At 43.9% G+C, this 70829-nt stretch overlaps 2 protein-coding genes across 5 annotated transcripts; one reads left to right on the top strand and one right to left on the bottom strand.

The window, feature by feature from the left end:
- Positions 1-42136: 42136 nt before the first annotated feature.
- OSTN (osteocrin) lies at positions 42137-56814 on the top strand. Its single transcript, XM_021536805.3, has 5 exons — positions 42137-42183; positions 49062-49160; positions 51919-52136; positions 56066-56162; positions 56460-56814. The coding sequence occupies exons 1-4, from the start codon at positions 42172-42174 to the stop codon at positions 56148-56150; spliced, it is 414 nt and encodes a 137-aa protein (XP_021392480.2). The 5' UTR covers positions 42137-42171; the 3' UTR covers positions 56151-56162; positions 56460-56814.
- A 4400-nt stretch (positions 56815-61214) lies between these two features.
- On the bottom strand, positions 61215-69976 carry UTS2B (urotensin 2B). 4 transcript variants are annotated; one of them, XR_002465983.3, is made up of 6 exons: positions 69780-69976; positions 67497-67598; positions 64605-64642; positions 63190-63283; positions 61358-61438; positions 61215-61226 (listed from the first exon to the last, which is right to left on the bottom strand). XR_002465983.3 is itself a non-coding variant. In XM_021536807.3 (5 exons), the coding sequence occupies exons 1-5, from the start codon at positions 69901-69903 to the stop codon at positions 61221-61223; spliced, it is 351 nt and encodes a 116-aa protein (XP_021392482.1). In that variant the 5' UTR covers positions 69904-69976; the 3' UTR covers positions 61215-61220. The 4 variants fall into 4 exon arrangements, 3 of the variants coding, with proteins under 3 accessions (XP_021392482.1, XP_021392481.1, XP_077641679.1); XM_021536807.3 differs by lacking the exon at positions 63190-63283; XM_021536806.3 differs by lacking the exon at positions 61215-61226 and having other exon boundaries at positions 61269-61438.
- Between the last annotated feature and the right edge of the window lie 853 nt (positions 69977-70829).

Raw genomic sequence — 70829 nt, 5'->3', positions numbered from 1 at the left:
ACTTCCAGTTACAGGTGCCCACTCTACTTTCTCTCTTCCTGCTTTCTGGGGCCTGCGTGCCCGATATCCCACTGCCCATATGGTCCTTTCCTGCAGAAATGGGCATGCAATGAGTATTTCATTTCTCTCAGCTGAAGGAAAAACCCCAAAAATCAACCAGAACCCAGGTTTTGATCTTCCTGTTACTACAGCATGGATTTGTTTTTCTTCATACACAGATTGTGTGGTAGGGGGTTGCTGTTGTCTAAGCAACTTCTTTGGGATGGAATCCTTTAGAAAGAAAGGAAAAGAATCCACTTACTCGCCTGCTTTTGTAATCTCATTCCAAGGTTTTGGCATCATCTCCCTGTGTATCTGTTGTGCAGATTAGAAAACATTTTACTCTGCCTTTGCTATCTTTATGTCCTTACGGGTTCCTTTGTAGGCAACACCTCCTCCTTGGATCAAGTTTATTTCATTTGCTTTCCTCCTGAACCCTTATCTTCTTGGTTAAATAGAGTGCTGAAATAGTTGGCAGACTTTGAGCATCTTTAATTATCATTAGCAAATTGTTGAGAACACAGCAGACAATTGACAGTCTGGTCTTCAGAGTTCCATTAAAAGAGATTAGAAAAGACTGTTTGTGTGCGTTGTACAAATTTGTTTGTTTTCCAGCACTGAGAGTATAATTAAAATGTCCCAGCCAGACTTCGTGGTTGCCGTAGCACCAGCCAAAGCCTGGGATATACGAGTGAGGCATTGTTGTTCTGGGTTAACCAGCACCTCTGGGTTACTGAACCTGGCCCTTCTGAGCAGAGGGCTTCCAGGGCAAAATGAAATCCCAGTGCAGACTGACTGCCCTGCCCCTCCTCAGCTTGCTGGGGAATGTCTGTCTACGTGGCACTTACAAGTGTATTATGATGCCACTTGTATATAATGACATCACTTAATTACATAAATTGGTACTGTAAAGGGTGGATATCTCAAGTAGATAAATATATTATGTCCAGAAAATATCAATAAAAATGCTTTAGTTAAGAGAAAACAGAAAAAAATACAGTCTATAACATTCTTAAGGGAAGTTTGAGTTGAAGGTAATGAGTGCTCAGCCTGTTCTCTGATGTGCAGAGGTTAGGACTGTTTGAGTGTTTATTCTATCTAACATAAAAATGAATTCTCATTTTACATGTGCAAGAATTCCTCTAAAATTTAGTTGTCATTAATGCCTTATGCTTGAGGAGTTTCCCAGGATAAACCTCCCCAGCACCAGAGTGTCTAGAGAGAATGTGGTGAAACAAGGGTCAGAAGGATGAGACTCTGCTGCTGGCCATAGGTCTCCTGGCTCAGACTAAATTACTGTAGAAAGCTTTCTTGGCTATGTGTGCCCAACAGGAGAGATGCTGGAATCAGCCTTCACACTTTACAGAAATTCATCTGGCTTTTCCCTTTGTGTTACCAATGTGTTTCTCACAATGAATTTGTCACTTCATTTTTGCAGTCACACATGAGTTTGAAATATTGAAATGGAGCTTAACAAAATGTCTTAGATTTCTCACTTTCGTCAAAATTCTGAGTGGTTGTATTTCAAATCAGTGATACTTTTTCTCAGGTTTCCTTGGAAATATGCAGACCTCTAGGAAACACTTAAAAATGTGCCAACTTCAAGCTTCTCAAGAAATCTGGTAGGTTTGATATGATTTCTCACACTGTTTTGCTGACAGGTTCACAGTTATCATGGCTGTGTGGATATCACTGTCCAAGCTCTGCACAGGTGGATATTGTAGTGTAAGGTGGAATTAGGGGGGGTATCTGAAGAGGGTTTCCAGCTACTCTGGTGGAATATGCTCTAGGATCTCTGATGATGAGTTTTTCTCAGCTGAGCTGCCCAGTACATGTTACCACAGCTCATCCTATGAGACAGCTTGGATATGCAGGAGAGGTGGCTTGGATTTCCCCACCTGTGAAGTGTTAAACACTGGTTTTATCAGAGAAGAGCTGAGAATTTTGCAGGCCTTGCAAACCACCAAGTGATCATGTACATCACTGCCTGATTTTTCAAATAACTCCTGAAAGACAATCCATGTTAGAGACTGGAGTGTCCTTGCTGAAAAATGTTGTAGGGGCTAAAGTTGGACTTGTGCTCAAGGGAAGACTGAAAAAGTTCAGAAAGGAGAAATCCAGCCACAGTTACCAACCATTGAAAATGTCTCTCTGACTTGAGAAGATCCTGGGCTGAAAATAGTTGGAGAGTAGAGGAATTAAAGAGAGAAATATCATACATATGTGCTCTGTCTAGCTACTGAGGCCATTGTCAAGGCTGCTTACTCGGGGAGGTGTTCACTCTGATCCAATGCAGCAAACACTGTTTCTGTATAAAATTTATTTTATTAACATAATTTTCTCCTAGCCTTATATTCCAGTCTTAGTGAGACTGAATTCTCAGATAATTTGGGTATGAATTAGTTCCATCCAGAACTGATAGATTGAACCATTTGAAGCTGCAGACCACGGGCATAGAAGGGAATCTAGATTTCTTGCAAAGATCTTACTTCCTTAAAAATTACTGTACTGCAGCAGAAAATAAAGTTTATACTTAGTGTCCCATGATTTTTTCCCCCTTTCCTGTGTAGCTGCTATGCTTTGGGCTCCAAGGGAAGTCCCTGTGTGAATCCTACAGAAGAAGTCCACAAAGTTGCTGTCTGTAGCTCTGTGTGGTAGAAGGCCAGCAGGTAACAAATGCTGAGCATCTCTTTTATCCACTCTGCCAGCCTAATATTATTTGTTCCCCTGTTAAACCAGATTTGAGTAGGATGTGGGAGTAGCTATTGCAGGGACAGAGGTGAGGGCACATTTCCCCTTTGCTGACCTGCTGTGCAGGCAGGGACTCCAGCTGAAGATGTGAGCAGATGCTGGTCTGTGTGTGCTTGCTGTCCCCTGGGAAACTACACTGAGAGATGGTAGAGTGGCTTCAAGAGACAATAATAACAACACAGGTTAAAATATTCTAAGTTTTTGGTCATGTCATGGTTGACTTAGGCAGGGAAACTGTAACTGTCGAAGTAAGCTGCAGAGATGGGAAGAAGGCTTAACCCAAACAGGTTGAGAAGTGAGTTTTTGTCCCTTCCTGCAGGTCTTTAGCCCCATTGCTGTGGCAAGGTTTTTGCCCACACCCTGATGGAGCAGTGTCTGTTTTCACATGGCACTGCACGTGATGCAGTTCTTGTTCTTCCTCCTTTTGACCCCCTAATCAATTTTTTCCACTTTCATTTGGGAAGAAACAAAAGGTTTGGTGGGGAGAGAGAAGCAATTTCCTTTTAATTGCTTGTTTGTCCTTGTCTGTTCTCCCATCTTTTCAGATTTCTCGGAGCAGGGTTGGGAGTGTTTTGTCTCTCTTATTTTCTCTGGTACTGATGGAGAAGAATGACATTTTCTGCTTGGATAGAAACCAATCACTTCCCCAGACCCCCTTGAAAAACTTTAATTTGCTCAACTAGTCAGTATTCCATCTTCGTTAAAAAGTCCCAGACTGGAATTTGGATTTAATCCTTTGACTCACATTTTTCCTTCTCTCTCCTTTGCCTTCCACATTCCCACTACTTTCCAAAGTACTTTCCTCACCACATTTTTTGATTGCTGTGCACTCAAGTTACCCTTAGCTCAGAAGGGAAAGGACAGAAAAATACTCCCAAAACAAAAGCAAATAAAAAAGCTCCTCACCAAAGTAAATAAATAAGTAGACAGAAAACAGGCTGCTAGTTCATTTTCTTCTGCCTTTCCCTTAAGGCATGAGGTAATGCCAAACTATTCAGTGTGTGATGCAACTGCCTGATGGACATTCAGCAAATCCCAGCAGTGGCAAAAACAGTTTACCCAAGTGTAAGCTGGCAGTGAGACCAAGTTCTCCAACAAGAGACTATTTAAAGCCACAATGTGATGCATTTTTAACATTTTTATCCAGCACAGGATTTAATTGCTCACTCTAAAACCACCTAGACATTTGTGCCTGGGTGTTTGTGACTGGAATTGTTTGCTATCTGTGGATTGTTTCAGAGCTGTTCAGGCATCAGCTGCAAGACTGATGCAGAAATGAGAATTCATTCCCTTAGCACTTGCTGCATGAGATGGATCAGGAAGGGTTTTATGCTCTGGTCATGTCCTGACTCTTCAATTTTTCTGCAGTTATTTCTTCCCAGCAACCTTTACCCTTCTGCCAGTTTGCACACATAGGGTGGGGGTGGATGGCATAGGAAGGTGTCCTTGGCTGTTTTAGCTGCGCCTAGAAAAGAGAACCTGTAGCATGGAGAGGTTAAGCGTGTTGCTGAAGGATGTGGAAGTATCTGTGGCATGGAATGAGGAATAACCTCAGCTCCTGACTCAGAGCCACCAGGATGCCTTGGCTGTGTAGATGAGCTCTGAATCAGGGGCTCAGTTGGCCTGGCAGAGCTCTACAGCTCTCCCTCAGGCTGTGCCCCTATGGATTATGCTGCTAACACAGCCACTGTAGGCATTGGACCACAGCTCCTCTATATGCATACACCTTGGTATTCCAAGCCTTGCCAGCATCACTTTATACCAGAAATGTGTTACATACACTCCCCATCAATGGCAAACTGGGATCCTCAATCATTTGTGCATTTCTGTCTTTAATGCTCATGTGGTTCTTGAGGTTGATTTAACCTGACCAATTAAAATCCACTAGTGCCTAAAAATGTGTTGCATCAAAGTCAACTCATTGTTATATGGGACTCACAGGATTCACAAACTCTGCTGAGTTGTGCCCTTCTCTGCTGAATGTTTTGACATCTTTGGACAGAAGTAGCTTTGTGTTAGTCAGTGAAGGCTGCTGGAGTTGCACACACAGCCCAGCCCAGCAGCTTCATTTCATTAGAGTTATCCAAGCAGTTGAACCCTAGCAGTGTCTTTTCAGGGATGTCAGCAGTGAGCTGGTATTTTCTGAAACTAAGGCTTCAGAGTAATCCATTTGTTTACCCATGTGGGTTGTGGGACTCACTGTGTTTTCTGAAGTCTCCCACTTGCTGAGAGGCAGCAGTGATGGTTGTCCCCCTTTGTGAAGCTTTCAAAGGCTGCTGATCCTGGGCTCCCTGCAGGCAGGCACTGCCAGCTCCTAGAGGTTGCTGCAGGTACTCATCATCTGAATATATGGGAGACACAAGAGCCCAACTAATTCCAGAAATTCCCACTCCCAGTAGCCTCCCTCCCATCGCAGCACAACTTTGGGTATGCTTTGCTTAAGTATTAATTAACAAATGAGCCAATGCAGAAACACTTAAATGATCGGTTTGGTTGGATTGTTGAATGCCTTGGACCTCCTAGGCTTTCTTCTTCTTTTTTTTTCTTTTTCTTTTCCTTTTCTTTTTATATTTTTACCTTTTAAATCAAGACAATGTGTTAAATGTGGCAACTGTATTGACATTGCACAATATAGAACCACCACCTCCTGAGCTGGATCCTTTTGCTGCCTTTGCATAGGAAGTCACTGCAGAAACACTTTGCTGGGCTATTGCACTTGGTGCCATCTCACTGCATGGCAGGAGTCCAGGCCAGCACCCAGGAGCGAGTCAATGTATGAGATTAGTTTAATCCTCTCAGAATCCTGTGATGGGGAGGGGAAGGACAATGACCCAGTGCCAGCGTTTATTTTGTCCACAGGTTCGGCTTGAATAGGGAGGAGAAGGTGGTGGTGGTGAGGAAAGGAGAGGAAAAAAACCTTCCTGGAGTTCATTTGGTCTGGAGAGGTGCCAAGCCTGGGGGGGTGACTCACGAATGGGGAGTAGAGAAAAGGAGGGAAAGAAGAGTGGAATGATGATTAGAAATCACAAATGAAAGAATCTTGAAGAAGGGGATGAAGAAAAAAACAACAAAAAACTTCTCTGCTTCTCTGAATATGTGTAGGGAGGAAAACATTCCTTTCCTTTTTTAAGAGTCCTATTCATTAGTAAATGCACTTGCCCTGCTGCCAAGGGAAGAGGAGCACTCTGAATAACCTCCTTGGGAGGCACCTACTGGCTCAGCCTTGGTGAGAGAAAAATACTGTGTCTGCTGAAGTTTCTCTAGTGCTCGTGTTTCTTACAGGGCTCTTTGGTTTCTTATCTCCTACTCCAGCCTCACATCACCATGCATACATCTCTGGGCACCCCAGACATCACCAAGGACAGCCCCTGCAATCTGCTTTGCAGTGTGGAATCACGGGGGAATTCTCTCTACTGCCTCACCTCTGTGCATTTCTGCCAGTGTGGAGCTATTCCACACAGACCAGACCCCTTATGTGAAATCACCAAAACGTACCATCCAAATGGAGGTGGGACTTCCCATCCCGCATGTCTGGGTCACTGGAATAACCCACCTGTGGTGTGTACTTGTCAGACCCAGCTGACCTGCCCAGTGGCACAGGGACAGGCTGTGCTGGCTGTCCCATGATCTGACTGATAGCAGATCATCTGAGCTCTTCCTTCTGCAGAAACCCTGAATGTGAGCAAGCATCAAGGAGAGAGGCAGAGGTGCCCCTGGGAGGAAGCAGTAGGGTGTGGGTGGTATCTGCAGCAGATTTTGGGGGCAGTTTAAGTGGCTGCTTTACAAAGGGGGCTGTCTGTGGCCCTGCCTCTGCCACAAGAGCCTGTTTAAGGGCCAGGAGACATCTGCTCCAGTCTTGACTTTCTTATGGAGTTATTTGATGTGCATTTTACTCATATTTCTGTTTTGCAAGACAGCTAAGGAATGTTCTGTACACAAGCCCCCGTGTACAACACATGTAGTCTTCTGGACCTAATGGCACTTTATTTTTCCTTTTTTATATATCCTTCCAGCCATCACTAGTCCTTTTAAAATAAAAGAGCATTGTGCTCCCCCCAACCAGGGGGTCTGTCTCCAGTGTTCACCACTGGTGAACCTGCTGTCCTGTTTCTGATGTCAGATGCTGTCTTTTGCTTCAAGACACTCCCAGGCAAGGTCCATCCTCCCCTTTATGCAGTGACACACACACACCCCTCGGACACCTCTGCCTGTCACCTCCCCCCAGCCACTCAGCGGGAAAGTCTCAGCATCAGTATTGAGCTCCCACGGGTCTCTCGTCCTAGCTGAGTCTTGCCTTCCCGGTTAGGATTTCGGCAGGAAAGCTGGTCCTTGCCGGCCTCCAGCGGCAGCTCTGCCCCCGAGTTCTTGTGTCTCAGGCAGCGGAACCCAGCAGAGCAGGGCAGGGCAGGGCTGCTCTTCGCTCCCCGCGGCGGTGCAGAGGGTCCCGGGCAGTGGGTGCAGCTGGGAGCGGACTGCGGGGCTGCTGCGGCGGGGCGGCGGCACACGGCCCCTCCCGCGGGTGGGCCGTGTCCGTCTGTCCGTGCGCACACGGCCCCATCATCTCCCCGTGTCCGTCTGTCCGTGCGCACACGGCCCCATCATCTCCCCGTGTCCGTCTGTCCGTGCGCACACGGCCCCATCATCTCCCCGTGTCCGTCTGTCCGTGCGCACACGGCCCCATCATCTCCCCGTGTCCGTCTGTCCGTGCGCACACAGCCCCATATCTCCCCGTGTCCGTCTGTCCGTGCGCACACGGCTCCATCATCTCCCCGTGTCCGTCTGTCCGTGCGCACACAGCCCCAGCTCCCCGTGTCCGTCTGTCCGTGCGCACACGGCCCCATCATCTCCCCGTGTCCGTCTGTCCGTGCGCACAGAGCCCCATATCTCCCCGTGTCCGTCTGTCCGTGCGCACACGGCCCCATCATCTCCCCGTGTCCGTCTGTCCGTGCGCACACGGCCCCATCATCTCCCCGTGTCCGTCTGTCCGTGCGCACACAGCCCCAGCTCCCCGTGTCCGTCTGTCCGTGCGCACACAGCCCCAGCTCCCCGTGTCCGTCTGTCCGTGCGCACACAGCCCCATCTCGCGGCACCCGCGGAGCGGAGCGCGGCCGCCTCTCCCCGGGGCATCCCCGGCAGCCAGGGGCTTTCGGGGAACAGCGTTTTGTCTCGCATGGCCTCAGGAGGGAATGATCCAGCCTGGCAGTCCCGGGAAAACAGCTCCCTCCTCCAGCCAGCAGCTCAGGGAAGAGGGAGTCTTTTTCATGGTGTCTGAACCCTCCCCTGGCTTTATTCTGTTTGCCCCAGTAAGACACACACCATGTTCTTTGCAAGCATTTTGTGAGTAAAGATTAGAAATTAATAGAAAATACATTATCTAGGAAGTCTGTTGAATAAAGGTAAAATAGATCCTAGCCCCTGGTCTGGAATCGTAGGGGAGTGCAGATCTCTGTATGTGTAATGTGTGTGTGATTGTTTTATTTCCTTTAAACCAGATGTGATGTTTGGACTGGAATTCAAATCCGGATCTGAATTTCCTCACAGATCAGGTTTCTTTTGTTCTGGGACCCCATTTTAATTTGTGGACAGCTAGAGAGGCAGAAGCACATGTTTCCTGGAAGCAGCCTGTGGGATGCTGGATCATTAGGTATCAACAGAAATTGCTGAAATGCCACATGTGAATGCTGAGCAAGTACAATAACAGTTGCGAAAAACCGATACTTTTTATGAGTGCTACAAAGAGTAATTGTTTAATATAATAGGGCAGAATAAGTGTATTTGAAAACTGGAAATGTAATTGATGTAGTCTCTGTTCCTGTGGTTCTCACCTCAGTGTGCCATCAGTCAAGCATGCTGCAAGCATTAATTTTTGCCTGTTATTTTAAATTACTTTTGACTACTTTCTAACTCATTACCTGGGCTCTCTGAGGGTGTCAGAGCTGTGGGGTAAGGTTTAGTGAGAGAGCTGTCTGATAGAAGAGAGAAGACAACCCCTGCCCTTGCTGCATTCCTTCTGGTGCCACTCTTCACTGGCAGTAGAGTCCTGTGTATTTCCAGCTAAGGGGAATGAGGACTGCAGGAGCCATGTAATCCCAAAGAGGTTGTAGAGACTTGGCTGCCAGCAAACAAGTTCAGGTCCATTTGCTCATCAGGAGTCCCTGATCACCATCCCCCAGCTGATGGGACCATGTGAGGCAACATTTAACTGAAGCACATCCGAGTGTGACAATACAGGGCTCAGTTATCCTGGGTTTTCAATTACTTCACAGGAAACTATTGGGAAACAAATATTCCTGGAGCAGCCCATCAAGTCTAGAATTTAATTCCTACGTATATTTTTCTAAAGTGATCTCAGAGTATAACTCTGAAAAGTGGAAATCCAGGGGGTGAAATTTGCTGTGCAGTATGGAATATGTGAAAGGGGTGAAGAGAGAATTCCGTTTGCCTTACACTGCTCTGCTGCAGGCTGAGAGCTGCCTGAGGTAAACACAGGTTTGAATTGTGCAATAGCTCATTGGTACTCGAACCTGAATCACTGTTTTTGTAACTTTCTTGTGTACGATACACATTTTCAGGGATCCTTTTTCTTTACGTTTGCATAACTGCAAGATTGACTAATGTTAAAATATGAATCAGATTTTATCAGAGTTTTAAAACCCTTCCCAAACTAAGTGCTTGGCTTGTTCTCATTTAGCATCCATATAATTGCTAAAGCAATATTACAGTCAGCAAGGAATTGCAGGAAATGTAAAGCTGCAAGTTTGCTTTGGGAGCCATTTGTAGAAGCAGCATTTATAGTCAGTGTAAAATGCTGCACAAAAACCAAACTGTAATTTATTTAAAACACTGTTATTTTATCTATGAGAAGATGTACAATCAATTAGGATTAGCCAGCTCACCTGAGGGAAACTGAGGCAGGAGCATGGATCCATTATGTGCTAAGGCTGAGCAACAGACATGTGGGAAGGACACTGTGGCTTTAATACTGCAAGAAACATTTTGCATTATTTAACTCATAAATACATCTAACTGGAGACTGGCTAAATATCCACCCCTGTTTTCCTGCTGCCTTGTTAGACTGTCTGCTCCAGAGTGGGGTAGCTACAGCTGTAACTTGGCCTTTTCTCTGCATGGCAATAGTCTACTGCAATGTGTGTCACCTCTCTCACATTCAGTGGCATAATGCTTTCTTGGCATGGCAGGCGCCTGAACACCTCCTAATCTGTCATGGTAATAAAGCCCTTGCCTCCATCCAGCTCCAGTGAATGATGGGGTTGGAGTGCTGGGACTGGCTGCAGGTGCTTTGTTGCATGTTTAGTGACGAATGTGTCACACTATGGTGTTGCACTCAGTGTCTTCTGTTGCTGTAATTATAGCCGGGTCATTGCAGTGACTTGCTCTAAACCTGATTGTGTATTGTAAATGAAGTTGCAGCTCATTTATTGAGGAAGTTTTTTGACTGAAGTTCTTTTGAGTGCATAAAACACAGAGAACTCTGGTTTTAGAGTTTTGATATTATTTTAGTTGTTGTTTGATGGTTGCTTTTTGTTCAGTTGGGTTTTTTGAAACAAAGGTTTTCCTGTGTGCTTAGCAAAATTCTGCTGCTTGTTCAATGTTTATTTATCAAGCTGCTTGTGGTGTGATTTCTCTTACAGCTGGCATTGGACTGTGTTCAGATTCCTGCACTAACCAGCTCCAGAGGATGCTGCTGTTGTGGGGGTGGCAACAGTGCATTTTTGTGTGTGTGTCTAAATTTACTTTACTAGGTGCTGTCCCCTCTGGTGCAGACTCTCACACGTACAGCAAACAGCTGTGTCACCCTGGTGGTTCAGTGAGCTGTGTGTTGTAGCTCACAGGGGAGACCCACCTGTGGGCTTGGGCAGGTTTCCTGGTGTGCCAGCAGCTCTTGAGGGTGAATCCCAGCCCAGGCGAGCAATAGCAGAGTTTTGCCATTGACGTCAGCAGAGCAGTGATCCCACCCAGGGCCCCAAATGAGATGTGATGGACACAAACCAGGACTCTCCAACTGCTCTGTATCCCATTACTCACCCCCCACACCCACCCTTCTCCCTGCACAGCCCGTGGCACAGCCTCAGGACATTCTGCAGCCTGTACAGAACATCCTGCTGGAAACTGGAGATAATGGCAACACCTTGGCTCGGTGACATCCCTTCATGTGCTGGCTCTGTCCTTCTCAGGCTCCTGCATCCTACAGAGCCCTCTGCACCACACTCTGTGGTTTTCCTGGTGCTCCTTTTGGGAAGCCCAGCTGCCAGCTCAGGTTGAGGCAGTCTTTATATTCCTTCCTCTCTCACTACAACAAATGCTTAGATAACCAGCACAGCTCTGCATCTTCCTAGCTGAAAACCACAAGGCTTTATTTGAAAAGCAGATCATTGAGGAGTCATTGAGGGCTCAGATTTATTCTGAGAAGTTATAAAGCCCTTCCTAAAGCTCGTTAAAAATGTGCTGCACAAAGGGAGTTGCAGCTCTTTGAGGAATCATCTCAGAACTGTCACAGAAAGTGATGTCTTAATGTGAACTGTCATGCATTATTTAGGCTCGTGAGTGATGGAGGAAGAGAAGATTTGGAAATGGGGAGGGGTGTTCAGCTAAGGTAAACAATGTCCTGGGCTTTTGGCTGTTAAGGGTATTAAGTATAGGTCATTTGAAGGCTGTTAACCTGGGGTGAACAAGTAGGCTACTGAAGAATAGCAGCATCTTGGTAATTTAAGAGAGTTTAGGTGTCAATACATGGGAAGTGATCAGAAATAGGCTGATGTAATTCCAGGAGCCTTCCACTGTGTGGCTGGACTGGCTTCAGGAGAGCAGCATTCTTAAAAACTGGAAAACACTTAGAATTGATTAATTGTGGGAAGATTTCCAGCCTGTAATGAATCTGCACACATAAGCACGCACATATATTTTAGCAAATTTATTTTTCTGTTCTGTTTGCACATTTATGTAATTGATTTCAAATTTATTAGGGGTTGAAAAGCTGTCACTAGAAAAAAAAAATTCTTTGGTGCAGACAAATGACTGTCAGTTTGATTTAAAATCTGTTGTGAGTGTTTGCTCCCTACATCTCCTGTACAGGCAGGCAAACATAGAATTATGTGGTAGATATGCTAAATGTTTATTAGTTTTTCAAGGCTAACCACAAAGTGGAAATTAAAACCAGAAGTGGAATAAACTCTCATTCTTGAGGCTTTCCCCTGCCTAATGGAAGGAAATGTTTCTGGGCTGGTTGGTGATTCACTGTCCCAGCCTGTGGTTGGAATTCTCTGCTGGACTGATCAGATCTGGCGCTTCCTGCTTTCCTTACCGCAGGGTGCCAACACAGATCATTCTTTGGAGCTCTGGTTGCAGCTCCTTCCCCAGCACGTGGAGCTGGCAGGAATGCACCTGAGAGCCCCCAGACCCCCTCCCTGTCGTGGCCTGCAGAGAGCTGGGGCTGTCCTGCCCGAGCATCCTGCCCTGCTGCTCTCGGGCTGCTCAGGGCGCCTTTGCTTCTGCAAAGCTGCAGCACCCAGACCTCCAGAGGGATGGGGAGAGTCACATGCAGGTTCTCCAGCTGCAGAAAGTCTGGGTAGTTTGGATGGTTTTCTTTGCTGCTTTGGGGTCTCTGATGTGCAGTTTCTTGCTGGGTGCTCCTGCTGCCCTCTGGCAGAGGGACGTGGTGCGTGTGCAGGCAGGTACACACAGACACTGCCACTCCGGAGCTGTGGTGCTTTGTGTTGCACGCAAAAGCCTTTTCTTCCTCAAGAGGAGGGAGTTTCTGTTGTCCTGATTCTTAAGATTTTCTAAAGCCTTCTGAGTTTACATTCTTGTAGAGAACTTTCTCACACAACTTTCTGTAAACAATCGATTGTTTTGCATTCCTCCATAAAGGCAGAAAAAAATGATGTACTAATAGCTTGTCCAATATCATTGGAGAGGTGGCACATTCACCCTCCAATCCTCTGTCACCTTTGGAAAAGTATAAATGCTGGGGTCAGAAAATAAACTTCCTCTTTTTCACCTTTGCAATAGCAGTGGCTCACATTGTGGTTTCACGTGTCCTATAGTGACAAGTTTCAGATTTCATAAAGTCAGAACAATGCATACCAAAAGGATCAAGAACTTAATGGAAAAATCAGTCCTGGGAAACTGTATGTGAAAGGATTACTATCACTGCAGAGGGTTGGTGTGGCTTTGCTTAGATCTGGTAGCACTTGAGGAATGATGGAACAGAGCAGCAAGATTAAGGGACTGAATTTAGATTTCTCCCTTTGCTCAGGTGAAAGGCAGAGGAAGGCAACTCTTTCAGAGGAGAGCAGCAAAGCTGAGAATTTGCTGCTTGTCAGCATCAGTTCTGTCTAAGGCAAAAGCTATCAGATAAAATATATCTGAAAAAAACCAAACCAAAAACCAAGGCAGAGGTTTGATATAATTAAAGCAATCACAAGCAACAGTTTCTTTGGCATCAGTTCAGGAAATTGTTGTGACATGTTAGTGACTTACCATGAAAAAATCCAGGTCCAAGAAAGAGGATGATGAGATAAATGTATACTTATGATGGAAACAGGCCTTGTTAACAGCATGTGGCATTTGTGTTCCCCTTGGATCACTGGTTTAGGATCAGAAGCTCTCCAGTGGGAAACACAACTGCAGTTTTTCAATGAACACCTGACAACACTTAGTTTCGATGACTCTTTTTCTGGCTCTACTGCATGCTGTATATTTTCTTTTGGGATTCTCACTTGGTCTCTCGTTGGTCCATTTCCCATAAAGCAGGGAGGGATCTCTGTCCTCTTTTATGAGCCTCTGGAAGGATCTGGTGCGGTTGGAGTGGATTCACCAGTGTGAAACAGCAACTGCAAGCCACTGTCTTGTGTGAGCTGCAATTCCCAGCAAAGGTTTCTTATGGAAAGGCAACAAAGGTCAAGCATGAGTTGTCCAAGAGGGGTATGGGATCTGCAGCACTGAAAGTACTTGGATCAGGTTGACCTCCTAGGATTCCTCCTGGCTCTTGTTTAATCTTGGATGCTGTGAAACTGAGACAAAGAGTGATGAGCACAATGATGCCATGCCCTCGGGTTTTCCTACAATTACCAAGGAACAGTTCGCAAATGGGCTGACTTGAAATACTGGGCTTTTTTCTTGTAAACTGAACCCAGCACAGGTTATTTATCATCATCAGTTTTTTATGTGTATTTGAGGCTTCTTTTAGTCTCTAGGTAAATCCACAGATTAAAGAGCTCTGTACTGTTGCAAACTTCTTCATAACCTGATACTATTCTTATCTTCAAGGTAATGCCTACCTTTAATAACTGTAATGTTGGAAATCAGGGACATGCAAACAGAAATTTTAGTCATTAGGGAAGAAAATGTTGATGAAAAGTTCATGGCTTTCATTCAAGTTTTGGATAAAGATTCATCTTCATCCTCTTTTCACCTGAATGTGTCCCCATCCTGACTGTGACAAGAAAATTAGACAGGCTCAGTGCAGAATTTCAGGTAGACTAAATTAAGTATTGCTGTAGTATCTAATTGATCCAGAAAAAAAATTTCTTTGGCCTCATCACTTCATGGACACAATATGAGAAAGTTGTAACTCAGCAAGACCCAAAAGGGCCTTCTACTAACCATTGTCACTTTGGTTCTGACTATGGACATTCTTGTTCTTACTGTATTTTTCTTATTATGATCACATATTTTATCTCCAAGAATTAGTTTATAGTTTATGCTCTGCAACTGTTGAGAGGAGCTTGATGGAGTGTGTAATAATTTCATATTTTCTGCATCAGAGCCCCTATCTCAAGACATTCAATTACCCTTCTGTCTTGACATTACATTACAGACATTCTAAAGCCATGTCTGTCTGATGCAAACTCTGATAATGTGGATGAGGTCTCTACCACACAATCCATGAAAGTAAATAAATATGCCTTTAAAAAAAATAAAGTTTGGTTAAGACCAAGTTCTGAAATACTATCTGTATTGCCCAGTGTTTAGTTGTGTAAGTGTCAGGGCTGTTCTTGTTCCTTTCAGCTTTGGTACAATCAGTTCCTGTATGTTATCCAACAAATTTTAGGGGATTATAGGAAGTTTCAGTATCAATAGACAGCATCTGGCTTTCTGACATTCACGTCTGCATGAGGTAGGATCTGTTCTGCAGTCCAGGAGCATCATTATAATATTTATTTCACTATTTCAAAAATATATGTCTGTTCAATTTCAATAATTCTGCAGGGATATGCACTGTTTTCATTGTGTTTTTCAAGTTGCTGTGGTTACAAGGAGATACTCCACTTGTGCCAGATCTGTGCCCTGGCTATTGGCCCAATTCTATGAGGTATCTAATACCTCCTGCAAGTGTCAGAGTGCTGTCAGCTCATACATAAACCAAAAGTTACTGAGGGCATTTAGTCAGCCTCGCTGTTTGTGTGTCTGCTGCCAAACATGGAACATTACCAGTTTGATGCTCCTCTTTGGCTCAAGTGACGCAAGTGTCAGCCTGAGCAGGAACATGTGGGAGAAATGAGGTGAATTGACCTCTCTAACAAGAGAGACAGAGGGAAATTAGCTTCCATCTTTAATATCTAGCAGTTCTTTGTTTCTCCAGGCTTTTTCCCATAATCTGTACCTGGATTTCTTTGGCAGAATACCTGAAAAGGTAAATTGTTTAGGAGCTCTGCAGCTGGAGCACACTTGAAATCCAGAGGAAAGCTTTTCTGAGTCTGGTCTTTTTTCCTTTGGTCCTAATATAATTTGCAGTAACTGTGCTGGGCACTCAGTGTAAATGCACAGGGTGCTTGGCCAGGTTGCCCCCTCTCCTTTTGCTGTAGTTCAAGTGAAGTTGTTTCTGCCCTTTCTGCAAAGCTGCTGTTCACGTGCTTCCCCTGTCAGGGTCCTTTCTCAGCAGTGTAGGGTTTACTGACAGCAACTGTGGCTGCCAGAGCTTCTTGGGGGTTCAATTCTGCCATGCCCAGGCACACAGAGAACTGTATCAACAAAAATATTTTCCATAAAATCTCACTTCAATTCCACTTCATCCTGCCAGGCACTCGCTGCCCACTGCTCAGGGGAACAGTTGGATGCAAGTCCCTCCAGCTTTGCCCGTGGTCAAAGTGAGATCAAGTCTTCAGCCAAAGGAAGTTCTGCTGTTGCCTGCAGGATGTTAATCTGTCACTAGTGCTGCTCCTTCCCAGAAAAGGCTGAGACTCAAACCACTCTGCACCCTACGTGCATTTGGGCTGGTCCAGAGCAAACTGGTGAGCACTGGGACTGCCAACTGCTGGGCATCCTACCCCACTCCTTTTACTTCCTGCAAAGCCTGTGAAAACTTTTAGGTTCAGATTTCTGGAAAATTCAATATTGATGCCTATTCTTTATTTCTATGCAGTGAGGCTGGATTTCACTGGGAGCTCTTACATGCTAAGTTCTTGTAACCCCTAAGGAATATGCATGAATAATGAGGTGCAGCAAACCATTTAGACTGGCACCAGACACTTAATGGCCTCACATAATTTCAGGGTGTTATGAAAGCATCTGACTTCTGACTAATATAATTCACAGTTCTCTTAGTGCCTAACATAGAGTTTGATCTCAGGGTCTCACCTTTAGATATGTGTATAGGAAATGAGCATTTTATACCCAAATGTCACCAGAAATGGCATAATTGTTTTCTTCCCATTGACCCATTGATCACTTACCTGCGAAGAACAGCCTCATGCAATAATGATTCTCTGTTGTGTAAAACTCTACTATATTTCCCTTTCAAGAGATTGCATAAGTGCTTTGATAGCATGGCAAATCCTATAACAGGGAAGTCTTGTCTTGCACAGAAATTGCCACACTGATGTCCCATCTAGTCCTATACACCACAGCCTGCAATACATTTATTTCTAAATTCCAGGAAACCCTGCAGTGGGCAGCCATGGAGTTAGTAATATACAATTGAAAATGTATTTTTGGTGAGATGCTAATTTATAAAAATACCCTTTCCAAGCTTTGTCATTGCAAATCTGCTATTAATCTTCATTAGTACAGATTCAGTGCTTTTGGGAGCTGTTTAAATGAATGATACTTTAAAAACTCTTATGGTGGAGCAATTAGAGAAGGAATGGTTTTCTGATAAAAGGATACACCTGAATGCTATTTTTCATTATCAGGAGAGGGAGGGGAACCTGGGCTTGGTATTTGAGATTCTGGGAAACAGAGAAGCTTTTCATTCTGTTGTGCTCTGGGCTTCTTTGGGGAAATTGGGAAATCACTTGAATTTGGATAGATGCTCACATTGCTGGGACTTGATAAATTGCTGCAGATCACTGAGTCATGATCACTGCCTTGGTGCAGGTGCTCAGCTCTCCCTTTGTGTAAGGTCTCGTTGCCTTAGTGAAACTTTCTTTATTTCATGCTAAGCTGGGTCTGACAGATCTGCACTTGCAGAGAGGTGAGAGCCTTCACAGGGGTGGCTCCTCCACTTGGTGCTGCACAGTGGCTTACTGGTGTCACTGGCCACTCTGTAAAAAGTGACATAAATTCACATTTGTCTCACCCTATGGCTGGATGCAGTTGCAGGAGGGCTGGCCTGAACATAAGCCAAGGGTCTTCCCCTCGTGGCTGGTGATTTTCTGTGTAAATCAGTTGAACTTTGTGAGTTGTAGCTATGTGGGTTATCACAGAGCTTGGCCTTGGTGTGAATCCACCTCTGAATTGGGAAAGGTCACATATCCCCAGCAAAGAGGTTAATTGTGAGGAAAAGTGCAGAAAATATCAAGCTCAGAAAATGCTAATTCTGCTTTAATATTGCCATGAAAAATTCATCCCTTACTCATTGTTGGCTCACAGGCTAAGAAGCAGGCCAAAATAATTTCTGGAGGAATTTGAATTAAAAGTAGAGTTATGATTTGGTTGGTTTGTTGGTTTTTTCCCTCCCCTGCTCAGATTTTACAAAATTAAAACCCTGCTTTTCCACAGAGAGTAACCAACACCAAGATGTACACAGTGATCATCTTATTCAGAAATTAAGGTGAGTGCTTGAAAAAGAAAGTCTCAGCTGCTATGGAAGGGTAGAGCAGAGCCTGGATTTAAGAAAGAATTTGCTGTATTTTGATCTAGTCCTGTGTGTTTTATTGTCAGGCTCACTTGGAAGAAGCATTGAGTAGGGACATGGAGGTCCTGAACTGTAAGATTGGTGGCTGTTCTAGATTAGGTAGATGACCTCAGTAGAGGAGTCACATCCCATCCCTTTGTCTCCATTTCTGGTAGGTAATTACATCCCACTGCTGTAAAGTGCAGTGAGAGCTTCCAGCAGGAGGTGTTTTTATTATCTTTATCACAAACATACCAGGTACTGTGTTGGCATCACAGGTGCTGCTGCTCCAAAGGCCTGGAGCCCTTCATGGACAGGACACAAAAATTGTCCTCAGGCTGTCATCACCTTCATCACCTGCCTTCCAGTTCAACCTGATTTCCTGGTATTTGTATGGGAAGGAAAGGGCTGGGGTAAGTGATACACAAGTTAGCTGAGATCATGTCTGGGGAAGGCACATGCTGAATGAAGATCACCAGATGTGTGACCCAGATGGATGAGCTAAAATTCTGCAAATGAAACCATGTACGTGGGAGCTGTATAGGTTGTAGGAAAAGGAAAACTGAGGGGATGGGGTGAGGGGAAGGAAGTGCTTTCTTGACTTTCCTTCTTTTGCTGAATGGTAGGAGGTTAGCAAGCAACTTTTGCTGTGGTTGTTTATGTCCTGATCAGCTATGTAGGGCACTTTATATCTTACCCCGCAGTTGCATTTTAGGATTTCTGCTTTGGATAGAAATACTTCTGGTTTGCATACCAGTGAAGAAGGCTAAAACAGAGAGAAGGCACACAAAGAGGAACAGTGGTAATTTTGTTGCAATGCTGGGATATAATTCTGGACAGCCAATCCAGTAAAAACAAATTAAATTGTCCCAGAATCTGTGCATGAAGAGCAAGTGGAAAATAAAAGTTTTAAACAGTTTAAGTCCAATGTTCCAGTCAAATTATTCTTAGCAAAGTGTTCAAGTTATTTATTAAGAATGTGTTTTGTGAGGAAATAACTCCTCTGTTTTGTCCTGGTCTATCTGTTCTTTCCCAGCATACTTGGCTTTTGCCAGATAATTTGGACAAGCACAGATGTAGTGTGCTTCTACTTTGTTAATGTAAGGTGATCCTCATTTGATGTTTGTGGCATATCCAGATGATGGAGTATTTTCCTCCTTTCTCAAAGGAGTGGCTGAAGTGCTGTGAAACTGCTGGTAAGTCTCTCAAAAGAGAAGTTTAATTTGGGTGAGGAATACGACAAAGTCTCCAGACAAGACCATGGGTTCCAAGTGTTTTGCATACTGTGTGCTGCTAGTGGATCAAGTCCTGAAAAGTTGCTGGGGGTGGAGGAAGGATGTTCATGCTGTGCCATGCAGTCTGTGTATGTCATGCCATGTGTATCTGAGCTTTGCCTTCCAGTTAGGCTTCCCCTTCCTGCTCTCTTAGCAAAATTGTGAAAACCCACCTGGTGTTTAGGTATCTTGCTGGCTCAGGTTACTAAAGATAAAACCAGTGTGTAGGACAAGGTTTCTGTTATCCAAAATGTGGATCTATTTTGCTTCAGGGACTGCAGGAGATGACTCATGAGGAAAAGATGAAAGAGTTCAGAAAGGAGATGGCACCAAACTGATTACAAAGTGGCCACTGAGAGTCTTTTGCAAGAATTGCAGGAAATGGGAATCTTCAGGCTATCCATCTATGCTATTTCGTGTCTTGTTCTGAGAGCATGAAGGCTGTATGTTTCCCTTCAGTCCCTGGCAAGGTAGCTCATGTTGATGAGATTCTATGGAGGAGCTCATCTTCAGCCCCAGTTTGTCCCCAAAAATTATGTGATTGTTCCTTATTAGGATCTATAAAGTCCTTTTCCTGCTTTAGGCATTCCCCTCAGACCTCTGCTGCTGACAATGCCTCAAGATTATTACATAAAAGGCTTTGCTCTCAGCTCTTCTCCATGGTGAGGGCCTGTGAGATCCAAAATACTCTTGCAGCTCTCCCTTCTGTGTGCAGCTGGTATGGAGTGCTACCTCTCTGCCAGCTGGAGCAGATCAACATCTTTTGCCCCACACCTTATATCTTTTCCAAAGGAGGGGTCTTGGTGCTTTGTACTGACACATCACCTGGGGATTGAGTTCAAGGGAGTATTGCACATCTGCGTGGTGGGCAGCAGCCTCAAGAACCAGCAGCTGCAGCACTTCTGTGCAGAACTCCAGATATACTTGCATGATAATCTCCTCTGTGTCAGGCACCCAGAGGATTTACTTTGATGTAGGCAGGGTGGGTAGGAAGATAACACAGTCTTTGTGAGTGATAGATATGATGCACATTTGTGTAGCTTGAATTTCAGCATCTCAGCAGTTTGTCTGAAAATAGGCAGAAGGAGCAGAGGAGGCTGCAGCATAGGAAGGAAAAGATGTAGAACAGAATTTCAGGCTGCAAGATAGCTGGATCCAAACTGTGCTTTTTCTTTCCCTTTTCTTTCTTTAGAATAGGAAATGAATCCCATATTCCAAACTGTATTCCTCATATAAGCCAGGAGTAGCAGTTAAAGCTGAAAGACTGCAAACAGAAGCAGACCTGGCCTTCAAAGTTCAATGGGAATTTGGGCTAGTGAGTGCAGGCTGTTAAAGGCAGGATTCCTGGTATCTCAAATTGCTGCTCACTGTTGCATTTGTTCTCAGTTTCAGGGACTGATGCAGCAACGCAGCCTGGGTTTGCAGTTTCTAGATCAAGGCATCTGCAGATGCCAGCAAGCCAGAATGGAGTATATGAAAGGAGAACAGGGAAAATTGAGAATGAAAAATAAATCACATAGTCCAACTGGCAAATATTCCCAGGCCACAATTGCCTTTGGCACCCCTCCACCCCCCAAGGTTTCCAATAGTTCTCGAGCCTCCACCACGAGAAAATCAATGGTTTAAAAATCCAATAATTAAAGAAAATCTGATGTCATTTGGGAGTTTGGGAGTATTTGGACCTTACTGTTGTGTGAGCTTGTTTGCAGATGTACACCCTGCTTTGCTGAAGCCTGAGTTGTGCAATGACTGAAACCTTCTGCCCTGGGGGAAGAAAGAGGATGTGCCTACTTGTTCTCACTCTGAGGGTCCAGGAACTGCGAGGATGATATGGCACTTTTTGTGGAAGAACTTTTAAGGTGACATGTCCCCCCCTTTGCTTTGTGCCAGGCCCACCCTGCTGACCTACAGTGCCCTGGTTCCTTTGCAAGGGTGAATAAAATGTGAACTGTGCTCATGACATGGTGACACAATCAGCTTCATCCAGGTGAAGTTGCTCCTGGTTCCTTCAAATGTGTACAGGAGCAGAAAGGTGATGGGGAGAGTTCTGTTTGTACATAACTTGTGGAGCAGCCCCAGGCAATGTGCTGACCTGGAGCCTCACCTGTGGAAGCAGAAGACAGAAGGAACTGTTCAAGAGGATCATTCATCTGCTCTACCCAAGACAGTCTTAGCTGCAGTAGGGATCCATTCCCCTTCCTGTCCTGCTGGCACTCCTTACAGAGCAGTTTTACCCCAGACATTTTTTTCTTTTTTTTTTTTTATTTTACTGCAGAATGGCTGGGGCAAGCAGTTACCCTGGATTTGTCCTCACTTTGGGGTTCCAAAGTGATGGATGTGTTCACCAGAGTTTTCATTGGGAAGGTGTAGAGCCTTTTGCAGCTAATCCCTGACTGACCCATCAGTGTTCCTGCACTGACACTCCAGAGTCCCTGGAGAAGAGGTGAGCTGTGTAACCTGGGAGTGTTCTAAGAAGATGAATGTGTGGATGGCTCCTGCAGGCTGCAGTTGAACTGTGATCAAACTCTTACCCATATCCAGTGGTGGGGATTTTGTTTTTCAGTATAACTACACTGTTTCAACTGATGTAACTGAGCTGGTTTTGGCTAAAATATTTTTAATTTTCTTCCTGTAGCTGATGTGGGGCTGTGTTTTGGATCTGTGCTGGGAAGTTTTGAGAATTCCCAGGATGTTTTAGAACCTGGTGCTGAGCAGCACTTACACGTAGCCAAGGCTTTTTCTGTCTCACCTTATCCCAGCAGTGATGGGACTGGGGAGCATGGAAAGCTGGAAGGGGACACAGCTGGGACAGGTGACCCCAGCTGGCCCAAAGGATATTCCAGACCATCTGATATGCTCAGCCAGAAGCTAGAGAGAAGGTCAGGCTGCTCAGGAGCTGGCTGGGCATCTGTCAATTGATGGTAAGCAATTGTTTTCACTTGCATCACTTGTCCTTTCTGAGGATTATTTCTCTCATTTTTTTAATTTCCTTTTCATTAAAATTTATTATTGTTATCCTACTTCAATTATAAAATTGATCTTAGCTCACTGATTTTTTTTACTCATAACCTTGAAAGTTTCTTTTCCCCGCACTGGGGTCAGGGATTGAGTGACTTTTGTGCTTCGTTCCTGGCTGGGTTAAACCATGACAGTAATGAGTAAAGTGAACACACAGTAACAGCTGGGCTCAGAATGAAGATTAAATAAAATTTAAAAAACCTGCATGTGCTTTAAACAGTGTAAAGGTTTTTCCTTCAGGATTGTGGGTCTAAAGGTTAGAAAATCCTGTTTGCACTGTTGTGGACTATTGCATAATTTCAGACTGGTGTCCTGTATGTTGAACTCTTTCTGCTGGCCAGAAGCAGTCAGGTTCTTTACTTTCTCTCTGCATTAAGTCCCAGAGGTGGTATTTTATTAATGAGTAAACTGCAACTCAAGTCCAATTTATGACAGAATACCTGATGTAGAGGGTGCTGAAAGAAAACCAAAGAAGTGAGCCTTCAAGAAACTTCAGTATAAAATATTGCATCTCTGCAGATTGGTCTGCAGATTTATGTACAGTGATGCCAGACTGCACTCACATACACTGGCTGTTCATCAGGGATGGATGCTTTTGGTACCCAACATGCAATTTTAAAAATTTTTAAGTCCCTAAAAAGTTGTTAAAATAACCTCACTAATTACAAAGGAATTGTACAAAGAGCAATTAAAAATGTCAGTTAGATATTTGCTACATCAAATGCCAAGCCACATCGTTTTGTTTAATGAAATCAGTTTCCAGTAGAGTTCATAACATCACCAATGACCTCAGCAGTGCACCTGACAGCTTGCCTGCCATCTCAAGCTGTAAATCTGGGTGACTAATGGTATATCGAAGAAGAAAAGGTCAATAAATGCAGAAATGTGGAGAATCTAATCTTTCCCTGGCACTTGTTATTCCTCCCTTCTCACTCTCCTTTCATTCTATTATCTGTCACATTAAACTAGTCATGCTTGGCTGGAGCCTGATCAGGACAAGTTCCTGATAAAGCTGCATTTGTTCTTGCCACACACCATCATCTAGATGGACAAAGGCAATACATGACTGCAGCCCTGGAAACCTCTCTTCTAGAAATGCAGCTTAAGAAGGAGTCATAAATGTATGTAAATAAATTAAATCTGAGGAAGAGAAGGGAGAGATTGCAGAAGTCACTCATCTCTTCATGCACAATTAAAAATGTTTTCATGAGCTTGGTTTTGCTCTGAATAAAACTGCTACTGTTGAGAACAGAAATGTCTTAGGCTTCTGAACAGCAGAGCTGGTAGTCTTTCTGTCTGCCAGCACATTTTTTCCCTGCTTTGCCCAGTCCAGAAAGAAATGACTCAGTCAAAAGGACTTCCTTCCTCTCCCCTGGGTGATTATTCCACAGCCTATTAGGTTTCCCCATTAGGAAATATTTCCAGCATCATTTTCCCTGCACTTACTTTTAAAGCATCCTCCTATGACTACAAATTATCCTAAACAGTGCCCTTCCATCATTAGTGTTTCCATTTCTCCTGTGCTTCTCTGTGGTTATCACATGTCCTGTAGCATTTCAGTGGTGTTTGGTGTTTGTTTCACTAGTTGGGCTGCAGAAGTTTAATTTATTTAACCTTTCCCTGTATGCCAAGCACAGGACTGGCACCAGGACATTTCTACACCATTAAACAGGGGAGGTGCCTGCTCAATATTATGACTTTCTTCTGGTGCTTTCATAGTAGAGGTTGTGCTAGAGAACAAGGGCAGCTTCTGTTCTAAACTACGTGGAAAAGAAGAACTCTGCTGAAGAAGAATTACTTAGAAACAAGCTATATATAAAAGTATATTAATTTACCATCCAGCCATGATTTAAGTCCACAGGGGAAGCAGTTACATTTAATTGGCATTGGCCTCTCAAACAAAGACATTGCATGTATATGTGCACCCAAGAAATTCCTACCAAATGGAGGAACAATATTAGGTTTACTAGGATTCTGAATTTTTACTGCAGAGGATATCTCTAGAACACTAGAGTCTTTTAGTCTGTGGGAAACATGCCAAATGCCACCACACTGTATCTGGATGCATAATATGTGTCTGTATATTTGAATTTCTTTACATTTTAAGATTTTCTCTGAATTTCTTTAGCTCACTTCATGAGGAGTTATATAATTGCTGTATTTTGTATTTCCCTAAATTGTTGATATTGCTATCTACTTGAACTCTAAGTATTTTTTAAATTAAAAGTAGGGCAGATAGCTCTGTCTCTTATTTAACTTGTAAACATTTAGCATTTCCCTTCCTTTTGAATTTACTAAATTTTAGTCTTTGTGTTTGAAATTTTCTGTACCAACTCTGTCTATTGAACAAAATATGGGGCGTGTGTGAATGTAATTGATCATTTCAGTGATTTATTTTTTACGTTTTTCTGATAACAAGGCAACAGGAAAATGTGATATAAAAGTGCAAGAACAGTCATACCAGGTCAGCCCAGGCGTCTCTCAGGATACTCACTCTGACAGTGCCAATCCTGCAAGCATATTTGTCACTTCCTTCAAATATTCTCCTAGCCTCTAACAATTTGTGGCTGAGGGATTTTAGAACCAGACACAATATTTTGTGCTTAATAATCCTTGAGGGATTTTCCTTTGGTGACTTTATTTTTGAATCTGTGCAAGCTTTTGGAATCTAGAACGAGGAGCTCCACTGTTAAAATACACTCTGGTTAAAAAGAGGTCCTTTCTGGTTTTTGAGCATATTTCCTGTCATTTTCAATCCAAGATCCCAAACTGTTACATTGGAACCAAGCATTTTGAGAGGCAGCCCTGCCAAACCCCCTCTTGGTCCTCATTTTGCATCAGGAACAGTCAGCTCAAAGTCCTTTGCTATGCAGACATAGTAGAAGTATTTAGGATTGTTTCTTCCTGTGTGCATCACTTCACATTTGTTGACAATGTCATCTGTCCATTTTCTGGGGCAGACAAACAATCTTGACACCTTCACTTAAAGTTTTCCATAGTCATTTCTTAATACTTTGGAAACCTAATTATTGGTAGTAAACTCTCTTCTGTTTTCTGTCGTTTCTAGAAGTTTGTTTTTCTCAAGATAAAAATACTAAGAGTGTTGGTTTGGTTTTTTTTTTTTTGTTTGTTTTTGGTTTTTTTTGGTTTTTTTGGGGGTTTTTTTGAGCAGATTTAGCCACTTCATATGATAAAAAAGAGGAAGGTGGGAGTCAGGACTGTCAGGAATATGCATATTGCTATGCCCATGAGCATCCCAAAATTTCATGAGTCATGCACAGGGGAATGCTGCAGATTATTGACAGCAATGATTAAGGATTTTCTGTTTCAATGAAAGGTAAGTACCTTTTATTTATGTAACTTTAAAGAGCTGACTTGACATACCAAAGACCAATAGATTTTGGTTAAAAAATTAAATAGCAGACCCAGAGCTAGCTGAAACTGGGAGTGAAACTTGCTTAGAAATCAACAGGATGTTGTATCAAATGTAAAAATAATGTTCCTGGGTTAAGAATGAATAGGAACTAGTCCAGGAAAAAGTTAAATGAACCTTCAACTGTACATGCTTGAGTAAATATTTTCAGTGTGGACACATATTTTGAAATTGAAAACCATACCTAAAGCATTTGCTAGATTCTTTGAGGAGTTATATATCTGTCTGAAAATACTGTATTTATGTGAATTGTTTGAAATGTAAAAACAATTGAAAATAACTTCTTTATAAGGGGGCTTCTGACTGATCATTAGTTATTTGTTTGTTTTTCATGTATCTCTCCCAGATTCCCTGTGAGCTGCAAACTTTGAGAGTCTTCTCAGGGGCCTGGTTTGGTCCCAGTAGAAGTTAAAAAGTGGAAAAGTTCATCAAAACAGTATCAACAGGATTTTACTTTTTTTTTCCTTCAGAACAAAGTTTCTTAATCTTCTCCATTCCTTCCCCCTCTTCCTCTCCAGGAGATCCATTCCACACAGACCATGGAATTTTGGCCTCTCATTTACATGTGGAAGAAAAGCAAATTTCAGAATGCTGGAACTTCCCACAGATCAGAAATTCCCTTTTCCAAACAGTTCTTCACAAAAGTGTCCTGGTGGCTTCTGTGGCACTCGGCTTCCCTGTGCAGGATGGTCAGGCAGATGCAGGAGTGCCTGAAGGGGGAGAAGGAATTGTGAGCAAACAAACCCAGCCCCTGCATGGGGAGCACCCCCTGCCCTTGCAGTGAGCCTGGGGCTCCCAGCTCTGTGGAATCTGTCCAGAGCAGCTCTGTGGCTGGCTCAGTTCAGCCTCCCCAGCTCCAAAGGAAGCCCAAGTCTTTGTTGGATGGGATGCTCAGAAGTTCTGAGCAGGGCAGCTGGCACCTCTTAGCAGCTTTCACAGGGACCTTTCAATCCTGGCCTGCCAATAAGGGAATTCTGAAGTGTCCCAGAAGGCATTCCTGTTACCTTGATTCTTAAGATTTTCTAAAGCCTTTTGAGTTTATATTCTGTTGAAGAACTTTCCCACACAATTTCTATAAACAACATATTATTTACATTCTTTTATGGGGGTAGAAAAACTTAATGTACTAGTGGTTTGTCCAATGTCTTTAGAGAGGTAGCCCATTCACTCTCCAATCCAATGTCACCTTTGAAAAAGTATAAAAGTCAGAGTCAGAGAATAAACCTTCTTCTTTACCTTGCAAATGACAAGTAGCTCGTGTTGTGCTTTCACGTGTCCTATAACAACACATTCCTCCTTCTTCTCGTGATAGTCCTTCCCCAGCAGAAAAGAAATAACAACAGAAGCAGGAGATTTCAGTACTTAGTAGAAAAGGAATTAAACTAGTTCTAATGTCTCCCTTTACATTGTCCCTGCTGCTTTTATGTTGCTGTCCAGTGTATTATTTCTGCTGTCCACTCTGCAGACTCCTCTGTTAAATTACTTGTGGGAATATAACAAAGTAAAATTTCACTGAAATGCAGTAGAAACAGAGGTAAGGGGAAACAGGAAGCTCATTTTATGTATAAAAAGGTAGAATTTAAATAATCTAAGAAATATGTCTGGTGGCCAGGCAGGGGCAGGGCATAGGAGGGAGGTCATGAAGGAGTTCTGCTCCTCTGCTGCCATCTCCTTTTCATACCAATTGTGGCTCTGCATGTGCAGTATTTGAGTGTAGGTGGGACACTGCTCCTCATTCTCCAAAGTACATCTCCTGTACTCATTTCCACGAGTAGGAGAACATATAAAATGCTGCAATTTCACTGTTTCTGATTTGTTTGTTTTCCATAGAAGAGGGCAGTTGAAATTCACACTTATATAGATGACAAAGGCACCAAAGCAAATTTTAAAGCACTTTCTTTCTCAAGTGAAAATTATTGGCCTTTTCTGTGCTGGAAAATAATAATTAAAGGAGGTTCAGCTGGTCTGATTTGTTCGTAGTACCATTAGTCTATGACAAAGTCCCTCACAAAATGTTCTTACAGAAGTTGAGCAGTGAGGAAGGAATGATGAAATACTGATTAATGAAGAAAAATAGAAATAAAATTATTTCCAGTCTATCTTAAGGAACAACAGCAGATACCTTAAGGCTCCCTGGATTTTCTATTATGTTCACTTAAGGAACATAAATATTTTGATCTTCATGAGCATCTTTGTGAAATACTTACCTGCAGCAGTTGAAGGATCTTGCAGTTCTAGAAGGGAAAAGGAAATCAATCCTCTACAGCAGCAACTTCATGAGCATTTAGCCTAACTTGAAAAATGTTCAGGGAGCAGAGATAAAGACAAAACCAAGGAAATTAGTCAGACTCCCAGAGAGAAGATGTGAGGGATGGTGGGATGAAGGTATGTGCCTTTCAGAGCCTTGAAGTGAGGACCAGAAGAGATTCTTTGGACTTGCCTTTCAGATCACTGCCTGGCACTGCAAACACTGACTCTGACACCCCACAACCTGCAGGCTGCACTTTCAACAGAACTGCCTCAGAGCTGCCCCTGACAGGGGATGTTGGAAAGGGAAACAGAAAATGGTTGTTTCCATCTATTCCAGTGCAGATTATCTGTGGAAAATACCACTGCTGTAAGGCAGGAGCTGCTTTATATGGCTCAGTCCAGGCTTCAGTCTTCTTTTATCCAGGGCTAACGCCTTGAATTTCACAAATTTTTGTTTTTCTAATTGACACCAGTACAAAGAGAAGAAAATCAAGTGATAAAAATCTCTTCCAGTAAGTGATCCTGGAGCTGTCTTTGCCATTAAAGTCTCTCTTCACAGCAGGGTCTTAAGCAAATTCCAGGCAGGCATTCTGTCAATTCAGAAACAGGCACAAGAAGTGCCTTCCTGAACCACTGCCTTAAAATAACTCCACCAATGGACATTTATGCAGTGATATTTTGGAAATGTGTATTACCTGATTAGAAAATTCAACTGTGAATAATACCAGGCACTCTGCTGAGGTTCCTGGGATGTCAGCCCAGGATCTCAGCAGCCTTCTCATCTCAGCATAGCTCAGAGAGGCGGTTTTTAAACTAAAATCTTTGTGTAAAATAATAGACATTGTGACATGGGAAGCCTCATAAATTGAAAAATGTCAGTTGGTTTCGCAGAGGTTGCTTACTAATTTTCACCTCATAAAGATTTCAGAAGGGATTCTGGCACTTTGTTAAACTGCTGCAGTGAAGTCTTCCATGTTTATTTATACACACCTAGCAAAGTCCCTGAAGTAGCCCAAGGCTCTGGTTTCATCAGCACACAGCTGGTGACTTCTCTTGTCTTTGTTGTGCTGGATTAATGTTCTCAAATGTGAGCAAAGTGTGTGCATTAAATTCAGATGTTTGTTCCCAGAGGAGATGTGAGCACCCAGCTCACCCCTCCAGTCCAGGTGCTCCTGTGCAAAGACAAGAGCCCTGTCTTGCCCTCCTTTGTGTATCCTTGCTTTTGCAGCTGCAGCCAAATCTGTTTTCTATCTGGAGCTATTGCCTTGATTTCAGCCTCTGTCCCCTGAGCATCTTCCCTGTCACCCTCAGCACACGTGGCTCTAGCACTCTGTCCAGGCACTTACAGGGCAGGATCCCAGCCTAACAGAGGCTGGCTCATCTCCAGCCAAGTTTATTGTCCAAAATCTCAGCTGTTGGCAAGTTTAGTTGATTTAAAGTCATTGTGAAAAACTCTGCAGCTCAGTGCAGTGAATTGTTTCCCCTTTCAGGATATGTGCCCCATGGAAAGCTGCTTCAGCTGGTGGAGTGGTGTTTTCTCTGTTTTCAGCTGGTCTCGGAGGCTTCCAGTCCCCCTGAGCCACATTTTCCTTTCAGTTACACCAGAATGCTATTGAGGACAGAGGAGCTGTAACACCAAAATAATATTGTGACATACAAGAAACCTTACACTTCTTTTGCTAGTTTATTCTTCATCCTGTGCTTGTGTCCTTGTGTGTCCCTCACTGTGTCCAGCAGGATCTCCTCAGTGTTCCTGCCCCAAGCCTCCCCTGGCAGTGATCCCCCGAGCCTGACAAGGGTCTGCTCTGCAGTCACCCACAGAGGCACTCGGGGTACCCCTCCTGAGCACCCCAAATGTGTTTTTAAGGTAATTTCAGTGGTTAAGCTTGCCCCCAGTGCAAGTCAGCAGGAGCCAGCGAAGTGAGCAGCTTGGGGCCAGTGGCAGGGAGAGAAGTGTCAGGGTTAAGCTGCAGTGCAGAAGGTTTTCATGGGTGTTGAGGGCTGAGCTCCTGGCAGACTGAGCTGGGGTAGCTTAACTGTCTGGACATCATCTCCTGCGTGTTTTCAGCTTCACTGTTTTTGTTGAGCCATATACCTCCCTCATCTGGAATATCTCCATTGATTTTCGTGAATTTCTCAGGATTTTTATCCCCTCTAAAGAACATTTAGTTCATTGCTTGTAGCACTGACACTGCCTCAACCCTGCAACAGCCGTGGCAGGTGGGCCAAAGGCAAAGCTGGGGTAGGCAAGAATATCCTCCACTGGAAATGCTGGGGGCAGATTTTGCAATCCTCTTTGTGCAAATTTGACCCAATCAGTGTGTAAGCTGGCCAGAAAAAGTTTCTAAACAAAGCTTGTCTGAAGTGGGTGTGCAAAATGAGTGGGACTTCCATTTCACTGGGGCCAAGGGGAAGTATAATGCAGAGATGTGTGTGGGCATTTAGCTGCATGAAGAACAAGGGAAAATAAAGCCCTGTACAGAATTATGCTATTGGTGGATCTATCTGCTGGTATTTTGGTGAATTATTGCTGCTATTACAGCCATCTGGAGCATGTAAAAGGGATGAAACTTGTCATTAAAAAAAAAAAAAAGCATTTAGGACAATTTTCTTATTTGGCAGCTCTTTGGAGGGCAGTAACCAAAGCAGTTCTTGTCTTCCACTGTGGGAGGGGAAGGGGCAAGTGACCTGCAGTGAGTCTGCTGGGGACTCCTGGAGGTTCAGTGCTGCTTCCACTCTTGGGCTCTCCAGAAAGCTGCAGTGCCTGCCTGGGTGCCAGTGCTCAGTGGTACATCGGCCCTGCCAGCCCTGAAATCCATCTCTGCCACTCAGATTTGATGCTCACCCTTCTGCTGTGCTGAGGACTGTGTGTGGCAGGTAAGGAACATTGCTTCTTTCCCCTGCCTCCAGAGTAGGTGTGACTTTGCTGCCCTGCTGGAAGAGGATGTGTTAATGGCCCTGTGTGGAGAAGGATGATTTTTCCTGGCAGCACTTTTAGGTTTGCTTCCAGAATATGTACAGTTATCATTTATGAGCTTTTAAATTCTCTCTTTTACTCAGAAGAGGTCAGTGCATAGAAAGAGAATTTGGATTATTAGGCTGCTGGCACTGACCTGCATTTTCCACTGTGTGTACTTGGAATACAGTTTGGTGCCTCTCCTCATTTGTTTCCTTTTTCTCGTCCCCCTTTTCTACTCCCACTTCAATAAGATGTTGAATTCCTCTTTAAATGATAAATATTTAAAAATTCTAACTGATCCATTAAATAATTTCTTTAATTTCTCTGGGAATCTTTAAGATTGCACATTTGATCTCTTCAAATGTGAAGAGCCCAGTGAAATGATAAATGATTGAGACTTCAGTGCTTCAGTCCTCAGTGTGCTTAGAAGACATCAAATTTGTGTCCTTGCTACTGGAACGAGCTTTCAAAATGTGGGATCTAATCCTGTAAGGTGCCATAGCTGTCAGCCTGAGCTGTTCACTGCAGATGGGGAAGCTGCTGATGGGTCCCTGGGAAAAGAGAACTCTTGGCTCTGCAGTTTTGAACCACTGTTAATGTTGTTATAAAGGCCACCTTGGTCTGTGTGCTATTTCTGCTACTTGGAATCAATGTTTTTCAGAAAGTAGTTTTATTCTAGGTAGGAAAGTTATTTCTTGTGGTGAAGATAGTTGTAACTAGGGAGTCTCTGTGGTGCAATCCATCAGCATGTTCAGCTCATAACTGAAAAGCTGAGGTTTGAGCCCATGCATAGATGGGTTTTCCCTTTCCTCTGCCCTTGTCAGGAAGGTTGGAATTAGATCACCTTTAAGGCCCAGCTCATCCTGGGCTGCAGGATTTTGTCTATACAAGGCTGTCTGTTGTAAAGTGGGCTCTGTGTTTCTGATGGCAGTACAGAGGAGAAAAGGAGCTGCCTCTGTAGCCCCAGAGTGATCTCAGGGCTCGGGACTGGGCAGACAGTGGATATACTGCCATATGAAATGGCCAGGGATGCCTATGATGGGATGATCATAAGTTGTGGTTCATAGGAGCCAGTCCTATTTCAGAGCACACAACAGAAATAATACTGCTTCTGCTGCTGTTTTGCTCTAAAAGAGATATGAATGCAAAAAATAGAGTGATTTAGAAATAACTGTCTTCTCCCAGCTGGCTGTCGTGGCAGCAAAAGCCCCACAACAGAGCCATTCCCTGAGCCAAGATTATTTCTAAACCAGTTTTAGTTTGTGGAAAACAATTTCCAAAATTTTGAGTGGTTTGGGAATAAGAAAAGTCATTTTACAAATCATTGTCTGCTGCAGGAAAAGCAATTGTCATGGACATAAAAACACAATATGGGTGTTTTTGGTGCATCAAGTCATGTGACAAATCCGAGGGCTACCAAAGAACATAATTTCAACACTGTCAAACAGCTTCTGCTCTGCCTGCATGGTGATTATCCCCTCAATTCACACAGATTTTTGCACTCCTGTGGAGCTTTAAGAACAGCACTGTTACTCTCTAACATTTTGGTAAGGTGAGGAGCAGTGAATTCTCACAGCACCCACAGTCATCAGTCACTGCCAGCCCTGGGCTGAGCTTCTCCTCCCTGACCGTGGGGCTGCATGGCTCAGAGCTTTCTGACCCTGTGCTTCCCATGGCCCCAGGAAACCCCCTGGCAGTCCCTGGGTGATGTGCCTGGCTGCCCAGAGGCTCCAGAGCCTGGGCAGGCAGCAGGGGCAGGGAGAGGCTTCAGTTCATCAGCCCTGGCTGCTCTCAGGGTGGTCATACCGAGTTATTTGGCAGGAGATGGAGGGAGGGGGGAATCCCTTTGGTCCAAGGAGCTTCCAGGAAAAAAGAGATGGAAGAAGGGCAGAATTGAGGTGCTTTGGACAGTGTCTGTGTGTGATAAATGCCTTGAAGAAAAGGGGTCTGACTGGTCTCCATTCAGCCTGTGCAGCCAGGCTTTGGCCTTGTTTGTACTGGTGCCAGTCACAGTGCCACTGCTGGCCTCAGTGCAGTGACAGCGTTCTCTGCTACCAAGGTACTGACTTGAGAGCAGTTATTCCACTTCTAACACCCTGAATAGAAGCCAGTCCCTTGTCCAGGCTGGGAAGAACCAGGGATAGCTGTTTTTTCTCCCTGTTGGTTGTTTTGGTCTACTGAGGGCTAAACTAAACTCTCCACAAATCAGGATGCTGATCAGGAGCAAATCAGGAGCACTCCCTGCTCCTGAGAGCATTGGAGCTCTCCAAGCATTCTGTATGAGCAGGACTGACACCAGTGGCACTGCTGTGTGCCCAGGAATGTCTGTGTGCAGACATGGCACCACCCAGGGCAGGGTTTGTGCCCCACAGGATGAGCAGAGATGAGTTATCTGTGGCAGTGTGCCAGGTCTCTCACTCTTTCAGCAGCAGCCTTAGTAGCCTGCCTCACTTTTTCTTTTGTTTTGTTTAATGTGCTCCTTGTGTTATTTATCATGTACTTTTATTATCTGTTATTTTATCGCAGATTTTGCAAAAAAGTTCAGCTACTTCTGTGTTTACCTTGAGCAGATCTGATGTTCAAAGCTTCAATGCTCTCCCAATGCCATTTTTTTCTCAAAGACAACGAGGCTTTGCTGTGGCAAGGGTAGATGCTTCAGATCCCAGAAGGATCCTCTTATGATGCAACATCCCAGCTTGTGTTACAGGATTTAGTTCAGTACCCAGCTCCAGATCCTCTCTGGCTGGTCACTGCAGTTGTGTGCTTGGTGGCAACGTGCTTGATTTGGGGCTGTGAGACAGGGATTGGGGTGCTTAGTCAGCATTATCTGCTCCATCTCACTCCTCTGGCTGGTTAGTTCCGAATGCATTTTGGATACCTAGTAATTCCGAAACAAATTTCTAGAAGAACATCAGGAAAACCATCCCCAGTATATAAATGACTGTGTTAATGAGACTGAGCTCCTGTGGCTGAGATGGCAAATCATTTTCAGATGCTGTAAGCATCTTTTTTTTTGTGCTTTGTCTCTGTCCTCTCATGACCATTGCTTGGAGAGCTGTGTATACACTCAAAGGAACTGCTTTGTGGGGAGGGCTCAAATATCAAAGTGGAAAAAAAGCATTCAAACCTAAAAGCTGACCATAAAGCCCAGCACATCATTTTCAGGAGCAGAACATTATTGTTACTCTGCTGACAAACTTCTTTTGAGGGCAGCAGCACGGTCCAGCACCATTTCAGATTTGTCCCGAAGCTACACGTAACCAAAATAAATATATGGTTACATAAGAAACTATATTATATTCCTGCTCTGTGGTTCCAAGTGTAATTGTAAAGTAAGCACAAATGCAGTGTGTCTGCCTTTGTGGAGGTAGAGGACAAACTTTCCACACACAATGTGGATTCACACCTGGGATCAATGAGGCAAGTAAGTGCAAGGGCAGTGGGTTTGTCCCCTCTTCTAAGGTCCTTGTGTAGGATGTGGAGGCCTCCTCTGGAGAAGACAAGGGACAGGTAGGGAGAGGCACCAGGCAGGCTCCAGAGAGCAGCCACGTTGCAGGGAGGGCAGTGTGTGGCTTTGGGACATCGCCCAGCTTGGTGTGAGTAACTGAGGCCCAGAGGATTACACAGCTCACATGAATCTCTGGTGATTTATGCAGCTGGTCAAGATGCCAGCAGCAGTGCCTGTAGTTCCAGGGACTTGCTGCTGCATGGCACGAGCCTGTTTCCTCTGTGTGTGACCAGAGGAAGAGTTATGCTGAGGGGCTGGGACACTTCTAGAGCTGGGCTTTGAAGTTTGGCAGGGGATCATTGCGCTTCTTTGCTCCTGAAGGTGGTGTGAAAATATATGAATCATTGATTATTTTCACAGGGCTTGGACACTACAACTTTGAATGAGATAGAGAAACCCATGAAGGAACCCAGAGGTCTTCATGAAAGACAAACCTTGGCCTGCAAAGAGGAAAGGTGTGACTGTGTGGCTGGCACAGTGCAGGTGGACAAGGAAACACAGCAAAAATAAGCAGGCATTATCAGGACTTTGAGTTTTCTGAAACTGTCAGGCTCTCAGTTTTAATCCAGCATGAGTTCCATGCAGAAGGAACTGGATAATGTTCACTGTCCTGCTGCTCAGGTGCCTTGGATTGTATTTGGTTTATGTTTTCTTTAGGTGCTTATGCACACATATACACTACACTGCAAGTCTAGAGACTGGGACAGAGAGGTCATGGAGAGCACTGGCAAAAAGTTGCTTTTGTTGACCCTTCTTTGAGGAGGGATGTTGGACTAATCAATCTCCAGAGGTCCCTGCCAAGCTCCACCATGTTGTGATTCTGTAACAGAACACAGCTCTCCTGAATCCCCTGTGCATATGCATGGTTACCTGCAGAATCCCTCCACATGCAGGCAAAACAGCACATCCAGCCAGCCTGTCAGAAGAAAATGTAAAGGATTGCTAAATTCCAACTAGACAAAATTTCCAGCTGGAAAAAAATAGGAAGGATGTATCTGGAGAAACCTGGCCATTTGCTATTCCTGCCTCCAGGATCTGATGTTAAGTCTCTGTACGGAGCAGTTTCTCCTTAAATACCCACCTAATCAAAGAGGGCCTTTGCACACCAGTAGATTCATCACTTGATTATGTGGCAGGTTATTATTCATCACTTACTATTCATCACTCTTTGTATTCGTCTCTTTAAAGCTCCCAAGCTATTCCAGACAAGGGAAAGTAATGTGTGTAGCTGTACAGAAGGGCTTGCTGCTTTTCTCATACCAGCACATCCTGATCATGTGGGCACAGTCAATGCACATTGCTTCTGAAAAAAAATAAGCTGTAACAAGAGTTTAGTTTGGCAGTTACTTTTACTGTCTTTTATTGTAGCTGTGTCTTATGGTTCAGTGTTTCACTCCTCTCTGCATGGCACAACTGCAAAATGCACGAAGGGAAAACGCTGCCAGTGGGGTGAGCTCGGAGGTGGAGAGGGAAGGAATAACGGAGGAGCCGGGAATCGGTGCTCAGTCCTTTGTAAGCCTACCTGGATCTATTCAAACCAGCCAACACCTCCCTCCTGCTCCCGGCAGGATCGCAGGGGCTGCGGGAGGGCTCGGCGGCCGCAGCCGCTCGGCCCACGCACGGTGCGGCCGCCTCCGGAGGGCGGCGAGAGACTGCGAGCGGTCTGCTGGAACGGACGGTCCTGAGACACCCCGAATAACCCGGCTGTTCCGGAGCTGCAGTTGTTCTGGAGCTGCAGCTGTTCGGGAGCTGCAGCTGTTCGGGAGCTGCAGTTGTTCTGGAGCTGCAGCTGTTCGGGAGCTGCAGTTGTTCTGGAGATGCAGCTGTTCGGGAGCTGCAGCTGTTCGGGAGCTGCAGCTGTTCCAGAGCTGCAGTTGTTCTGGAGATGCAGCTGTTCGGGAGCTGCAGTTGTTCTGGAGCTGCAGCTGTTCTGGAGCTGCAGCTGTTCGGGAGCTGCAGCTGTTCCGGAGCTGCAGCTGTCCCGGAGCTGCAGCTGTTCGGGAGCTGCAGTTGTTCTGGGAGTTGCAGCTTGCCTGCAGAAAGGTGCAGTCTAGCAGAGTCAGGTCTCTGTCCAGCTGAAGTAATAGATGAGCTGAAGTGGACAAGTAATGGACCAGAACTTGGCTCAAGTGTTAGGACAAATTTACAAACTTGTGAGATGGTTAATTCTTAGAAATACCAGAGACCTTCATTTCTGTAATGAAGGTTTGCTATTTCTTTTGTTTGCTGGTTCCCTTGAAAGAACCAATCTATAAGCACATTTAGACTAGAGCAAAGCAGAGGGGAAAACAAATCAAATCAGCCAGCACAAATTGCTCTGAACTCCTGGGTTTACACTAACAGCATGCTCTGTTTGGATTCCAACACAGCATAGTCCTGCTCTGCAAGCCACCATCTCAGGGGTGGACTTACTAGGAATGAGGGGACAGAACCTTCCTTATTCATACCATTTGGTGCAGGAGTTATTTCCATGGAGAAACAGCTTCCCAGCCTCACCTTTCACATGACATCCTTTACTTGCAGGTAAAGGTTGGAAATGGGTGGTGAGATTTCCTGTAGCATCCTGTGATGCTGTGAGTGGTCCAGCATCTGTCCAGCTTCCACACCTCTGCATCTGACTTAAGAATATCTATCCTTCTTCTTTTTCCCCAGTCTGTTGTCATAATTTTGCTGCTTAGCTGCTTTCTTTACTTCTTCTGCACCTCTCATCCTGATGCTGATAAACAAAACTCCTCCGTACTTCTCAGTTCTGCATGAAGATGATGAAAAGTTGTTAGAAATGAAATTTGAGATGAGGACAGCTTTAGGGCAGACACATTTTTTCTTCTTTGAGCGTAGCTAAACTTGAGCTGCTGCTGCACATTTGGCGCTGGGCTGCATGGCCACGTTTGTGGCTGGCTCTGGAGCTGAAGTGTGTGCACACTTCGCTGGTCTGTGCTTTGTGTACTGTGGCACCAGGGTTCATGGGCCACAAAGAGTTTGTTTCAGTGGCAGGAGGCATCAGCACACGTGTCTTTGACAAGGCAGACAGTGGGGAAACATCAACAGTCCTAGCACAGAAAGATGGGGCTGGTTCCCAGTTTGTTATCTTTATATTTAGCATTGACTCCAAGGAGCACAGTTACAGTCTACTCATTTTCATTTCTGTGTTGCCAGTTGAGTCAGGACCAGGTTGATGCTGGCCCAGAACTATTACTGTTTGGTTGGCACATTGAGACATGTGTTAGTTACCCCTTGTCCATCAGCTCATGGACCACTGTGTCTGTAGCACAAAAGGTCCTGTTGCTTTTCTTGGCCATCTTCACTCCTCACGTCCATCTTGGGCTGGGAGCCAGTGGCATGGGCACCAGAGATCTTTTGTTTCCAAACACAAACTTCTGTATCTGAGCATGCCTTGCCTCTCAAGCTGTCCTTTTTGGGACTTATTCTACCTATTGGACCTGTCAAGAAGCTGTCCTTTTTGGGACTTTTGTTTTTTTTTGAGACCTTTTCATGGATTCATACATGTCATGACCCAGCACCTACCACAAGCACATAATTCCAGCACAAAGGACTTTTAAAAAGTACATATATAGAAACTGCTCATAGGAAGCCAAACATTCCTAAAGTTACTGTCTTCGGTGCTATTTTCTACCTTCACTTTGTGGCTTTTGTTTCTCCAACTCTATCTAGCTGCAAGGATTCATCTTAAATGGAAGTGACACAGCAAAGCCTACTTTGATAGTTTGCAGATTTAAAAATAGCTGTCTTAACATAGGTTTTCCTTCCAAGGTAGAATGTACCTTCTATTGGAACATTCATGCATATTGTTAATACAGGGTTTCTTTTCCATAGACTGTCTTACAGTGAGTCATCTGCTCTCTGGCTCTCTGTATCTATATGCAAATAGGTTGGAATTAGCTTGGTTTCTGAAATTCTCTATTTTGTGTTGACTAAAAATATGGGGTGGCTATTTTTAAATGTTTCCCATTCTCCAGACAAGATATGAATGTAAATGCAACAAAAGTAATGTTGGATGTTCTCCCTGTACCAATAATGTAGCTGTAACATGCTGTGTTTTGCTTAATCTGATGGAATGCTATTCCTTTTTCAGACTGGTGTCAGAATTGGGCCAATTTTATCTGAAGAGTTTATTGTCTCAAGAAGTAAAAATAAATTGAAGTCACTGTAATTTGGATTATCTCATTTTTTTATCTCAGAGCTATATGAATCAGTATCAGCTGAGCACCCAGCTCATGAAAATCAATTCTTTATTTTAAAGAATACCATTTTTAATTTGAAAATTAAAAAAAAGCACTTGGATTATTTCTTAGAATTTTGGGGCAAACCTTGCAAACCTGGAAAAATGTCCACTTTTACTAACTTCAGTCTGGTGTTGTTTTTCCATGTTAAACTCAGAACTGATGACACAATCAGTGTTCCTGATGACACACTCAGTGTTTAGTGAAAATATGTATAATATGTATAATCATAAGTAATCAGAATGCTTCAGGTCACAAGCTGTTACTCGATGCCAGATCAATCAGAAGTTCCTGAGGACGAGTTTTGCTTTGGCCACGATGCTTGCTGGGCCCTGCACTGCTCACACTGGTTTATGGAGTGATGTTGTGTGAGGAGCCAGTGGTTGCTGGAAAGGGTTGCACACCTTGAAGAGACTGGAAGATGAAGTTCCCGTGGGACAACTTAGTGATAGAACGAGGAGGCTCCTGTGGCTTAGATCACAGGGGTGTAAGAGCACTGCTGCGTGTTTTAGTGGGAGAAGGGAAGGACTAAAAGTGCAGAAATATCAAGCATTGTATTCATGTGCCATTCCCAAGCCTTTATAGACAAGGGCTGACAATCCCAAATATAGTTTCTACAGGCAAGGGTGCTGAAGAGCAAGATTGCTCAACACTTACACAAGTGAGCACCTGCTAACTCCTGCTCTCTGAATCAGAACTTGTCTACTTAAGGAAAACAGCCAGCTCAACTGATTTGCAAACCAGTGTTGAAAGATTTACGGAAATTCTTGTGGGACCATGAGGGCACTAGGGAGGTAAGTTTGTCTTTCTTTTGGTAACAAAAAGAGCTTCATGTCTTGTGTCCTTACCTCCTCAAATTTTCCATTATTTTTTTTGTCTTCATAGTTGAGAAAAATCACATTATATTTGTTATTCATTCCTTGTTAAGACAATAAAGAGTCCTTCCAAACTCTTGGTTGCCCTAACTTAATTATATTGTAAATATAATTAAACCACAGTGTTGCTGAGGATATCTGTTCCTTACGTATTCTGCCAGCAGAGTAACCACCATATACCTTTTTCATTGTCTGGGAAGCTTCCTTGGCAGTCTTCACTAGAAGGTGTCAAAAAAGTGTTAATAAATCACAGTCAATTTAGAGCAGGAAATTAATGTTAACACTCTAACACACGATTCATTTTTATTAGTATTTCTTTGTTAATTTTGTTTATTTCCTTACTTGTTTGGTTTGTTTGTTGGGGTTTCTTTTTCCCCAGAGAGAAAAAAACACGTGTACTGGTAGAATTCTTATGCTAAGGTCAGAAACAGCCCATGAAGATGGCAAATTATCCAGGTCTGAGTCTTTCACACCTCCTAGTCAGAGCTGATGATAGTTGTGTGTCTCAGCAGCCATTTCTGAAATATTTTAGATTTTATAGGAAGGATACAGTGATAAATTGTGAAATAGAAAATAACTTTTCTTAAAGGAAGAGCCTCAACCTCAGAGTAGGTCCAATAGGTAAAACAAAAGTGGCTGGAATTTTGCTATAGCATTGCTGATCGATGGCAAAGATAAAATAAAATTTTGATGCCAGTTCTTAGACACCCTCTTGGAGCTAAAGGAGGTGGCACTATGGCTGCACTTCTGCTGGTTTTTTCTGCAGTCCTCCCCCCTCTCCCTCACTCTTGTGACGTGCTGAGTTGTGGATGGCTGAGTCTCAGCTGTTCTCCAGACTTTTCTCTGTGCTGTGAAACACTGAAACACCTTCACTGCCAGCACTCAGCTCTCTGTCATCAGCTTACTCCCAGTGTCACAGCCCAGGTCTCCTACCAGCCACATCAACTCCAAGCAGGGTGGCAGAATGGAGTCCTGCAGAGATTCTGCTTGAAGACCTCAAGATAGAAGCTGTAAGAACTCCCAAGAGGAGTAAATGCCTGTGAGTGCAACCTTGTGCCCCTCCTGCCAACAGAAGAAAGAAGAAGAAACTCAGTACCTGGTACTGCAGTAGCTGGTCAGCAGCACCTTGTGGTCATATGTCACTAAGGTAGCCCAAAAACTGATAATACCTCATTGCTAGGCTGTCATGATATTTTTTTTTTCCCCTGAGATCCTGCTTGCTTGCTTTAGACACATTGGTCAAGTACTGCTGTGTCCTTGGACTCCCAGCAGCAAACCACCACCTAAATGCAGTGAAATGGACCTCAGCCCAGTTCTCTTTGTGCAGCAGCATTTTCAGCTGTGTTTCAGCAGTCTGGTGGTGTTTGGCTCTGCTCTTTTGATTCTCTTGCTCCACCCACAGAGCCCATTTGGACTTCTGCAGCTGCCATCACTGCTCTGTTACACCCTGCAGAGGAGAGTCCCAGCCTGCCTGACACTGGTGTGGCTGCTCCTCTGGGCAGCTTTTCGTGTGTTTGGGCAGGATTTCTGCAGATCTGCTCTAGACCACATTCCCATATTGGCCTGCACTGAGAGATGCTATAGAAACACAGAACACCTTGGGCTGGAAGGGACCTTAAATGTCACCTGTGGGCAGGGACACCTTCCCCTAGACCAGGCTGCTCAGAGCCCCATCCAGCCTGGCCTGGAACATGTCCAGATATGGGGCAAAAGTCCTTGCTTTGCCTCAGTATGACCAAACTCTTATTTTTCTCTAATCACTTAGATCAAGACAAATGAAATCATGATGTTTGCTTCCTGGCTGGCAATTTTTTCCCACATACTGCAAATTTCCTTTTGCTGTCCATGGCTTGTAGGAACAGATTTTGGCAAGTCAGAGTAAAAGGTACTTTCAAAGTACTGTGCCTTTCTATTTAGGGAATAAAATTACTGTGAATTAACTCTTAAGGAGCCTGCACTGGTCGGAATTTTAAACCCCAAAACAGGTCTAAAATGCTCAGCGAATCTATTAAAATCTGAGATTTTTAAAGAGGGGCAAAAAAGAAAATAGACTTATTCTAGGCAGGCAAACAGGGAAAGAAACAAGTCCTCTGGTATTGCCTAGGAAAGATAGATATCTTCATAGCTCATGCTTTACAATTCAATAACTTAACAGTTTAATAACAGAAATTGTGTCTGAAAGACTTAAGTTCTTGTCACTTGCTTTACAAAGCACAATCCTTTTCTAATGCTTAACTTACAGAGATGTTTGGTCTGTTAAAAACACACTGATTTCTTTCTGAAGCTAATACAGTCCTTCTGGTGTCCCCAAGAAACAAAGTTTGAAGAAAAACCCCAGTAATGACTCAGGACATTGTGTTTCTGTACTGCAGTTTACAAAAGTGAGAGTTTAGATGCTGCTGAAAATCTTTCTACACTCAGGGCTGTCTGAATCTTGAAATTAAATGAAAATAAAGAAAAAAAAAACCAAACTAACCCCTAGACCTTTAATTATAACCTAATCATTTTGATCACAGCAATAAATATAACAAATGTGAGGCAAATATGTGTGTGAGAGTGCAGGACAGAGAAAGGTTTAGGGCAAGGATCAGTGGAAAATCTTTAGAAATGATGTAAGAGAAAGCAAAGGCAGTGATTGGAGTTTGTAGCCTACACCAGACACTATAAAAACTCTGAAAGAAAGCTGAACATTAAGGATAAGTTAGGAGGAAGAACATAGCAGGACCATTAAGGCTGGAATTGCTTGCATGCAATGCAAGGTAAGGAGTGAGGGCAGAATGTGCTGGGGATGTTTTGTGTCTTCTGCTGTCTTTACAGATGCAGTTTCCCTTCTGTGTTTTCCTCTTTTTGATGTTTTCTTTTGTTTTTTCTTTTATTTTTCTTTATTTTTTAATTAACAGACATGCAAAAGACATAAAGATGCCCAAATCTTTTGGGAAAAGCACAAGTACTTTTTCCAGTACTTTTTACTTTGGAATTAAGATAATAAGGTTCCTGTCACCTAGGATTTTAGGTAGTAAGACAGAGCTATAAATATTCAGTGGAAGCTTATTTCCTTCAGTTAATCAGCCAATATTTTAAAAGAATGTGTCAGTGCATTTTGCAGCACTGACAAATTACTTTTATGCTGTTGCAGTGCTTTGCAGTAAACTGCTGTCTGTTTATATTGTTATGGATTTTCTTTTTGTGTAAGTTATTGTCAAATGCATATTACCTCTTAAAATAAGCTAAAGAGCTGTGACAGATTAATTCTTTTGCATTACTAAATATCAAATGTGGTAGACAAATTTGCTACATCTAATATATTGGAAAACATGAGATAAATTATTTAGGAAAAGTCTATAATTTATAGATCTGTGAAAGGGTTTTGCTATATCCCATATTAGACAAATGTTGATCCAGATTCTGCTGCATTCCTGCAATAATAGAATAACTGCAAAAACATTCCTACACTAACAGAGTAATTATAATTGTCCAGTGATCTGGCTAATTCAGTTTTGTATCCCTGTAACTGAAGGCAGACTCTTATTCTGTGATAGTAATTGTAATTTCTCCATTCTGAGTTCAAAACTATTTCACTGGGCTTTTTTTTTCCTCCCACACTGAAGTTTTACAAGTGAATACATGCAAATAACGTTTGGTTTAGATGTCCAGAGGCTACAATAAAGTTCAGAATCCACTAATTTTTGAAGCAGTAGCATGCAGTGCCCTTAACTCTCCTTACTTGGTCTTTCAGTTTGCAGTGATTGTTCTCTCATGGGGAGTGCAGAGCTGAAACCCGAGGAGCTGAGAGGACATTTTGTGCCTCTGCCCACTGCTTAACTCAAGAAACTTATTATTGCATTTATCTGTCTCTGCTCACTTGTATTCAAAATGCAGTTCAACATACTTCTCCTGTAAAATACTTTGAACATTATGAGGAATAACAGGCAAAACCCCCCAGTTCAAACCAAGCAAATCCATGGTGTAAATTATGAGAAAACTGAAAAATATTTCTGACTGGACCAGGCATTCTTCATTTTTTTATAAATACCTGCCAATCTGATTTTGGCAGTTTAGGACTTGGTTTTCACTCTGTGAATGAATGACAAGTGCCTTTCTGGGCTTCTTGAATAGCCAATTAAAACACACAACAGTGGTAAGAGCTCTGTTGTTCGACCCTGACAAAGATGGCAAGTGCTTCCAGCTTTCCCTCTCTTCTTACCTAACTCACAGAGACGGGTTACTCTCTAATCTACATTTGCAATCCATCTCCTCCAAGACTTTTCTTCTTCAAGTAATACCCTTGATCAGAATGTTTAGGTGTTTTTCGAGTAAATTAGTATCAGTGTTTGAATCTTGTTAAGAAATTCCAATGCCATTCTCATCTCTTAAAAGCTGATCTTGAGGGATATTTTTATTATACTTTAAATTATATCTGTTTTTCTATTGATAACCTATTTTGCTAATATACTCTTTATACCTGGTGTAAAGATCTTCTACTTATCACTTCAATGCTGTCAAAAATATTTTCTAACATAGAAAACCACAATCTATTTCTTGATTTTTCTTGATGGAAAGACTTCTTATTTTTGCTTCTGAAGTTCTGAAGATGGCACTCTAATAAAGAAAAGTGTTTGGCTCTTGTGGTAAAGAAGAAAGAAAGCTGAATGTCAAATTGTTAGGAATGTTGAGAGAAGTTGTCATGTTTAGTCAGTACATATGTAAACAGTGTAGGGTTGAGAGTTGTTGGCAATGAACAATAGTCTAATAACATTTTGTATTCCATTGTACATACCAGGAATACTGCAGCTCACTCGATTATCTTTTGAGGAAATGTGCAAGTAGGTTTTTCCCGCTAAGAGGTATTTTCTTACACTTCATAGCATCCTTCTTTTTTAATAGCCCCTGAGCTTTCAGATGGGCTTCCTCACTTCTGTTTGTCTGCTGCTTCATGTCTCCTACTTTTATGGTATAAATGCAAGTTTGGGGGTTTCAGTTTTTGAAATCTGTTGCTAAAAATGGATTTATTACACAGTGTAATAGTGTATATGTGCAGCCAGCTTTGCAGGATGTCCAACCTGTGTCCTTCCTGCCCATTCTAAAGAAAATTGTCCTCATTTGTCCTGCATGACTATTTGGTTTCATGCCCTGTTTTCAAAGGAAAAGATGAGAACCATGACTGGCTAGTCTTTTCACAAGTGTTTGCCCACCTCTGTCAGTTAATTTGTTCCTGAATCATGCTTGTGTCTGTTCAGCAAAGGTGCCCTGGAAGGGCTGTGTTCATTTATATACTTCTTGAGTTCCTCATGGGAATTAGAGGGTCACCTTTCCATCCTTTCTGCCCATGATGTGAGTGCTGCTCCCACAGATGTTGTGTCCTGGGTGGGCAGGGTCCAGGCAAGCCCTGCAGCGACTAAACCACGACTGAAACCATGACATAAAAATCTGTTTTATCTGAGTACAAGTGATAGGAACTCTGTGTGCTCGAGCATCTTCTGAGCCAAAGCACAGCTGTCAAACAGGAAAAGGTGGTGATATGAGAACATGTCAGGACTGAACACCAGAAATCATGGTACAGGGAATGCACTTATTGAAATGAAGGATTTAGAAATCAATCAACAAATCTTGACTACCTTGAGAAACTTGAAGGAACTTCATTTTCAGGAAGTGGAGCATGCTTGGCCTTGAAATACTGTCTGACAAAAAGTTTCTTTTGGGACACAAAAATACCTAGTTAGTTATCTCAAAATAACTAATCATAAGCCTCTTGCATAAGTCTATGAATTTTAAGTTCTCTCTGGTTCCACTAGATGAAACCTACCTGCCTCTATATATCTATATAGTCATGAAACTGAAAATAGAAGGAAAAATACATTGTAGAAGTTGTCAGTTGTAACAAAATATATAGCATTGTTTAAAAAATCTACACTTACTTCAGAAAACACATTATTAATAACATAAAGAGCCTGACACTGGCAGCTTACATTTCATTTTGTCACAAAAGTCCCATGTTTCAATGTGTGGCTTCAGTACCTTTTAGAAAGCAATATATGAGAAATGCTCCATATTTAGTCTATGAGATGACAACAAAAACACCACTCTAACCTATTTTTGAGATCTACTATTTTTTCTAAGGGTGGGATTTGTTTTGATTTTTATCCTTTTTCCTTGACATTTACATAACTACAAGATGCACCTGAGAAACACAGGGTCCTTCAGCAGTGCTGAAATCACTAGGGCTGGTGGTAGGGGCAGTATTTTTTTGCTTTGTGGTGATATATATGATCAGAGGATACCTTTTACAACTTTTAAAAGTAAGGAAAATATTTTCCAGCAGGAGCAGGCTTCTTAGAGCTTCACACAAGCCGTTTTTAAGTTGTTCTTTTGGTAAGATAATAATCCATCATAATTTTTTTGGACAAGGTTTATTCCTATTGGGCGTGCAATGCAAGCATAGCGAGGCCAGTGTGAGTACTCAATTTGATTAATCAGCTCAATTAAGATAGGTAGTAGCAGTTAATATTCTACTTTGTGGTGCTGGAGCAGTAACAAAACAGCTCAGGGACTGGCTTGCAGACACAGCTCTGATTTCCCCCAGCTGGCCAGAATCTGCACAGTCCCAGAGACCTTCCTGGCTAGCAGGTGATGAAGGCTCCCCAGTGCTACCCCAGAGTTATCAGAGGAGCACTGGAGGCCAAAGAGGCACTTCCAGGAGCTTCCCAATGCCCGTGGGAAGCCGAGCCTTGGCTCTGCACCAGGTCATGTTGGTGGCAACCAGGCAAAACCAGAGGGGCTCTAGGCTTGGCCACGAGGTGCTCATTGCAAGAGCAAGGTCCTCGCTGCAGGTGGCTTGGCCATGTCCCGTGCTGGTGTCCCAGCAAGGAGCAGAGCACAGCCATCAGCACAGACTGGCAGCTGGAGTGAAGGATTGCAGAGCAAGGCGTGATGTCTTGCCTCGGTTCTCTTGCTAACAGGCCAGTAAGAAAAATAAGCCCCTTGTGATTTATGCTTGCAGAGTAATCTCCACAGTAATGTGAAATATCGTGGTTCAAATGGGTAAGAACAATGATGGCTGTTACCATTTTTGACAGGCAATGGGTTTGGAGCTTGGTGATGAATTGCATTCTGTCTGAGGTTTGTTCAGCCCACTTATCTTCAGGATGTCATTCTGGGTTTTGTTTTTTTCTCTGTAAGCAAAACATCTTTTAAGTCTTTTGGTTTGATGTTGGAGACTTAACAGTTTCTGTTTGGTAAAGCGTTTTGCTTTCTTGTGATATTTTCTTGGAAAACAGCTCTGCACCACTTCCTAAGTAAAAGTTTTGTATGTTTATCCTGCTTTGATAAGGTAGAATACTGTTCTTTCTTTTATCTTTAATTTTATTTTAATTGGACCGGCAACAAAGATACCTAATTATATGAGGAATTTTAGTTTTGACACATTTCAAGCTAAAGTATCGCTAAGACACATAAATATGCCTGAATTTCAGACTTGAAATTGCATTTAGAGAAGGGAAAACCATATTTTATGTCAGATAACACAAGACCCTGAGATAATACAGACATGGAATTATAGACCAGTCCCTTGACCTAGCTCTGTGAAGTTGGTGGTGAAGAATTTTCTGGAAGGATACAATTTCAATACAATGACTTTCAAATTCAATTAAGGGTGCATCTTGAAAAGCTTGTCAGAGCTTTGCTTATTCTCCTTCAGGAACAAATACTGTCCAGCCTCTCTTAAAGCCTCTCTTGGAATGTGTCAAGGTAAAATATGGATGGGGTGAAGCAATGGCCAGTGCATGGCTGGGAAAACCCCTTTTTGGCCAGAGGGCTCTGCTTGGCCAGCTGCAACAAATAAGCTCAAGGAGAAATACCAATAGCTTCTTTTAATAACCAAGGTCCTATAACATGGCTGAAGGTGGTCAAACTAAGTCCCAGACTGGCAGAAGAAAGTGTGATTTTAATTGTATTTACATAATCCTCACTGCATTACTAGTTTTGCAATTGTTTTTCTAAATCCAAACTGTTCCACTACAATAACCCTGCCTTTTTCTCCTGCCTTGGTCCCATTGCTTGGTCCCAAATCAGTACAACAGGGTCTTGCTGGACTCAAGTTTTGCTCCCTCTTCAGTCATGACACCACCTCTTTAGCTGCTTATTTCTTTGGGAAGTAGAGCCAAGCTTTAAGTCCTTAAAATTTCCTCTGCTTCTAATTTCACTGGCGTCGAGTTCTGACCAGTTAATCAGATGTCTTTAGTGTTGCAGGTGCCTTACTGTTTATTTTCATTAGTGTACCAGTTGCTATTTTTAGCTCTTTAGTCTTTGGCTTGAATGACTACCAGCATAGATCTTAAACCATAATAAACATATGTTTTTAACCTTGCCATTTATTTTTACATCTCTGTATCCAAATAATCAGGATGTGGTTATCTGTGAAGGTAGTAGACTGCTACTTCAAATTTCAATGCACACCCACATACAAAAATATACATTGTAGAGGGTTCCAGCTTTAAAAACACCCAGGCAGACCTCTGTATTTATGTCAAGCAATGGTTGTTGCTGTGGGGCTGAGTGGTACCAGGTGGTTAGTGCTTTGACTTTATCCTTTGATTCCAGTGAGTGTCTGCCTCACCCCTGCAGAGTGACCAGCAGCTTTCTTCCTAACTGCCCATCCCCTATGGACAATAGTAATAATTATATATGTGTGTGTGTGTGTGTGTGTGTGTGTGTGTGTGTGTGTGTGTGTATTCATAAACTCTTCGTGCTTCTGCTTCTGCCAAGTGGAGAGTCAACAGAGTGGCAGAGTCAGACTTGAATTATACTCTGGGGCATGACCTGGAGACAGAGAAAACAGAAAATTAGCAGGTGCCTTTGGCAAAAGGCCCCAGCCCAGCTCTTCCTAACATCATCTGAAATACTCCCACCTGGAGAACTGAAGGCACATCAGGTTTTAAGATCTGGATCCACACAAGGACTTAAACAATGTAGGCTAAACCCATGTTGAGATAACCAAGCACCTTCCCCATCCTGAGCCTCCCAAAACTCCCTGCATTATTTAAGGGCTTGGTGGGCATCTGCAGTTCTGCAGCTGTGACATGTGGTCAGACCACTCCCAATCTCAGCAACACACCCCTGTGCAAGATTATTGTGAATAATTTTATTGCAGGATGCCACTGGAAGTTGTGGCTCCCACCAGATCGTGTTGGGAACTAGCAAAATGCAGCCTTGCCTTCAAAATACTACTGGAGGGGTGTGTGACTTCTGTCACAGCTTTGAGCACCTCTCCAGCATGTGGGGAGGTCAGGGTCAGCCTGAGCTACAAGCCAAAGTCTCCTTGCTTACAAGTGAGCAGCTCCTCTGGTTTTAAGGCAAGTTCACATTCCTCACTGCTGCTGCTGCAAGGATGGCACCACTGTGCAGAAAGGAACCAAAAGATTGGCAGGGCTGTGTGGGAAGGAGCAGAGGAGGGAGCTGATTCTGCATGCAAGGGTGAACAGCATTCAGCTGGCATGATCTTTATGTAGTGACTCTGGCAGATAAAACTTATTAACAGCCATGGGGAGAGTCTCCCTTTGTTTTTACTCATTTAAAACCTGTGGAGCAAGATTCCCCAGGGGATGCAGCTGTGGAATAATTTCTAGATTGTTCTCCTTTGCAGATGCTGCAGTTCCAGCTCATGGTGGTGCATGTGGCCCTTGTGATTGCCCTGCTGTGGTGGGACTCCAGCTCTGTGCTCCTTGCACAGGCAGCTCCAGAGGTAGGTGAAGGTTTCTGGTTTCTGGTGGTTCTCACATAATTGCTCTTCCTTGGGCATTTTTGGCCACAGAGTGAGGAGGACACTGGAGTACCCAAACACTGTTGGAAGGTGTAGGATCACTATTGACTCTGTCAGGGCCAAGGAGGAGCTACAAGAAGAGAGAGATGCAAATTGCATGGCACTAGGGGAACAGACTGAATGAGGCCTCGCCCAAATCCTCACAGCCTCTCCCGAAACTCCTGGGGATTTCCTGTGTGTTAAAACATTGTCCAGTGGATAGAGGACTTCCTGAAGAGGGGAAGGAGGTGATGGAAGGGGGAAAGCAAACTTCTCTAACACTGAAGGGAAAGTTTAATTCTTCTTCTTACAGACAAATAATGACATGAGAAAGCTGAAGCTTTCAGAAGCCATAAGGAGATTCCCAGGAGAAGACCACCTGCACAAAAATTGCAAATTAAAGGAGATGGACTAGACCAGGAGGGGGAGGGAGCCAAGTCACTTGCCTAAGCTTGCAAAGGAAAGCAGCAGATTAATGGATGAGTTGTCTCCTGTTTCACCCAGGATAATATGTAGGGGTTGCACCTGAAAATACTTCTACTACATTCCCTATGTTTATGTCATCTTGACATAAGGCAGATTTGGCAGAAAAGGTATTTATGTAATGGTTTCATGACATTAAAAAAAAAATAAAGTCAAGTATCTAAAAGTTAACTAAAATTAGCACTGTTTGCCTCTAGGGTTTTTACATAGGCTTTAAGATCAACTTTAAAAATTAGATGGCTACTGAAGAATACTGATGGATCCTGTACCTTCCTCTCTGTCTTCACATAAGCATGACCTGATTCTCCAAAAGTGCTGCAGCAGTTGCTATTCTGGTGCCACAGACACTTGGTATCCTGCCTCCATCAGTGATAGATTTTTGTGAAAAGAATATAAGAACAGAACATCTTTTCAGACTTCTAGATCTAGAGACCTGCACTGGACCAGGGCATGTTTTAGCTGCTGATGGGCCAGAATTTGTCTTTGAACCAGTTTAAAATCTCAGTATCCATGACATTCTTTGCCATTGCATTCCTTTCATCTGTGTTTAAAAAGTAACTTCTTGTATTTATTTTAAATCCACCATCTGGTGACTTCACTGTGTGGACTGGGAAGCTCTTTCTCTTGAGGAAAAAAATTACTAGTTTTTATTCATTTCATTGCTGTTCCTAAGTTTGCAAACCCTCCACTATACCACCTCCACCCACTCTCATCTCTGCTTATCTGTGAAATTGTACTTTTCAGTGGTTTACAAGAAAAAAGTTGTTTTCTACTTCTGATTATCATTCTAGCTGTCACTTCTTACAATTCCATTATATCTTTTGAAGAAAAAGTAAGTGGAGTTGCAAGGTATTCAACAGCAGAGGCTCTTTTTTCTCTTCTAGTTTCAACTGTTATTGTAGATACTTATCCCCACTAACCAGAATGAAGGGTTCAGTCTTTTTCAAAAGCATCATTCAGTTGCAAACATCTATGAAAGCTTTATAACCCTAAAAGAGAACAGAAAGGACTGTGCTGTGGACTTGAGGCTTACAAAAAGCAGAGTCGGGACAATGTGAGATCCTTTATAAAGGTTTCAACAGTGCTACACCATTGGTGTGATCATTGTGGTCGTGTGCTCCTCCTCATATAAAGGTCACAGTTTTATGCACTCCGTCACTGTCTGCCACCCATCAGTAGTGGGGAACACCCCCACCACAACTGGAGTAGAAAAAGATATTGCATCATCCCTGTGCTGCCTTCCTTCACACGTGTACTGAACCCACCATGTGTGAATAACAGCAGTAGTGCTGTGCTCCTAAAGAGAATAAAACCACTTTGATGGTGTAAGTTGTAATGTTTCTATCTGAGTAAGTTGTAATGTTTCTATCTAATTCTAGGAAGATCAAGTAAACAAGAAAGTGCATTTCCTTCAAAGAGACAACGATCTGAGTTTGCTTGTGTAGAATAACTGCTGCCCTGTAATTTTCTGTCACATACAAGGCAACTATTTCACTTTGACTTGTTTAATTTCTTTCTCAATAGACCCCAGTATTCTCAGCTATTCTTATAGCAAAATTTGGTTTTGAAATGGTGTTAAGCCTAATGTTGTAATTAAGGTTCAACTCAAGAGCATGTTCTATCCCTTTCTCCTCCCCATGTAGTGTTACTGCATAATTTCTCTGAATGCCAGGGCTGAGCAAGTTTTTTTTGGGGACAGTTTTTGCATAACAATTAATTAATTTGTTAGATATGGATGGAAACTTCTGTAGAAGTTTTCATTACTACTTATTAGCATTCATTTAAAAAACAAAAATCAGTTTCCTGAAAAATATCAGAATGGATATTGGAGTAAGGCAATGGAGATTGCATTTTTCAGAATGATTACATTAGTCAGCTCATGCTATAAATGATGCTAATCACAGTGCTGAGATAGGGATAGTGGGATGGCCTGCAGAAATAAGCTTCATGAAGTAACAAGTTTTAATATTTCTTGCAATAATAATGAAAGCAAATTCAGTTCTATAAAAAAAATGTCCAGACTTTGATAGCAAAATCTTTTCAATGGAAACAGGACACATTTCAGAGAAGGAATTTAATTTTAAAACATTGTCCCAGTTTCAGTGTCCTTGTAATTCTGTATTCCCAGAACTGCTCCTATGACACTGGTTGAATTCTTTTGTTTTCCCCTGGGACTTGAGCAGACAGCAGACTGAAATTTTACTGATTTCTTCTGCAGCCTCTGGAGCCTTCTGCTGCTCTGGGTGTGGGAGACCATCCCATTGCCAGTGAAGAGAAGTCAACCACCAACCTGGCAGCCAAACTGTTCCTTCTTGATGACTTGGTGTCTCTGGAGAACGAGGTGACTGAGACCAAGAAGAAAAGAAGCTTCCCAGGATTTGGTTCCCCCATTGACAGAATTTCTTCATCCTCTGTGGATGCTAAAGGCAAACAGAGGTAAACTCTCAAATGCTCCTGCCAGTGATAAAGTTGGAGGAAGGCTGTTGCTAGGTGCTCTGGACACTGATGGGTTAGCTTTAGCCCCCAGCAGTTTGCTGGCCAGTTGTGAGGTGCTTCTGATCAGAAGCCTTTCAAACTGTGTGTCGTCCTTCAGCTATGATGTGTAACACATGCACTAGTTCATTTATCCCTACAGTGCTGCACAGCTACCAGACAACATTTCAGTGCATGTGATTTTCCAGTAAGTTTCTTTTCACTGGTGTGAACTAACATTCAGTTTAAAACTACATTTCTGATCATGAGCTTTGCTAAAGCAAGAAATGTGCCTGAGGTTCAGAAGCAGAGAGCAGGGCTGGGTGCTCCTGAGGCTGGGATGGAAAGAAGGTGTGGTGGAGTGGATGTTTTGAATACAAAGATGAAGGACACATCATGAAAATGGGCAGGCAGGGAGTAGAACGAGCTTCATGACTTCCATTAGCTTTGGGTAAGTCAGGGTTTAAGCAATGCAGCAATGTGTGTTTGAAGATAAACTTGTTTATAACAGGGCTAAAGCAATGAATGATGCTCAATGTGGCTGGGGAGAGACAGAGAGTTTGGGGCACAGCTTTAGGGGCTGTTCCCTGTATCTGAGAGAGCTTGCCTTGTTCTGCTCTTCTGGTAACTGTCTTCTCTTGGATGGAATCCCTAATGCCACAAAGTATTTAATAACATGCTTAAAGCTTAATCTGAAAACGGAAAGTATTCACGAGAGACAGTCAATATTACAAGTAGTTTTTTCAAACAAAGTTTTGCTATATTTTCTTCTTGTTTTTCCATTTATCCACCCAGTCTGCCACTAGGACTGTTTGGCTGCAGCCAAAAGTGATAAAATACAAAATTCTTAAAACCTTAAGTAGAATTATTCTGTTCTGTCTGCCTCTTCAAGATATCAAAATCAGCTCACTCTTCATTTGCTTTTTAGAATGTTTTTCCTTTCCAGGCAAAGAAAAAATAGGTCATTTTTGAAGCTATACTTTTTGCAAAGGTACATGTTATTCCCAATTTTTCTCAAGTATTTTTGGATAGAAATCTTTCATTCTATATGCAGTACAAGGGGAAAACTAAGCAAAAAATTCCACAAAACAATAGCAAAAAACAAACAACAAAAAATAAAAAGGGAAATGGTGGTGGAAAACAGTTAATCTCTGAATAATGAGCTCATGAAAATGAGTGACACACTGCACAAAATTCCCCCTTTCCCAGCAGCATCAGCAGTTTGCAATATTGAGTTGGGATTATCACTTTGGGGGACCTGTTTACCTTTCAAGTTTGGGGTTGAGCCATTTATTAGAACCACCTGAGCTGCTTTGATCACAGCAGTAATAGCTGACATTACCATCAGCATGGACCGCAGATCAGGTGGATGCTATGAAAGAGTAATAAGGCTTTTCATAGAAAAGTACCTTTATAGAGAGACGGGCAGAGGCTCCTGCACTTGGAGGAGTAAGACCGAGGACTGAGCATCCCGTCACAGGGGCTCAGCCAGCAGATACAGCTCATTCCTCTACGAGCTGAGCCAGTCACCTTTAGAGGCCAGGAAATTAATTTGTGAGAGCTGAAAAACAGATTGAGCCCCACGAAACAATGCAGTGCTTGCAGTGCCTGGCACAAAGCAGAAACTTTTGGAAAAGAGCAGATCAAATGTTAGTGAATTTAACAGCTTGTTCGGACAGCCACTGGTGACAGGAGAGCCCAGACCCGGTCCAGCATCAGCATCGGCTCGTCGCTCTTTGGAAAGCACGGGAAAGCGTGCAGGAGGCAGGAGAGCGAGAGAGAACCACAGGCAGACAGGGAGAAAGAACCTGCGGGGATCCTAGACGAGGCTGTTTTAAGTAGAAAAAGCCACTTTGCCTTTTATTTTAAGTAGAATAACCACTTTATCCACGGAGACACTGCGGAGGTGCCGGGGCTGCCGTGGCGCGGGGCGGCCGCAAGAGGGGACCTGGGCAGCGCTGCCGCCCGCACGGAGAGCTCCTCATCCTGCTCTGAACACAGAGAATAGCATGTACAGCTCCTCATCCTGCTCTGAACATGGCATGTACAGCTCCTCATCCTGCTCTGAACATAGAGAATAGCATGTACAGCTCCTCATCCTGCTCTGAACATGGCATGTACAGCTCCTCATCCTGCTCTGAACATAGAGAATAGCATGTACAGCTCCTCATCCTGCTCTGAACACAGAGAATGGCACTTACAGCTCCTCATCCTGCTCTGAACGTGGCATGTACAGCTCCTCATCCTGCTCTGAACGTGGCATGTACAGCTCCTCATCCTGCTCTGAACATGGCATGTACAGCTCCTCATCCTGCTCTGAACACAGAGAATGGCATGTACAGCTCCTCATCCTGCTCTGAACGTGGCATGTACAGCTCCTCATCCTGCTCGGAGCACAGGGCATGGCATGTACAGCTCTCAGGGCAGAAACACCGCCCGTCCCCACCTTTGCCATCCACTTCCATTATGGGCAGTTAACTCTCCTTTTCTCCAGGCAGGCTCAGGGTGGCTCTGGCAGCCCAAGCATCCTGCTTGTGCCTCCCCAGCCGCGGGGAAAGCAATGCTTCCCTCGAGGGAACAGGCTGAGCATCCTGGCTTTCCCCCCCTTGCCTCCCCCAGGGCTTGGTGCAGCCTTGCAGGAAGGGACAGGCCAAAGGAAAGGCTCCCCTTCCTCTGTGATGCTCTCTAGCTGCTCCAGCAGGGATGTGGTGCTCTCCTCACACGGGACACAGCACCAGTTCCCAAACCCTGAGCTCAGCTGAGCAGCAGCCAGGACAGACCCAGCAGGGTGTGCATGCTGCAGCGATGCAGCCGGCCTGCAGCCCGTGCAGAGCTGTGAGGGAAGGAGCCTGCCCAACGAGCCCAAGGTTCTGGGGGTGTGCACAGCCCCAAAACCCCAGGGTGAGGCAGCTTAACAGTGCTGGTACAAAGTTAGACTCGAGTGCACAATAGCATTCTCTCCTGCTTGTTACTTTGCACTTCCCAACTTACAGAGCAAAATTTATTTTTAGTTGTGTTCTTCAATAAGGACCGATGAAGAATTAATCTTCCAGGGCTTCTCTTGGACTTGCATTTCACTGACAAGTATTTCTGAGGGCAAAAGTTGAGATTATTTTCAGCTGCAGGAATTCTTGCCATTTCCACAACTAATTAAAATAAAACTTCTTCTGGTGGAAAAAAAATGCTCCAAAACTACTTAATTAAGATGGGAAAACTTATTATTTGATATAAAAAAACAGCAAAAAAATATTGCTGTGTAGAAATTCTTTCACGCATTCCTCATGCCCTCATTCATCAAATTGTCAGGAAATTTACCATATACAGGGAAAAAAATCAACCCCAAAATATTCCCATTTTCAGTCTCATCAAAGAACTACTCCCATACAATTTTGATGAACACTACATTGCCAAAGAACCTATAGAAAAACCCTGTTAGAGCATCTCTGACTCGTCCCCTCTATTACTGTGCAATACTTCCTCCCTCCTTGCTAATCTTAGCCCCAGCTGGCTCTGGAGCTTGCAAAGACCCAGGTAATGGGTCACCTGCAGTACGTGATGCTGTGCAGGAAACAATTCCCCTTTAGAAATGCAGTGTATCACTTTTCTTTTATGAATAGCAGTTAACCCTTGAAGTTAGTTTGCTGCCGAATAAAAATAGGGATAATGGATCAAGCTCAGCCAGTCTGTAAAAGAGCTGCAGCTGCAGCCTTTTGTAAGACAAGAGCAGCATCTCATTTTCAAATGCTCACATCTTTGGCTGCTCCTGCACACTGCTCTGTCTGAACAATAAGGTGTTAGTGGCATGAATGCAGGAATCAAAGTAACATCTTGATTATTCATAGATGTCTTTTCCCATTTGTTTCCCTCCCTCTCTGCTCATTTTCCTCATGCAGGAAAGTGCTTGAGCTGCCTAAGAGAAGGTTTGGAGTTCCTCTGGACCGGATTGGAGTGAGCCACCTTGACAACACCAGGGGTTAGCAGTTCCTGCAGGTAAGCCACAGCATCCCAGGTGTGGGCAGGCTTGGAGAACCCAGGTGTTCTCTGTTGCTGGAGGTACTCAGTCATGTCAGCAGGCTTGGGAGGAGCAGCTTATGGAATTTTGGCTTCTTATGACATGGAACGCCCTAATTTCCCACGGAGTACCTCTCTACAAGCAAACAAGTATTCCAAATTTTAATCTCCTCCACTCTACCTTACAGTGTGTTTGCCCTAGCCTTGCGTTTCTGATATTGGAAAATGTAATGTTTACTGCTTTTTTTTTTTATTTTTATTTTTTTTTTTCTACAGATGCTTCTATTCTGAATGAGTGATGCTGTACTGGAAACATTACAGAGCTTTGGAAGATGCATCACAGCATATCTTGTCTTTGCCTAATGATACAGCACTCAAGGAATTGTCCTCCTGCAAAATCTGTTTCAAGTTGCATTTTACAAACGTTGCATTTACAAATAATAACGTGTTCAGTTCATCAGGTCAGAATGCTCTCACAGCTGTGCACAGCGTCACTGGTAGGAGGGAACAGAGAATATGTATATATTTTTATGGCATGGCATGTATCTGTTAAACTTGCAGAATTTTTTTATCCTAGGCAGGACTGAGATTTTTTGGATTGAAAATAAAACTTCCAGAGATGCCAACAGCAGTCCATGAAAAGCAGAGAGTTTGCTTTGCACATTTCTTTCTAGAGGGGATCTGATCAGTAGATGAAGGGAGGATGTAACAGTTAAGGGACAAAGCTAGAATGCATCTGAACTGCTGTTTGGGAGGAGCTGTTTTCTGCCTTCACTAGGAGTTGGTCTGAATAAGAGCAGCGACAAGACCTTAGTATTTGTCCTGATGTTTTGAGTAGTCTTATCTCTGCACTATATTTAGGCATGTTTTCATCATATGGCAGATCCTGAAATGAGGTGAGACTTTTAGTTGATGAATACATTTCACTCCTCCCTATGCATAACATAGGATAGTGTCCAAATATGAAGTCACCCACTTCCAAGGCCATCTGCATCACATGCCTTATTTTAGCCTCTTGATGTGCACAGGGCATGGTCAGAATCCAGCTCTAAAAGTTCAAGTATTTCTCACTCTGGTAAAATGTAAACATGTCCTCTCCACTTCATTTCAGAGTAAAACAGGTTATCTTAAATCCTCTTTCATCCTTTTCACTTCTTTCCAGATTATAAAATGCAGCTGAGAAGAGCTCTCTGCTGACATCTCAATGCTCAGATTCCTAGCTGATGTTTTCTAACCCTCACATTCTCTCTCCTTCTTGGACTTTGGTCCATATCAGCAAAATTCTTCAGATTGCTATTCTGGGATATAAATCATCCTTAGCATTGCAAAAGAAGATCCATTGAGAAAGGGATTATGCAGGATTAAGGAATAAAAAACTTATTCTTGCCAAACATCCTTTATTAGACAGGAAGCAATGCTGGGGATGGAATTCAGTGTTAATTTCCTAATTTTGTATGAGACACAAAGCACCTGGCCACCAGCTAGCCAAAAAAAGAAAAAAAAGTATTTGGGAAATCAATGAGACTTAAAAGCTGTTGTGAGGGTTGGGACTTTGGGACAATTGCAGTGGTTCAGACATGGTGAGAGATGAGGCTCCCACTCAGAAGGGCAGGTAACATCTAATTCATGTGTTCAGACATAACAGGGGCCTTTTCCATTTTTTCTCCTTGCCTCCAGCCCTGTCCAGAGACCAAGATTGGCCCAGGCATAGAAAACCTGCAAGTAACTTAACTTTTATTGATATTTCTAATGTAGGCTGATGCTGCTGAGAGCAGCAGCACAAACCAGCGACTCACATCAAGAGGTGTCCCTATCTTTGCCATCTACCAGAGCACTGTAGCTGAGTTAGGACATCATCCTCCCTTTGGTGGGTAAGCTGTCTGTGCTTGTGTGTGAGGTGAAGCACTGCAGATGCTTTCCAGACAAAGCTCTCAAAAGTCAGAGAAAAAAAGAAGGCCTGTAAGTCCATATATGATGCTCTTGGGTTTTTGGTTCCTGCTGTTCTCCTGGTCACACTGCTAATTTTCTGCCTTTAAGTTTCCAGGTGAAGGGTCTGGGCTCGGTGGGTGCATGCAGACTGACTGACTCAAGAGTTTCAGTCCATGCCAGAAGCAAGCCTGCAAATGCAGTCCCAGGCAGTCCTCTGCAGTGCATTGCCACCATCCATCCTGAGCCTGCCTTGAAGTTTAAGGAACTTTATCTTCTTGCACTGAGTTAATCCAGACAGGCTGCAGATAATCTGCTTGCAGGGCAGCCATATGTATGGGACATGGACAAATTATGGAAGTGGTGACCTGACCACTCAAACACTGCCAGTCAAAAGAGCCATGGACAGAATCAGTGCCTGACATATTTTTGGAGACTGAGACCAGAGAAATCTAGTGCAAACACAGCAGCTTTGCAAAGACACTGCTGGATCATAGAAGTATTTAATAATTGGCAGGTGTTAGCTGGGGCTTCCAAAATGCTGAAAGTTGTGTGCAGAAGTTGTGTTCCTTCATCTGAAAGGAAATGTGAAAGCAAAGCAGGACAGAGGGGTCTCTGGTGGTGTTGGTAGAACTGGGAGCGGGAAGCTTCAGTCCTGCTCCCCCCTCACTGTGTGGATTACCTGGGAGAAAACAACAGATTTCTGTTCTTTTGCCTTGTCCATCACTGAGAGCACGGAGACTTCCCATGGCTCAAGAAGCACTCTTTAAAATCTGTACATTGGCAAGTGCTGTTTCAAATACAATGATGACTGAAAGGCCAAACACCACAATTTGGTTTTGTAGACAATGTTGGATGGCTCCAGCCATAGTGCACAGAGTGGAGATCAGCAAATGTGAAATGAGGATAAACTGCAGCATACGTTGCACACTGGACTTGTCCTGTGCTGCCTGTATTTGCAAATCCATTCAGATGTCTGTGAGGATTTTCCCCTAATAAATCCACATGATCTACTACAATGTCTCAGGGAAATCCCTTTAATTATTGCCTGTGGGTCATTAACTTTAACAAGAGTGACTGCCCAAGCATAGGTAGGATGTGAGCAGCCACTCTGTGGAGGAGAAAGGTTTCTGTTCTGTGTGTTTAGGAGAAAGGACAGGGTCCCCACACTTCCATGTGGAGGGTAAGCCTGGGGGGAACAATATCACCTCTGCTTCTAATTAGTTAATAAATTGCATTCAATACATGCTGATGTCTGCAACTCAAGCAGCTAATGCAGCAGTATAGAGTGCCTGTCAGGAAATGGGATAGTCTGGGTACCACAAGCACTTAAATAACCACACTGATAGGATGTAGCAGGAAATCACTACTAAGCAGCATGATGCATTGCACTCCGGGGAATTCCTGTCTCGGGTCAGAGCAAGCTGTTAAATATCTGCAGATGCAGTACTTGTTTGCCTGACATGCTGACGAGCTGCCACACTGGCTCAGGAAGGCATGGCTACAGCAAGCAGGGCAGATGGAGCCTGCTGCTCTGGCCTTTCCTTACACTGGGGTTTCCTGCAAGCTGAAATCACCTGAGCTCAACACCTCCTTGGGGCACCCAGTGAAACTCTTGGAACACACCTCCCTTTCAGCCGGGGCACCAAACTTTTAAAGAAAGAGAGAGACTATTCTTGTCCATAGGTTATAATTTTCTCCTGGATTTGGTGCCAACGTGAGGGTATGTGGAAGTGTGTTCCCACATACCTTTTTCACTCATACAAAAGCAGCAAAACAACAAAGAACAAATGGGAAATGGGTTCTGAATCACCACCAAAGAAATAACAAACAACTAATGGTAACAGGAAACTGTATTTTGCATGCCATTAGACTTCACTGATATAATCAAGCAAGCTGGCCTTATTCCCTAGATGCTGGCTTTGGCCTGCAACAGGATGAATAGGTCTCCTGTTAATGAAGTGCATGCAAGGTACTGCTGTGGTAAGCCTGTGCTCCTTGCCAGAGCCCAAGGCAGTGAGCTTAGGATGGTAATTACAGCTTTGGCACAGGTAATGTTTGGAAGAATATGTAATATGCAAACTGCAGTTAAATCACATGGCTCAACAGAGCTGGAGAGGCAGTTTAATGCTAGTCAAAATCATTCCACATATTCACAGTGGCTACCAGATCCTGCTCTCATTTAGACTGTTGTAAACCTTAAAGTTGATATTGGGATTTATTTTGAATTTACATTTTCAGGAATCAGGTCCTTTGCTTTTGCAAATAAATGTGGGTAATGTGACTTGAGATGAATATATGTAGGAATCACTAATGCATTGTGATCTTTTCCTTTTGGACAGGGCCAGATATAATTCTGCAGCAGAGAAGGCCAGCTAGCACCTGCATTTACCAGCCAGATGAACCAAAAATCTCTGCTCAAAACATCTCCTTGGGGTGAGTAGGTAGAGACCATTGGGTCAGGTCCAATCCAATGAGGACAATATCCCATAAATATCTCTAAAAAAGACCCAGCTCTCATTCCTAATCCTGGCCAAAAGGAAGGGTCTATTTCTCAGGCACATTAAAACCCTAGGTGTTTAATGGGAGCCTTTCTTCCATTGTGAACTCCACATGAACCATTAAGGTAACAGGAGCCAGCATCAAGGGAAACATGCTGCACTTCGGGTCACTGCAGGGGCTGCGAAAGCAAACACTGAGACATGCATGCTTCTGTGCAACAGAAAATCTTTATTGGAATGGTATCCAAAGGATCCAGGGCTGACTGCCTGCCCTCCCCTGTGCACACTGTGGGGCACAGCGAGGAGCAGCTCTGGCTCAGCAATCCAGCCCTGAGCCCCCCACATCACACCCAGCCTGCCTTCTTGTCCCAGCAGCGGCCACCAGGGCAGCACAGACCTGCTCAGGAGGTGACAGGAGACGCAGACACCTCTGAGAGCATCGTCTGCAGGGGTGGGCAGAGCCCCAGGCCTGGGGAAGCTGAGTTAGTGCTCAGTGCCTCAGGGCACCTGGTGAGAAGGGGGAGAGTGTACAGTGGCAGCAGCCTGAATGGCACACACAGGACAGCACAGAAAGTTGGGAAGCATCTTCTGAGTAGAAGATCGTGGCAGGTTAAACCTGGAAGAAAGGAACAGTAGAGAGCGGCAGTGGGCTGCCCCGTTCGACTTGGCTGTGGTGCACTCATGGAGGGTGGCTTCCAGATTAGCAGCACGATGAGGGAACAGAACAAACTCTTAACATGTTAATACCCAGCAAGGCAGTTTGGGGAAGGGCTCATCTTCATCCTCCAGTCCTGACAAGCCTTCAGATGCAGTATTTCCAAAAGCAGGCTGTGAAGGGATACAAAAGAAAGATGTTAGCATACAAGGGACTTATTCCAGCCTCCCACTTTAGCCCTGGAGAAGGTTTCAAAAGACCCATGTCTTGAGAGAGCTGGAGCATGCAGCCAGAATTCTGCTTTCAGGACATATCTCAATAACCAGCTTTGAGTGTATATAACACTTTTAGAAGGTGTTTCTTTTCGCTGCTCATAGTGTAAACATGGGGTCTAAAAGTTGTCTCCAGGTTGCTTGATTTAAAAGGCTTCCTTTTCTTCTACTTCAGCAATGTCAGGAACTAGCCTTTTCTTTCCTGCCTACTGGTCAGCAGTTTTGCTGTTTCAGAGTTGTGTGCAGGGGTTTGCACCTGTGGCTGACTGGAAGAGCAGGATTTGGAGAGATTAGACTTGGAGAGATTAGATCTGGTTCTTACTTCTTTTAAACCCAGCCACTACCACCCTGGTATCAATCATCTTACAAAAAAACATGTATTTCTGTAGAATCTTCTAAGAAGACTAAATTAGGGAAGGATGTATATTTTGGTTTTGGAAAAAGTAACTGTTTCACAACCAGCATGAATCCCATGTGAGTTTCCTGTTATCAATTATGAGAAGAAATTTATACCTGGTTTTTGAAAGCGGGATCTTGGATGAAAACTCCTACTGAATCAGCAGTGCTCATGCTGAGACACGAGCTCCTCCCAGACTGGAAGGACTTCAGATGAAGACAAAGATTCCCTGCTTTCATATCTGTCAGAATCTGATTTAAACCTGGCAACGGGAAGTAGCTTTATCTACATTAAACCTTCCAGACTGGTAGGGGCATGAATTACATTAGCCAAATTAATGACAGCCTCCAGGGGTGCTTACAAATTGCATATTGCCTAGGGATCACCCAAGCATCTAAGCAAGCCTTGCACAAAGGGATTTTCTGGCACAAAGGGATTTTCTCTTGGCTCTCTGGCAGTTGTCAGCTTCCACGTGCACAGAGCATGTGGGCTAGGGGCAGAACCAGCTCTTTTGGTTTTAGGCCAGATCTGTCATCAGTGACTTCTGGTTCACAGCTGCTACAGCTTTGTGGAGGAATCCATTGAAAGGCAGCATGAGCAGCATTGTCCATGTGCTTGTCAGGGGCAGCTTCACAGGAGCACTCGTGCAAAATGCTCCTGAGCCCCTGGATACAGACTGGACAAACAAAGCTAGGAGACCAACTGAGGGACATAGCAGATCTTAGTTCCCTGCATTCTTGGTTGATTTCCACATCCTTTTTAGCTGTTTTTCAGCAGCAGACAAGTGCTCCTTTTTTCTCTGTGGGGAGGCTCTGACCTTGGCAGAGGGGAATGCCTGCAGTCCACATGCCTCATTATGCCTCCAGCAGTTGCTTTGAGGCCAGAGCAAAGGAGGGGTGCACTGTGGGGACGTGTTCATACAGAACTCCCCCCCTCCAGGGCAGGCACTCGTGGCTCATACAACCCCACACTCCTCTGTGAAAAGCAGGATGTGACACTGGCTGCCTCCGTGAGGCCCTGGTGGGCAGACCTGGTGTATCTGCCTCCACAGCAGACAGGGCTGGGGGACACAATCCTGCTCAGCAGCTGCTGAACCAGCCAGCCCTAAGAGAGGCCCAGGACTGCTTGAAAACCTGCCAACCAGCTGCTTTTCAGCATATTTGGGGCATGTTTACTGTGACTGTCTTTGTTCACAAAGGAAGCCCTGGAAATGAGGGTGGATGGGATGGCTTTGAGGCTCAAACTCAAAACCTACCGCGTTTTTTGGGCTGGGATGCTGAGAGACTTTCCAAGGCATAGGCCACCTCTGACCCATCCTCAGCTGAGAGCTGATCCTTCAACTTCTCCAGCTGTTTAAACAGAAACACAGGAGTAAACAAGGGCCCCATCGTGAGGAGCTCCACAGAGTGCTGGGACATGCAGGGCAGAGGAGCTACATGTAGATTGGCTGGCAGCCTCACTGGAAGCATAGAGTGTTCCCTGGAGCAGCACCATTCCCAGAGGATCTGCCCTTGGAGCACTCGTACCTCCTCATGCCCTCCTTCATTAAGCTGCTTGTTTGGTGGCAGTGGTGTGGGCACTCCATGCTCTTTCCCTCCACCCTGGGTGTAAGTCCCTGTGGGAGGGAGGCTGTGTAGAAGGATACTGCAGCACTAAGAATCAGCACAGTGCTGGGACAAGAAGTCTCCAGGCATCCAGAAACTGCAGCAGAGGGCATTGCTTCTCCAGTGCCCTGGGCTGTCCCTCCTCTCACTCCCTCACAGTTCTTGCTGCCTTCCCTTGGTTATAATGTAGGCAGTCTGTTGCATTTCTTCATCTTTAGCTACTCTCTTCTTGTGGACTGGGAACATCGACAGCCACCATCCTGACTTTTGCTTTGGCAGAGCTGTTCTCAAAAAGTCAGAGCTTATGTCCCTCAGCACTGGAGTGAGAGCCTACTGGAGGACCTGGCAGCCTCCTGTCTGGCATCCTGCTCTGGGATTTTTCAGTCTGAAATGAAAGTGCCATGTGGTACTTAGCAGGACCTCCAGTACCCATGCAAACAGCTGGAACGTCTGGACCTGGCCTGAGAAGGGAAAAAAAGCACTTCCAATGTTTGTAGAGCTTGGGGCACAATGGGAGCCATGCCAAGGTTACTGCAGACCTTTCCCTGTTCCTGGGCAGTGGGTGTGGGACAGGGACTCTATTTGTATATGTGTGCTCTGATCAGCTCAGCAGGGCTCTGACCTGGAGAAGGGCCACTCTTACAAGGAGAGTCCAGAAAAAATTCTGGTTTAGGCAGGCAGTGACTTTCCATCCAACCTGTTAACTCATGCAGCCAGCTCGTACAAGGCAGCATGATCTCCTTTTCTCCTATGGACATTTCCTTTGGTGCTTAATTCTTTCCTGGCTTGGCCTTCACTGGCCTTTCACTGGTGTCAGAGGCAGGATCTGCTCAACTTTTATTGCACCAGTCTATAGCCCTGTTCTCTTTTTACTTTTCCAGCTTGTGCAGCTGTTTAGCCAGGTTCTGCTTTCCCCTTTTCTCAGTCCATGCTTACATTATAGCAGCAGGCAGAAGGGTAAGAGGATGCAAAGATGGAAGGATAGAGTTTAAAGACAGCTTACACAATTGTTTAACTACCCATGCAAGAACATGCATCTATGTGTCTGTGCATTTGCTTCTCTCACCTCTTCAAGCTCTTCAAATTTCTTTGCCAGCTCCCAGTCTGCAAGAGGGGAAGAGTAACATCAGTATCTGCATTGCTTCTTGAAGCTCAAATTAAAAAACATTTCTTCATTTGCCCTCTCCAGAGGTCAACAAGCAAAAATCTAGTTATCATTTAACTCCTGTTAGTGATCTTCAAATGAATGCCAGCAGAAACAGAGAGAAAAGCAGGTTTTCTCTGCTGAATCCTATGGGACCTTATCCTAATTCTCCATTATGAGGGAGGCTTCTTTACTGTTCACCAGGCCATAGGGGAATTGGCCCAATAAAGTCACTTACTGTGTGATACCAATTCAGGTGAAACTCTGCTGCTTTTTAATTTTTATCCTGCTAACTGCAAATCTCTAACGCTGTCTTTTTTTGTCACTGGCTTTTACATGAAATCCCACTGCTTCCTTTAAGACTTGTTTATCCTCACATCACCCATGCAGGCAGAAGTCAGAAGATGCAAATTTAACCTAGCATAATTTACTGATTTATAAATCAGCAAAGACCCAGGCTGGCAGAGTGGAGCAACAGGAAAAGTCACGTAGCAGATTCCACACTTCTAAACCTTAGGGAAGCATGAGGGCATCTGGGGCTCAGCCCCACAGGTCACACTTAGAGCTCTCAAGACTAGCCAGTATTGTACTGCTAGCAAAAACTATGCAGGTGGATGAATGAACTGTCCATGCAGAAAGAGGGGGGAGAGTTAGGTGCCTAAGAACAGGATTTGAAACATCCACCTGAACTGAGAAGAGCATGGAATAGCAATAGGGAGAGCTGCAGGGGTGGCGAATTTCAGCCTCACTTCTCTTGAGGACTGAGGTACCTTGTTCCAGACCCAAACTGAGTTTTTTAATTTTTTAGTAAGACAGATGAGTTCAGTCAAAGCTGAGTGACTGGCTACAGTAGCTCTTCTGGGAGGGGACTGCAATGTGATCAGCTGGTTTTAAGTGCTAGTTTGGGAAAAAAATGCAGTAAAATAAGCAGAAGAGCCAGGAAAGAGCTAAAGAATGTTTTTGCTGGGCCCACAAGCAAACCAAAAAAAAAGCCCTGGAGATGCCTCTTTTCTCTGTTCCTATTGTGGCAGCAGGCATTGGTCTGGATCATCAGGGGGATTTAAGACATAATTCCTCTTGATTTCAGATTTCAGATAAGACTTCAGCACACAGACACATTGCCAGACTTGGGCTGTATTTTTTTTTTTTTTTTGGAACGTTTCAAACTGAGCAGGAGAGTGCCAAGAAAGAGCTGAGTGCCTTCTTGGTTCCTTCCTCAAGAAAGGAACAGTTTTGTTGAAAAATCATGAATATTTTCTGATATTCATTCAACAGTAAAAGCAGCAGGTCTTAAGCAAATCCATTACATCAGGATTCAATTTGAGAGATGAGATGGGGATGGGGATGGAATCAGAAGGTGTGGGCTCTGTTCGTGGCAGTATCAGCAATGACCTCAGGCAGACTCCTCCTAAGTATATCTTTATATACCCATAAGGTAGAGACAGACAGACCCAGGCATATCTATAAGTCAAAAGTGTCACTTAAGAATTGTTATTATTAACATTTTTGCCTCTTTCAGAGTTTCAAGTGCCTGTTTTGGCTTGATTTTTTGCAAACTGTAAATTTGACCAATGACTGCTATGAATACAAAATAAACAGCAGTTGAAATTTGGAACAGATTATCTCAGACAGGGAGAAGGAATTAATTTATGGATGAAGCTTTGAGAAACTGCCTGCTGTAAATCCTCTGTCTGTGCTCTGCTCGGAGATTCATTATATTCGATTGTCTGGCATAAAATGCAGTCTTTCCTCTAGGAGTAATAAGTGAAATAATCCATAAACTTATCATAACAATGTTATTTCTTGAATGCATCCCCTTTGCAAGAAGAATGCCTTTGTTAGTACAAGGCTTGATTTATTTATGTTTATTTACTTGTCCCAAGCTTGTTTAACCACTGCCTTGCTGCATTAACAAGGCTCTGGGGAAGAGCACTGAGTGAGTTTGATAAATGGATTTTCATAACAATGTTTTTGCAGAGCCCCCTCTCAGCTGTTTTCACAGGGAAGGGCAGCTCCCTGCTCTGAGACCACCACATCCAGCCCAAAGCCTCCCCTGGCTGCAGTGGCCGTGGGAATAGCTGACCTCTGTCATCCATTTGGTGCTTGTGATCGCTGTGCTTCATGTCAGGGAAAGCACAAGTTTCTCTTCAGCAGGTCTGAGTTTAGCCACAGATGGGTGGCTTTTAAATTTGGTGTCTGTTCACAGAGCTCAGACAGGAAGAGCCTCCCCCTGGTCCATCTTTGGTGGCTGTGTGGGAAAAGCCAGTTGTCTCAACCTCCTCCAGCAGCAGCAGGGGCTTAGGCCCAGGAGCTCCCCCTGCCCTTGTCCCAAACTACACCTAACCCAGTAAATCTCACTGGAAAATCTTGGTGAAATCCCCCTGCCCAAATGATAACAAGATGCTGCTGCCTCTCAAAGGCACACAGGGCTGTGTGAGGTGTGGGCAGAGAGGTGGCTCCCAAAGCTGGTCCATGCTCCAGGCAGTGCACACAACATCTAAGGGACAGTAGGGCCACAGGGACTCAACAGAAAATTTTCTTGTTTTTACTTATGTACACACACGTGTTCCCAGCAAAGTCTTGAGTGTCTGAGGATCTAGGGCACATGGGTTTTGGCAGCTTTACTTTGCATTGCAAAAGCAGGTCCTGGAGCCCCATGATGGAGAGCATCTGACATTAATAGCATGTAGGCATCATACTGGGTGCTGCTTCCACTTTCTGAGCAGCTGGTATTTCTGAAGAACCAGAGTAGCAGGTTCCTTGCATTCATGCAAACACAGATTCAAGAAGCAGAGATCTCTCCCCTTCACTTACCAATACTTTCTGGCCTCCGCCACGCAAATTTCTTATTAAGAAGCAGAGTCAGCAATGTGTTCTCATGATTTGTGTCTTCTCTCTCTGGAAGCACTCGGTTCTCTGCAGCACATAAAACACATCTTTCTCAATCTCATCAAATTAAGAATCAATTAATCAATTGATGCAGTTAATCACTTAATCAAATTAAGAAGGATGAGACGTGGAAAGAAAATGTCTCCTGTCAGCACTCATCAGGGTGGAAGGAGCTCAGTGGAAAAGGAAGGTGTGTGAGCACAGGATAAAATGTCCAGGCAGTGAGGGCTGCGCAGTGGAAGGGTGTGGGGTGGGAAGCCCTCCCTGCCAGCCCTGGGCTGCTGGCCAGCTCCACTGCAGCCTCATCAGCACGACTGGCTGCAGAGAGCTGGAGCCAGCCCCTTGATTTACACAGTCCTGAGCTCTTCTGCAAGGCGGGTGGAGTGGGCACCTCTGCAAAGCCAGGCAGGCACCCACAACATCCTCTCTTCCCAAAACTGCAGGAGCTCCCCCGCTCACTCCATGCACCTTCCCAGGGCTGGCAGAGGTGGGAAGCCCCTCCTCACTGGGCTGAGGTGTGGGTACCACCACGGAAAAGCCCTGCAGCCCCACAGCCCCTTTTTGAACTCGCTCAGCCTTGGGGCTGCTCTGATTGCCAGCGGTACTGGAGGATTCTTCCTGAACAGAGTTCAAGTGTGGAGAAACTTAAAGCAAGACCATGCAGAATTTTTCCAGGACAAACCTCCCCAAGCTGCTGTCCTAAAGCAATTTGAGGTTCTCTAAGAGGCCCCTTTAGGGCACTTTCTCAGTGGTTTTATTTAGTGGTTGTGGCTATGCCCTCAAATTAATGGTTGTGAAGGTCAAGGGTTCAGCAGAAACCAACAGACCCAGGGGATAGGACTGCTCAGTTCTCTGGAGGCTCTGAGACTCTCCCAACTCTGCTCAACAGATTTCCAGAGTCATCTGAGACTAGAATGTTGTCCTAATTTTTGAGAATGACAGAATATGAGCTCGACTTTATAGGGACACTGAGCATTCAAAAAAATCTTTGGTCTGAACAGCCCTACCCCACACCCAGACCCTACAAAGCCCTAGAAGATGCCTACAGAATTCCATGGAAAATACTAAGAAATTATATAGAAAGGCTTTTTTTTCTCTTCTTCCAGGATCTTTAGGACTTCTCAGCGCAGTTTCATATGGTTATCAGCCCCTCTGAGGGGATGACTGCAATTATTCTTGGTACCCATGAAACAAAACATTGTATGAGACGAGCCTGAAGGATGCTCAAGAGCATGTGGGAATCAGCTCCATTAGCTAACATTACATAAATCTGCAGAAGCTGAGGGATGCTGGCCAAAGGGATGCTCCAAGTATTTAGCCAGACTCAACCCTGCCTCACACTGCGGCTGAAGCCGCTGGTCCCAATTGTGATCCCTGGAAATAAACCCAGAGGAGCCAGCAGACCAACCTGCAGTTAGTGTGGAGTGCCATAAACCTCATTCCTAAGTATGAAGGACAGTTATAATTTTAAAATAGCTACTTTAAGTTTTTTGGAGGATTTGCTACAGGGAAAAAAATCCCAATGCTATAAACACTCCAGTAAAAGCTAAACAGAAGCAGGATTTAGATAGAGTGGCCGGGGGAATGTTTTGGTTGTAATTACAAAAATAAATAGGTGATATTAGAGGAAAAATCATTTGAAAAGCAATGTTATTTTCAAGCCTATACTTAGCAGCTCTTTCTTTTTTTCCCACTGCCAAGCCTCTTTGAAAAAGAGCACCAATGATTGACATTTCCCTGCAATATAAACTCAAGTTAAAATTAATTTAAATTATGGGAGAAGTACATATAAAAAGAAGTTCAGTGAAGAAAAAAAAGTTCAGCATCGCCATACTACTGACATTTATGAGCTGTCAAATCTTTTAAGGTAAATACTGGAATTGCTACTGTCTGATATTCTAATTTATTTTTTTTTTTTTTTCATTTTCTTATGGGAGAGAAAGAACTACCCTTAGCAGATTTCACCAGATCTGATATTTTCACTGATTAGCAGAAGATGTCATACAGCCAGCTGCAGAGCAGAACAACAGCTTTGGCTCATGGTAGTATGAACAAGCCTCTCGCTAGCTCCCATGTTAACAGACAGTATAGCTCGAGGTTCATTTTGGTTTCTTCCCCAGAGAAGAGAGTGTTGCATTGGCCATGGCAAGCAGCAAAGCAAAAAAGATAACCACCTACCTGTGTCATGTAGCCAGTATTCCAGCTTACCTTGGAGTAAAAAAGGGTCTCCATGCGTTGACGGGACACACAGAGCCATGGTCAGGATGGTCAGCACTCCTAGACACAGCTGGGCAGACCACATCTTCTCCACGTTCCCAGAGCCCAAAAGCATCCTTCCTTCAGGCACCGTGGAGGACTTCAATGCAACCAGCGCCAGATGAGCTCACTTTTAAGAGGCAGTGGATGTGCCGTGATTGCAAATGGCCTTTGGAGGAGGGGAGAAAAATATCTCTTGAGATATAATTCAACCTGTCAATATGATTCACTCTGCTGGGAGTGGACAGAACAGCCCAGTAACATATGTCAGATGGAACCTGTTCAATATATCTCATATCAGACTGATCTAATGAATTCTGATGTTCCCACAGGCGTGCACTGTTCACGCACGTTGATATACATTCCATACATACGCACATTAAAAATACTTTTTCAGGGCTGTTGCTTTAACAGAGTTCAGGCATGAGGACTCCCACGTTAGCAAGGAAGATATGTACAAGCTGCCATATTTTACCAATTTGGACAGAATCAGGTTAATGGGGTTTTGTAATTTATCATCTCACTTCCTAGAGCCTATATTAATTAATGTGAAATATAATGAGTGCTGAAGTGGTGGGAAACAGAGGGGGAGAGCTCTTTTCATTTAACTGATTAGAGAATGTTGAGTGTGTCTTGCTCACTGTGACTTATGGCTTTGTCAACGGGAAAGGCATCACACCCTATTTTGGGATTATGTCTGAGTGGGGGAGTGCAGATTTGGCAGTAGGTATGGAATACATCAAGGATGGGCAAGAGTCTTCAGTTTTTTTCTTGGGGAAAAAAAAGAAGTGGAAGGTCAGATGCTGGTTCTGGGTACACATCCTTGTTTTACAATTTTAGAGCAAAGTACTAATACACACTACATATATTCCATGCCTTCTCAGGCCATGACTACATTTTGGTTTGACTTCCATTTCTTGCCTATCCATCACTATTGATCAGAGACCTGTTACTACTTTTCCACAACAACCTTACCAAGAAAAATATTGTAGTAGTAACAGT

This window comes from Lonchura striata, chromosome 10, assembly GCF_046129695.1.
Source record: "Lonchura striata isolate bLonStr1 chromosome 10, bLonStr1.mat, whole genome shotgun sequence".
Lineage (NCBI taxonomy): Eukaryota > Metazoa > Chordata > Aves > Passeriformes > Estrildidae > Lonchura > Lonchura striata.
The sequence above is the reverse complement of the archived record's forward strand: the minus strand, read 5'-3'. Positions and strand labels throughout refer to the sequence as shown.

Bases quoted from the DNA above. Each gene is read 5' to 3' on its own strand.
- OSTN (XM_021536805.3), top strand. The intron at 49,161-51,918 runs GTAGGTGAAGGT...TTTCTTCTGCAG, and splicing joins TTGCACAGGCAGCTCCAGAG to CCTCTGGAGCCTTCTGCTGC. The intron at 52,137-56,065 runs GTAAACTCTCAA...TTCCTCATGCAG, and splicing joins GATGCTAAAGGCAAACAGAG to GAAAGTGCTTGAGCTGCCTA.
- UTS2B (XM_021536806.3), bottom strand. From the start codon at position 69,903: ATGCTTTTGGGCTCTGGGAACGTGGAGAAGATGTGGTCTGCCCAGCTG. The intron at 67,599-69,779 runs GTAAGCTGGAAT...TATGTGCTGCAG, and splicing joins AGACCCTTTTTTACTCCAAG to AGAACCGAGTGCTTCCAGAG. The intron at 63,284-64,604 runs GTGAGAGAAGCA...CTGTTTAAACAG, and splicing joins AATTTGAAGAGCTTGAAGAG to CTGGAGAAGTTGAAGGATCA.